Raw genomic sequence first — 72,089 nt, 5'->3', positions numbered from 1 at the left:
GTGGATTTGGTTGGAAAGTGTAAGCCAAAGAAACCCTATCCTCCCCAAGGTGCTTTTGGTTATAATGTTTATCACTGCAAGAGAATGAAAACTAGAATATGTTGATTATAATTTTCCACTTGTAACTTCTGCATTATTAAATTCAATGGGGGTCTAAATAGTACCATACATTATTTTAGGAGCCTCTGGTTCTCCAAGACAATTTTTATGAACTTTTGTAAATTAACAGGTATCAAACTTTTCCATCCTACAATCACCTGACCACTTGAAGCTCCTGAGAGCTACCAGTAGGGGGTGGTCTATAGAGGTCTCACATTTCCCCAGTGGTATACAGACACCAAACACTCACAGATGTTGGTGTAACGGTGTGCCATCCAGCCAGGTCCATGTTTTCTGTGTGTCTGTAACATTCAGTCCAATCCAAAAGTAAACTCCATCGTGTATTTTACTCTGGATGAAATCCTGAGAAAAGAGACCCAGAGGAAATCATCCAGATATCAGCTATGAAGAGAGACACTGCTGGTTTCTTACATACAAACCTAAAAAGATTCTGATGCTCATATTTCTAGCCAGGAAGGTTGCAAGAAGTCTTCTGTATATTTAGAAAAAGAAACTGTGTGGGTCGGTTTTCCAACTGCGTGACTTGTCTATACATTCTGTTTGATGGAACTGAGGAGGATACAAATAGCAGTCTATGAAAGGGTACAGAGGAGACAAAAGCAGGAATAGGACTGCCTAGAGGTGACTTGAAATGGGTTAAGAGACATGTGAATCAAAACTAAACATCTGTTCTGACTAAAACATCTTCCTCATTACCAAGATTCTTGACAGGCTGCCAGGAATTGGCAATGGTTTGCATTTTATTTATTTGGCTGTAAGTTTTTGAGACAGAGTCTCACTGTATAGTCCAGGCTAGCCTCAAACTCACCTATCTCAATTCTATTGCCTCAGTCTCCCAAATTCTGGGATCGCAGGTGAGCACTACCATCGCTGGTTAAATTGGGAATGTTTTGATGGGTCCTTCAAACTTCTCTCTTCCTCCATGCAGAAGCTCAGTATTGATAGTAAATTATCCTAAGAACCTGACTGTGCCACTTATCTGTAGAGTAACATAGCCAAATTATGCCCCTGGGGAAACTGTATAATATTCCCTGTAGCTGTAGCGAAAATTCTGTCTCACAAGTTTAATCTTAGAGGTAATTAAGATTATAGCTGTAAACTGCATTGCATAGTGATTAGCACATGACTGACATTCAACAAATGATGGCAATTAACAGTAGAATAATTGTGTTATCATAAACTGTACCCACATCTCTTGGTTTAGAAAGGACTAAGTTTCATGAGATTAGCTCTTACCAGTTCTGCCTTGTCTTGGATCACTAAGAGACGTGATTTCCTTACTGCACAGGATATTTTACTGTCAATCCATGACGCAAAGTTCATGTAAAACTTGTAACATTTCCCTTGTTTCTGGAACCAGTCATCAGGGCATGATTTTCCTAGAAGAAAAAAAAAAACAGTATGGGAAGAAATAGAAAGGAGAAAGAAGTTTTAAGACCCAAAGCAATTGCTGCATTGTTTTTAAACTTCAAAAAAAAATTAGGTCTGCAGAAATGGCTTAGTGGTTAAGAGCACTTTCTGCTTGTGCAGAGGACTCAGATGCAGTACCCACTACCCACGTGGCAGCTGTAATTCCAGTTCCAGGGGACCCGATGCTCTTTTCTGGCCTGTGTAGGCACTGAACATATGTGACATGCAGACAAAAGACTCATACACATAAAATAAGAATAAAGATTTTTTTTAAAAAAGAGTAACAACACTGTCTCACTTTTAGGGAACCAATTCCCTTCTCTCTTTCCATTAATGAAAAGTCCATAGAAGAGGCAAATGCTAACACATTCACAGGTTGTTTTTTTTGTTTTTTTTTTTTTAAGGCTATACCGAACTTGTAAATTGCTGTATTGGTTTTATTTTTTAATGTATTTTATAATTTGATTTAATTTTACATATCAGCCACGGATTCCCCTGTCCTCCCTCCTCCCCCCTCCCCCCCACCCCCGCGGCCTCCCCCAGCCCACCCTCCATTCCTGTCTCCTCCAGAGCAAGGTCTCCCCTGGGGATTCAGCTCAACCTGGTAGATTCAGTCAAGGCAGGTCCAGTCCCCTCCTCCCAGGCTGAGCAAAGTGTCCCTGCATAGGCCCCAGGTTCCAAATATCCAGCTCATGCACTAAAGACAGGTCCCGGTCCCACTGCCTGGATGCCTCCCAAACAGATCAAGCTAATCAACTGTCTCACTTATCCAGAGGGCCTTTTCCAGTTGGGGGCTCCTCAGCTATTAGTTCATAGTTCATGTGTTTCCACTAGTTTGGCTATTTGTCCCAGTGCTTTTTCCAATCTTGGTCTCAACAATTCTCACTCATACAATCCCTCCTCTTTCTTGCCGATTGGACTCTCGGAGCTCCACCTGGGGCCTGGCAGTGGATCTCTGCATTCGCTTCCATCAGTCATTATTTATTGAAACTATATATATAAAGTCTTTTCCTAAATTCCAAAGACATATGAATGTATAAAATATTTTCCTTACAAAAAACTTAAGACAGGTACAAAGTTATTAACCTCATATTCCTCATTGTATAAATAAAGACAGTTAAATTTAATAAAATACAGAGAAACTAAAGTTTATATAACTGACTCAGGATTATACACCTGATTAGTGGTGGGCAGAGTGAAAATTAAAGCAACAGCAGTGTATCCGAGCAGACTGCAGAAGAGATCAGTGGCGGCCTCCAAGGCATACAAGGGTGAATTCTCTACAACTCACGCTCTCTGTCTTAAATGCAGGTGGTCTAAAACAGTGGGCAGAGGACGAAGTGTGTCTTCTACCATTTGACAACCAAGAGCTGATAAATTCACCTAGATAATTAGTGAATTTAGTGTGTGTGTGTGTGTGTGTGTGTGTGTGTGTGTGTGTGTGTGTGTGTGTTGAGTGCACGCCTACTCCACAGCCCGCATAGGGAGGAATCAGTTCTCTCTTCCACGTGGGTCCCAGGGATGAAACTCAGGCTGTCCGACTAGGTGGCCAGTGCCTTGCCTGCTGAGCCCTGTGGCCAGCCAGGAAGAACAATTTTTAAAAGCAGAATTCATAAAAAAAATATTGTAATCTCTTTACAATAGACAATCACAGTCCATGAGGTTTTGAAGTAATGATCCAAGAGTGTTTAAAAAGAGACATGTGGGCTAGAAATGAAAAGTGCTAAGGAAGCAGTTATTCTCAAAATTCTCTTTCAGCACAGAAAGTATCTCTTCGTACACTGAAAGAACACTGTAGTATAGTTTAGCCTCAGGGGCCAATAGATTTATCTCCTTGAAAAGGAAAATTTGAGTATTAAATTAAACTAATATTCAGAAGTTAGTATATATGTTTTAACTGAAATAATTATTTATGCCTTCAACTTAGTTGCAGATATATAAAACTGTATTTTACTTAAATTTTAGTTAGTTTTATTATCTAAGTAGTGAATATTTTTAAATATTCACAAATATTTTCAAATACTTGGTACATATCAAAGAGGATTAATGTGAAAATAGAACCTACAAAATTTTTTTTTGAAAATAAACTCTATACAAAGCTAGTTATTGAGACTGGGAAGTTGTTCCTAATATATATATAATCTTGTTTTTACTTTTGTTTTTGCCACAAGATCTCCCTGTGTAGCTCAGGGTGGCACAGGGCATTGATGATGCTCCTGCCTCAGCCTCTTGAATGCTGAAGAAATCTGTAACTGTCATAAAGGGCTTTGGGGACCAGCAACATGCCTCAGTGGGTAAAAGTGCCTGACACTAAACATTCCAATCTGAAAGAACAAAACAAAAAATCCAACAATTTCACAGCTTATCTTTGGACCTCCACAAGTACATCTTGCCACATGCATCCACATACATACATGCACACAAAAAAATTTGATAAAATTAAGATAAAAATGAGGGCTTTTCTCCCTCCTCTGATCTCAGGAATCTAGGTGAAGAAGTTGGTAAGCTAGCCTCTTCTTTTGTTAGTTTCCAGGTGCATTCTAATAACTTTTCTTCCGTGAGCTTGTCTTTTGTCAGCTTAATTTGCTTGGTCCCAATACCAAGAGCTGAAAGGATCGAGGAAAAGATTCCCGTCCTTAAGATGCGGTGACATGGACCACTTACCCGTGGAGTTTATTTTGTCCTGCTGTTGTTTCCTGGGAGAAATATCCACACAGCTGCAACATCTGCTTTCATTATTACCAAGTATCCCCTCGTTGTGCTTATCACTTAAGGAATGTACACTCAGCTGACTTACTGAAGAGTAAAAAAAACAGAATGCTAATTATATTTCTACATATACAAGCCTGCACCCCTTTATTTTAATAAAATTGTTATGGAATACACACACTGCTAGTCAAGAAGATATCTGATCGATAATATCTCCACCTTTTAATTTTACAAAGGAAATGAGAAGGTTTCTCCCTACCAAGACCTATATAGAGACACAAAATAATATTATCTAAATCAAATTTTAAAAGATAAAACTTTTCTTTATTCATATTAAAGATTAAGACAGTCAGTTAAATTTTCTTTATATTTATTAAAATTTCCTAATGTGGTGGATTGGAATTGTATGTGAGCTTAAAGCTAGTCATAGGATCATTATACTGCTCAGTGTTTTCACCAGGAACCAAAAAGAAAGCACTTCATAAACTCTAGGGTTCTTTGGAGACTTAAACATACTGTAAATCAGTCATTTACTGTAATTCCTAACACATGGTAACTGCAAATGGAAGAAATAACAAACACAATTGTGTATTTTTATCTGTGTGCTGTTGACTTTAGCAATAGACCTTGGATTTAATTTGGACCTAACTTCTCAACCAGCTGATAAGTTTTATTCCAAGTTTCAAAACATCTAATTTTGTAATACACTTAAAGGATAAAGCTAACTTTGATAAAACCTTAGTTCTCTCACTAAAATCTACAACTTCATCTCCTAGAAGAGTTAGGTCCAAATTCACATATTTAGCAATAAGTTAAAATTAAGGTAGGATAGATTTTCAAATTGACACACACATAGGGCATCATTCGTGATCACAGTAGGATCATTTCATGTCAACAGAACTAAAATAATGATGGAAATCAGCATAGGATAACATGCAAAGTGATTCTGCAACTCTGGAGAGAGCCAGAGAAACTCTTTAGGAAACACTATGGTCTCCACATCTGGGCAGGTAGTTTTCAAAACACTCACCATGGATAGCTAGTCCTATCACTGTGGCCACCAAGAAAACCAATGCAATGCTGGCCAGTCTCAGAGCTGTCTGATGCCATCTTGGACACTCTGGGTAATCTGTAATGATTAAATGTTCTTCTATAACACTTAAAATATACTCATAAATGTGTCATAACAATAGGAAATCCTGAGAGTACACACTGTCTTAAGACAAGAAAGGAACCTATAATCTTTTAAGTGGTGAGGTAAATGGGTGTGGTGACTCAAATCTGTAAATCCAGAATTCAGGAGGTTCAGGCAGGAGCATGGCCATGTGTTCATGGCCAGCCTGGAATAATAGAGTGAGACTGTCTCAGGTGAGCAAACAACAAAGAAGTTCAACATACTTTGTTTACCATCATTAAATAAGCTTCTTACGTTGGCAATTTTATTCTAAAGTCACACATCAGAGAGTAAAGTAAGTTGTTTAGCTTTCATTTGCACAGTGATTGACTTACTCAGATAAAATCATAAGAAAGAGTCCCAGGAAGAAACACACAAGAAATGCCAAAATAACTGAGTGAAAGTAAAAAAATAAAAATAAAAATAAAAACACAATTGTCTGAGGAGGTACATGAGCAAAACTAATTTTAATCATCTTCTGAAAAACAAAATACATTTATATTGATTTATGAAACAAAACTCAGGTGCTAATCATTATAATTATATATTTTACTTTAATAAATAAAAAATTTCCTTAATCTTCAACTCAGGAAAAAAACTAACTCATTACACTCACTCTAAGTATATTTATAAATGTATTTTATGTGCCAAGAATTAGGCTGCTATACAGTTATAGGTATAGATAACTACACACTCTCGTAAGTGGGTAAATAGTTGTAAATAGATCATTGCAAAATAGGTAACAAAATTCTTAAGATGAAGTTAGTTTAACTTCTAATTATTAACACTGAAAGTAGAGTTAAAATTTCCCACTAACTTTCTAGGCATCTAGCCAGTCATCAAATAAAGGATTCTAGATTCCTACCTTTGTATGTCCATTTGTGTTGGCAGTGATAGGAATGTTTTCTAGGCTTCTTTACAGTTACTCTTTCTGCGTCTTGCATCTGCCCAACCATCCTATAAATAGAAAAATCCATTTTTGAAGGAAACAGAGACATCATCTAACAAAAAAAAAGTGCATATAAAATTGTAGCACTGAAACACACACAGCCTATCTCTGTAAAACCACAAAGGATATGGCCTCAGAAGTAGAGGGGAATTTGTGCTTTAAACCACAAAGTTTCTTTTATCATAGATTTTAGAGTTGCAGAAAATTGCTGAAAGCTCTCGTGTTTTCTCTGTTGATATCTTATTTATTTTCTTTCCTTATGGAGACAGACAGACAGATGTGGAGAAAACAGAAAGGAAAAGCAGATATGACATTTTATGACAAATTTGGCACAATTAATGACTCAATATTGATGGTTATTTTTAATTAATCCCTTGTCCGGATTTCGCCTGTTCCCTGCATTTGAAGACCCTGGCGCCATACATAGCAAGGTAGAGTGTGTTTATTACTCCTATCTCTTTGGGACACTCTTTGATCTGTCAGTTTCTTATTCCTTCCTCATTTTTGACTATTTTGAAAGTTTCAAAAAATGCTGATAACGTACTTCATAGAACATTCCCGATTTGAAATAGTGTATTTATCTCACAATTGCACTCAGAGTTTTGGATGAAGAACAAAAAGGTGAATTGTCATTCTCGCCATATCCTCTAGAGGGCGCCAATCACCAGCATAAATATCTCTGCATCTATTACTAGACAGCACTAGTCAGGTGGGTTTCTTAAAAAGTTCCTCTATCCACCCTGTTTGAGGAAATTATGAAAAGAAAACCTGTAAGCATTCACGTGACGGCTTTCATAAAGCTTAGATTTTAAAATGAGAAGGCTGATTCCAGAATCATACCTCAGACTGTCTAGCTTTATACAAAACTATTAAACTATCTTTCAAAGCAGCTGTTCCTTTCTCTACTGCCAGCGTGAATGAAGAGCCCCAGTACATCATCACTTGATTTCGAGAACTTTAATGTTAGCATTCTATAGGCATCTGCTGACATCTCACATCTCCATGCTGGGTTTATTTGCATTCCCCTTTTGCTAATGTTTATGTGCTAATTGCCCTCCTATGCATCTCCTTTGATAGATGACATCTCAATGCTGGTTTTGTTGGTATTTCCCTTTTGCTAATTGCTGATGTTTATGTACTAAGTGCTCTCCTATACATCTCCTTTGATAGATCTATTTGGACTATAGGCTCAGATCTCACTTGGGCTGTGTCCTTACCTATCATAACACACATCATTTTACTGTTTGTATTTTGCAAATTTGCACTACCAGTTTGAAGAATGTGTTTTCAACATCTTTAAACTGTCTTGTATAGCAGTGGTTTTTTGATTCAAGTAAACACAACTTTCTTGTTTTTTTTTCTTTTTCATGGATTGAGTTTTAGGCATTGTATACAAAACCTGTTTACCAAATCAAGGTTATAAAAATCATCACTTGTATTTGCTTCTGAGAGTTTTATAATTCATTTCTGTATTTGGTTCTTTGTTTAAAAATTAATTTTTGTTTAAAGTGCAGAATTTTATAAGTTCTTTAAATTTTTCATACATTGAAATCTAATTTTTCTAACACTACTTATTGCTATGCTCAGATCATGAGGACCCCCAAAAAGACCACCACGGAGACTGAATCCCATGTGTAAAAGCAAAGACCCTTTATTTCAAGCTCAGAACTTGGTCTCTCTATCTGTCCAACACAGCAGTGTGAGCAGAGAGTCCTGAGCCCGAGCAAGATGGGGTTTTTATCATAGCAGAAGTTGGGGTGAGGGGAATTCTAGGGTTCAGGACCCTGATTGGCTGACATTTGTCTAGAGGTGCTTGGAATTTTTGGAATGTCAGGTACTTCCCCTTAGATCCAGGCCCTTCATGGATGAGGTCAGCTTATGGTTTTTCCTGGATCCGGGTGTTGCCTGCCAGTAAGCCTGTCACAGAAGCTGTGTCTGAGCCTCTAAGCATGTCATGGCAGCTGTGTGGTCAAGCTGTTTTGGGCCCCCAAACACGTATCATATATATATATATATGTGTGTGTGTGTGTGTGTGTGTGTGTGTGTGTGTGTGTGTGTGTGCACACACATGGGAGTGTACATCATGTCTGGTTAGCTATTAAGAGGCTTTGTGGTGTGGAACAATCTTTTTGTACAATATGAATGTGTATTACTCTCACTGGTTAATAAAGAGCTGACTTGCCAATAGCTAGATAGGATGTTTAAGTCAGAGGAATGCTGGCAAGAAGAAGGGCAGAGTCTCTGGGGTCAGGAGGAGATGCAGAGAGAAGCAAGATGAACTTGCTGTGTTGAAAAAAAAAAGGTACCACTACATGGCAGAGCATAAATAAGAAATATAGGTTAATTTAAATTGTAAGAGCTAGTTATTAATAAGCTTGAGGTATTTGATATTTATTAAGTGGCACTGTTTACTGCATGAGAGAAGCCACAAGGCACAACAAAACCCACCATAAGAGTTTATTAAGGGAAGGGAATAGAATGGGTGTGCATAGGCCTATGGAATGACTGTGCAGGAAGAGAAGGAAGGAATAGGTAGAACCCACTTTTATAGGTCCCCCCAAACATGCACATATGAGCTTACATAGCTATGCTGTGCATGCACATAGATTACATGATCACGCTGCACATAGATTATGTGATCACACAGTGCATGGATTACATAGGACATAAAGCCCTGGGATGACTAAGCATCTTGCCTAGTTACTCGACAGTGGATGGGTGGCCATGTAGCTTGGGGAGTGGCTAGGAATTCTAACAAATTGGCCAAGCATTTATAATTAATATTAAGTCTCTGTGTGATTATTTGGGAGCTGGCTCACAGGACAGGAAAAGTCCATTGACATATGGTGCCCAACATTAGGCAACTTAGATCCACATGAAACCTGAGAAAGCTTAAGAAAAGGTTCCAAACACACATAACCAGAGCCAAACATGGCTTCTTAGTCTCACAGTCTCATGTCAACTGCAATACAGAGACACATCTTCCAGCAGCTGCCTGCAGGACGGAGCCAGCCACCAGCTACCATGAGCTACCGTCATACACTAAGCTGAACAGAGCAGGCATCTGACATAGCAGTTTAAGATTCATCTCATGTGATCAAAGGACAATACAGATGCTCAGTAAAGACAGATCCAGACAAAGGAAACCTCTAAATGTGTTACAGTGGGTTTAAAAATATAAATAGGCTTAGGAGAGAAAAGCAGATATACTATCAAATTAAAGAATAGTTTTTTAAAAAGAATAAAATAATAAAAAAACATAATAAGCTATGTAAAGATGGAAAATACACAGAGTCTGGATCCTGTATGTTATTGTGTTCTCTCTAAATTTTTTGATTGCTAATGAATAAATGACATCTGCTAAGACACATCAGATTATGGAGGCTCCTGGATTAAAGCAACCTATATATTTTAAAAATATCTTGACTTCAAAATGGAAGTCAAAAGGCATGTTGCTTTGGGAAAGAGGTTATGCTTTTATTTCCATAGGAAATGAGAAGCTATGAATTCATTCCAAGTTGATACAGATGAGGGGAATACTCCATGAAAATCCTGACTACAGACACAAAGAAATAAACCTAAAAACACCCTACAAGACAAATAACATATATTTTACCTGCTCAAATACAAAACAAAAAAATCATCTTTAACTGACTTGTGCACACCATATATTCCATACTTGTAATATATGTTACCTTTTAAAGTTTATGTATTTTCAGAGCAAGGGGACCAAAAAACAATAAAAATGAAAGGCCCAGATGATCTAACATCTCAAAATGCCTCTGTTAAAGTTTGTGAGTTCTGCATCCAGAACAGCTTCATGGCTACTGGCTGAGGTAATCCAACCTCACAAAATACTCCAGCCAAGATTTAACAATTTAATTAATCCTGATTTTCTCAAGGTTGCCCCAAAGATTCCAGTGCCCCCGGACAACAGGAAGAAATCTAGAAAAAACAATGCCCACATTCCCAAAAGATGGGTTATGGCTATAATCATTTAAGAGGGGTTGGTTACAAGTTGTTATTGGTCATTAAAAAAAAAAACTAAACAAAAGAATTAAATTCAAAGATCTCTTTCTAAAGGAAAAACGGGGGATAGTATATAAAAATGATGGGATAAAATGGTAGATTATTGAATCTACTTTAATCCAAAAAAACAACTATTAATCTCAAAATATTTTTCTTGGTATGGATTTTGGTATATTTTTACAAATTTAAAGTTAATTTTGTTATACTGTGTATATGCTTCTACTCTTGCTTGGGGTATTGTGCTTATGCAGCTCATTTAAAAATATAATGTATAATTAAAAATATAGATTAATAGTTATTTATATATAATAATCAAACTTGTAGTCATATTAGGTATGTTTTCAATGTTAAACAGACATATTTAGATAGATGGTCTTCAAATACTTCAAAGGCCTACAGAATATGGCATTTAGTATGTTTAATAACCTAAGGCTTTTCATGACAGTGAGATACATCTGCTCCTAACAGCACTGATCTATTGTATAAAGTATACTGTATAAAGTATAGTGGGCATCAAAGAACTTTCATATGAAGTTTGCTTTCTTAATGGCAAAGGTTAACCATTTGGGTAAAGAAACTTTCCTTTCCTCAATTGCTGACAGTATACTGTCCAAACTAAACCAGTAGGATGCAAAAGAAAGTAACTGCCAAACTTTGCCAAGATAAGGTAGGACAATCCTTCAAAATTCCCTGCTTCTCAAAAATGTCTGTCAGATATACTAGGCCTGTAGGCCAAAGTTGGATGCCTCAACATTACATAAGAACTTTGGTAACTGTCCAGGCAACCAGATATCCCAGTCATTAGGTAACATTACACACTTCTGGGGTCTTTGATGGAGTTAAAGACTAAATAATTAGAATTACAGTTTTCCTTAGTTATGATAAAAGGTAAATTAGATATAAAACTTTAGACTCACAAAGATAAGATAGATAATAGACTATTTTCTCTAATTTTACCAAATACAAATGGACTGGATATTGTTACTATAATTCTTACTTGACTACTATTTTTTTTTTTTTGGTTTTTTTTTTTTTTTGGTTTTTCGAGACAGGGTTTCTCTGTGTAGCTTTGCGCCTTTCCTGGAACTCGCTTTGGAGACCAGGCTGGCCTCGAACTCACAGAGATCTGCCTGGCTCTGCCTCCCGAGTGCTGGGATTAAAGGCGTGCGCCACCACCGCCCGGCTTTGACTACTATTTTTATTATATATAGTTTTACTATGTTAAAGTCAAAACCTTCCTTTTTAATTAGACATATGTGGAACAATCTTTTTGTACAATACAAATGTATTACTCTCATTGGTTAATAATAAACTGTCTTGCCAATAGGTAGGTAGAATTTTGGGGGCAGAGGAATACTGGAAAGAAGGATGGAGTCTCCAGGGTTGGGAGGAGACATGGAGAGAAGCAAGATGAACTTGCCATGTTGAAAAAAGGTGCCAACACATGGCAGAGTGTAAATAAAAAATATGGGTTACATTTAAAATGAAAGAGTTAGTTAGTATTGACTGAGCATTTATAATTAGTGTTAAGTCTCAGTGTGGTTATTTGGGAGCTGACTGGCAGGACAGGAAAAGTCCACCTACAGCTTTGTGTTTTTCTCAAAAAATGAATCAGTTTTATTGGTGTGGCTTTATTGGGGGAAGTATATTTTGTTCTGTTTATTTATTCATTTGTTTTTCCTTTTTTGGTTTTTGTTTTATTTTGTTCTTTGAAACAGGATCTTATGTAGCCCAAATTAGCCTTGAACTATATATGTAAGCAAGGTTCACCTTGAACAAGATCTGATCTTCCTGCCTATACCTTTCAATGACAGGTATGCAAGATGACTCATGCATCAGTTTGTTCTGTAGGACCATGCTTATTTGACTACTTTAGATTAAGACCTTAAAATTATTCTTTATGAATCCTCCAAACTTTTAAAATTCCTTATCAAAATTGTGGTGATTATTCTAGTTACTTCTATATATTTAAAATCAGTTTTTCAAAGTCCTTGAAATGATTTGAATGGGTTTATTTGAGATTGTAGACCATAGATAAAATTGGAGAAATTTGACATCTTAACAAGCATGAGTCTACCCACTCACAAACGTAGAATACCTCTGCATTTATTGAGCAATTTGATTTCTTTTGGAGTTTGTAGTTTCCCACATACAGATCATATATATTTATCTCTAAACTTCTTTAGTGTTTTGGTTCTATTGTAAATTGTACTTCTAAATGTTAAATTCTAATTATTCATTGTTAATATGCAAGAAACAATTAACTTCTTTTTTCTCTTTATTGAGAAATTTTTTTATTAATTTTATATACCAACCACAGATACCCCTCTCTTCCCTCCTCCTGCCCCCACCCCAGCCTTCCCCTTCCAATCCACCCCCATTCCCTCCTCTGAAAAGGTAAGGCCTCCCATGAGGAGTCAGTAGAGCCTGGTACATTCAGTTGAGGCAGGTCCAAGCCCTCCCCCTGTATCAAGGCTGTGCAAGGTATCCCACCATAGGTAATGGGCCCTAAAATGCCAGCTCATGCACCAAGGATGGATCCTGATCCTACTGCCAGGGGCCCCTTCAGCAGATCAAGCTACACAACTGTCTTGCTTATGCAGAGGACCTAGTCCAGTCCCATGGAGGCTCCACAGCTGTTGGTCTGAAGTTCATGAGTTCCCACTAGCTTGGTTTGGTTGACTTTGTAGGTTTCCCGATCATGATCTTGATACCCCTTGCTCATAGAATCCCTCTTCCCTGTCTTTGATGGGTGGTGGGGGGCAACAGAGGGTAGGGGATGGGGGATGAGAACATAGGGAATAGGATGGTTGAACTGGAACAGGAACAGAGTGGGAGAGCAATGAAAGAGATATCTTGATAGAGGGAGACATCATGGGGATAGGAAGAAACCTGATGCTAAGGAAGTTCCCAGGAATCCACAAGATGACCCCAGCTTAAACTACTAGCAGTAGTGGAGAGGGTGTCTGAGCAGGCTTACCCCAGTAATCAGATTAGTGAATACCGTAACTGCCATCATAGAGTCTTCATCCAGTAACTGATGGAAGCAGATGCAGAGATCCACAGCCAAGCACCAGGCTGAGCTCCAGGAGTCCAGTTAAAGAGAGGGATTCTATGAACAATTAACTTCTTAGTGTTAATCTTCAACCCTGCACATTCAGTGCTCCCCCTTCTAACTTTGGGGATTTTTTATGTTGGTTTTACAAGTGGTCTACCTGAACAGTCACGTCATCTGTGACATGAAACTGCTTTCTAAACACTGATTGAATAAAAGAATAAGTTAACATTCTCTTCTTTCCGACAATCTCATGACTAAAAAAAAATAAATTCTTTGGTTCATTCTTTTCCAGTCTGTATACCTTTTGCTTTGTTCTCATCTGAGGCCAGAATTTCTGTTTCTTCATGAAGAGCTTGGACTTCCAGTCTAGTGTGAAAGCAGGTGGTAAGCATGGGTGTCTTTGCTTCTGATTCTAGAGGAAGATACATTTTGTCTCTCACTTTGAAACCAATGTTAGCTGAAGGCATAGGCAGGCAGATGTCTAGGAGTTCCATGCTAGCTTGTTTCACATAACAAGTTCCAAGCCAGCCTGTTCTTCATCGTGAGACACTGAATAAAGAAAGAAACGGAGAGGGTGGGGCTGCACCAGCTTTTTATAGAAGCAAAACTATTATTTCTGCTCCAACAGAGGAGAAAATACATAGCTGCGAAATTATGAACTAGAAGGTAGACCTAGTGGCTGGCGTATATCTGTAATCCCAGGTGGAAGGCTGAGACAAAAGGGTGCCCGGTTCAAAGCAGAGTGAGCTACATAGCAATACTTTGTCTCAAAAAAATGTTTTAAGTAGAAAATGCATAGAATAATTGCTCTATACCCCAAATTCTAAACACATTTGGCCCTGTTAATCAACAGACCTGCTCAGATTTCTAACCTGTTTCCTACATCAAAGAAAGACAGGATGATGGGACAACCACAGCCAGTTCCTTGTCAGCAGCATCAGTGACGATGACATTTCTTAGACACACTGTGAAGGCTGTGGTTTATCTAGACTTTTATCATCTATTTCCTGTGCCCCCATAATTTGTTTGAAATTTTGCACAAGCCTTAATCATTCAGAGTAGCATGCACAAAAGCACATATGACACACTGTCTGTATGCTTTAGAGGCAGGGACAGTAGCAAAAGAGACACATGGAAGAGAAGCTTGGGATCCAAGGGGATTCTTCAACAGCATCTCCACTAGGAGAGACTATTTGTCAAGAGGCTGCAGGAGGTGGAGAAGCAGAGAACAGAATAGAGCAACTGGAGAATAAAAATAATAATGAGCTTAAGGGCAGTTGTGAACCATGGGTGTGTGCACATGAGGAAGCTCACTTGATGCCTAGTGCAAGCTGTTTATACAAATGTGGTGCACATATATACAGGTCAGAAAAGTGCAACAGATTCCCTGGAACTGGAGTTACAGATAGTTGTGAGCCCTCATGTGGATGCTGGGAATCGAACCCCAGGTCTTCCTCGAACAAATATACAGACAAAATAACAAGTATAAATCACCTCAGCCATTTTTTTCCATTCACTATTAATAATTCTGATTGACCTTAAGAAAAATAAAGATGTAGTCTTCTGGGAAAATCTCAATTCTAAATCAAAGTATACATTTCTAGAAGGTTATTGAAAGGAAGCCCTTCTCAGAAGACCAAGCCTGGTCTGTGAAATGGAAGATAGCATCTCTTGTCTATACATTACCTGATCTTTAGAGATAGCTCTCAGCCAAGGGATTTCCATAACTTGGATCATGCACCTGACCACACAGATAGAACGTGTCTTTCATTTGATTGTGTTGATGAAAATGCAACACAACTGAAAATAAACTATGACTTTCTAGAATGAAAACACCTGTCTTTTCATATGTAGACTATCAAACCCTCAGAGGTAAGAGTCTATTAACATGACGTTTTGAATTGGTGACCTTGGTATGCTGTAGAATGTGGCAACGTATTTTGAAGCAATTTAGACACACAATTTTAAGGATATTCGCCATCAATGAAATAAAGTACTGTGAATCCTGGCATTTGAGTGTGTGAGGAGATAATGAGATTAGCCAGATGTATCTACATGAAACTGAAACCAATGATACTTGTCTTTTTCTGAACTTGCAATGGTATAAGCAGTCTTTCTCTGTCCCACCTGCCAGCTCCCAAATAACCACACGGAGACTTCTTATTAATTATGCATGTTCAGCCTTAGCTTAGGCTTGTTTCTAACTAGTTCTTATAACTTAAATGAAGTCATATCTTTCAATCTACATTCTTTTACATGGCTTGGTTACCTTGACTCTGTACTGCCCATCCTGCTTCCTCCACGTCTGGCTGTTGACCCCACTTTCTTCCTCTCTGAGTCATCTCTCTCCCAAGAAGTCCTGCCTAAACTCTTCCTACCTAGCTAATGGCCATTCAGCTCTGTATTTAACCACTCACAGTGACACATCTTTACACAGTGTAAAGGAATATTCTGCAACACAATGGCAGCTTCCAAAAATAAAAAAAGGATCTACCTTTAAAGAAAAAGGTAGATCCTTGGTCCCAATCTTAAAGTCTAATCCAATATATTTAGGATAGTGTGTAGGAATACATATTTTAAACATTAACCCCTTCAGAGAAGATGGGCACATTTATCAAAATTACTAACTTAAGTTTGGAAAAAGAAGATAAGAAAAAAATATGCCACATTAGCTTCTTACTTAGACAGTTGCCAAAAAAGGAGAAACTAGATCACACAGCCCTGATTCTACCATGGTATTCTCCCCAGAACACAGTACTTCTCTATCAATTACTTTGGAGATTACTGAAAACAGTAACCTTGTGGATTTTTTCTTTTACAGTGTCTTATCATGTGACCATGGCTGTGCTGAAACTTGCTATATAGACCAGCCTGGCCTCAGACTCACAGACATTCTCCTGCCTTTGCCTCCTGAGTCCTGGAAAAAGCTGGATTTGGATGTTTTTCATAAATATGTTCTGATTGAAATGGTATTGACAGCTTTGGAGGAAAAAGGTATAATTTATTTTTTAACCTAGATATCTTTGACTTTACTATCCAGTGCTGTGGGATGTTCTGTATGGCAAATGTGTTGCTGATTAGTCAATAAATAAAACACTGATTAGCCATTGGCTAGGCAGGAAGTGTAGGTGGAACAAGGAGGAGAATAAAGCTGGGAAGTGGAAGGCTGAGTCAGAGAGACACTACCAGCCGCCATGATGAGAAACAGCAAGTGAAGATGCCGGTAAGCCACGGGCCACATGGCAAGGTATAGATGAATAGAAATGGATTAATTTAAGCTGTAAGAACAGATAGCAAGAAGCCTGCCACGGCCATGCAGTTTGTAAGCAATATAAGTCTCTGTGTTTGCTTGGTTGGGTCTGAGCGTCTGTGGGACTGGCAGGTGAGAGAGATTTGTCCTGACTGTGGGCCAGGCAGTAAAGCTTTAGCTACAATCCAGGTCATAAATCCTCTTTTGTGCACTATGACAATATTGTAAGTTACTGTTTTATCAACATTCAAAGTCAGTGTTTTGTGCAATGATTCTGGACAGAATCCATAGTTTTTATAAATATGTTGTTATTTCAGCCAAGTTAGCACTAGAACTCACCTGCTTTTGCACTGTTTGTTTGCTTGTTGCCATTGTTAAACTATTCAGCTGGATTCTATCAGTTCTTGCTACTTTGCCCAATATGACCTATCTTTAGGCAGCATAAAACTCTACTTAAAATCCTTTGTAACACATCAGGTGGCTGGTTGAATGTTTTATAAAATTCATTAAGAAAGCTAGGATCAGAAAAGGAAAATAGAGATGGAGAGATGATTCAGTGGTTAAAAGCACCGGCTGCTCTTCCCGAAGACCTGGGTTCAATTCTCAGCACTGCCATAGCAGTTTACAACTGCCTGTCACTCCAATTCCTGGGGATTTGATGCTCTCTTCTGGCTTCTGATACACAGACATATGTGCAGGCAAAACAACCATACAATTAAAACAGAAGTAGTGAATGTAAATGAAAAGGAACATAGACCACAAGAAGACCAATCACACAGGGCTAAAGCCATACTAAAATGACTTAGCAAAGGACTCTTCCCTCAATGGGAGCAGCTTTCCTCCTTCACAACCTCAGGACAGCTGCAGGCCTCTCCACAGAGTGATAGGAGCCAAAGCAGCCAGGCCTCAAGAGCAGGAAGGTGCTTGCTGCCATAAAATTCAAGACACTCTTCCAAGTCTTTTATCTCTTGTCCCTAATTAACTCCATCATAATTTGCACAATCATGAAATGGTCCTCACTACACACAAACAAAGGTGAGAAATTTGTCCCTGAAGTTCTGAGTTTGTCAACCTGATGTGACCCGATGACAAAAGGACAAACTTGCAGCCCAGATTAGCATCCCAACCTTTGTCCAGCAGCTTTTCAAGAGTGTGGCTTCCAGGCTCACCCGTGATTATCTCTATAAAAGCAATCCCTGTTTTAGAATGCTTCATTTTACCTAAGGTAGAGAAGGCAAGTCTCCAGGAGTTTACTGCATCTAGTCAGGTCACATCACAGTCAGAAGATGAAAGAGAGTAAACACATGCTGCTGGGCATTTGCACAGTCCAGCATCCCAACCCAGTGATGCCACCCTCAGGGGTGGGTCTTCCCACCCCAGTTGCCAAATCAAGACAATCCAAATAATCCCCATGGGTAACTGACTTTAGGTTCTTTCAAGTTGGCAGTTAACCTAAGTCTTAGAGTATCCATTCCCTTTTTGTTGTTGTTGTTGTTGTTGCATCTGGACCCGAGGCTAGTGGACAGGCTACCTTCATTCAGAGAAACTTCCTCCCTCAGCTTGGTGACCCATATACCAATTGTTGCCAGAAGCAGCCCCGTTTTCTAAGTATCTCCGAACCCAATCAAGTTTACAACAAAAATTAGACAACGTGCAGACATATGACTAGCACCCATGTTAAGAATACCAACAACATATAAGAAACATAAAACCCACTTGCAAAAGCTAACAAATTATCAAGACCTTTCAGAAAAGAAGATACCCAAATGACTGGTACAGATATAAAAAGCTGATTGTCTTCATTTATGATCAAATAAAGAATATGAAATTTAGACCACACATAATAGCATTAGATATATACAGATCAGCAAATTTTAACAGAACTGAACACAGAAATATCAGTGAGACTGTGAAGCAACAGGAACAATGGTCCATCATGAGCTTGAGACAGAAAGGGATGCACAATTATTTGAAATACTAGCTTGGAAAAGTCACGCCAAAACATTCTCATTTAACAAATTCTACTCTTGGGTCTTTTTTTCTAGGAAACAAGTAAAATGGCAGAGGTTACATAGATAGAAATGTCCACTTCACTTCACAAAAACTCTAAGCAGTCGTAACAATAATTCACTCACGTGTCCATTAAAAGAAGGGGGCTGCAAAGCTACTTCAGAAATTAATGCTAATGGTCAACTCAGCTCCCTGTGAAAAGGCTGAGTCTCACAAGCTGTGAGACTGTGTAAAAGAAGAGTCACTTCATAGACAGAAAACTGATACAGATGATAAGTAGATGGATACATGATAGCTAGAGAATTGATCAATGATAGACAGATAGATGATACATACATACATATATACATACATACACAGACACAGAGATACATAGGTCCAATACAGATAGAGTGAACTCTATGGTGACTGTTTGAATGAGAATACAAGGCCCCCACAGGCTTGTATATTTGAACACTTGATCTGCAGTTGGTAGAACTGTTTAAGTAATATCGGGGGAGGGGGGCTTGTTTGCGGAGGTATGTCATCGAGGGCAGGCTTTGAGGTTTTAAAAGCCCATGTCATTCCCAGTTAACTCTCTCTCTGCCTCCTACTTGTAAATCAGATGTAAGCTCTCAGCTACTGCTGTGGTGCCTGCATGCCTACTGTTATGCTCTTCATCATAATGATAATGGTCTCACCCTCTGAAGCTGTAAGCAAGCCCCCAGTTGGATGCTTTCTTTTATAAGTTGCATTGATCGTGGTGTCCCTTCAAAGCAATAGAAAAGACACGCTCTGCAACCATAAGCCCCCAAATAAACCCTTTCTTCTGTAAATTGTCTTAGTTCTGGTGTCTTATCACAATAATAGAAAGGAACTAAGACAGTGACACTCCCCATAACCCCAGAAATAAGTACAGGGAGGCAGGAAGATGTTAAATTTGAAGCTAGTCTGTGCTAATGGGAGACAGAAAAGAAAGAGGAGGAGAGGGAGAGGAAGAAGCAGGAGGAGGACGAGGAAAAGAAGAGGAAGAGGGAGGAGGAGGAGAAGAAGAAGAGGGAGGAGGAGAAGAAGAAGAAGAAGAAGAAGAAGAAGAAGAAGAAGAAGAAGAAGAAGAAGAAGGAGCCAATTATACTGAAATCAGAAGAATAAGTATGTGATAGACATAGTGGGAACACAAGCCTACATGACTAATAATATAAAACTTTTTTTAGCAGCTACAAAACCTGTCTTTATTTTTTTATTTATAAGTGACAATGTGTACAGGAGGTTTTCATTTTTAATTATATATTTTTAATGTTTATGTTACAAATAGTAGCAGTAGTGGGAAAATAGATGCTGATGCAAGATGAAAATGTGTCATGCATGTCAACATAATGGAAGACTAATATTTCATAGCAAATGGGGGTAGGGGTCAACTGATCGTTATCTGAAAAAATTAAATATTTATAAAAATAACTTCGCCTCATACAAGAACTTTAGCCACACTCTCAGGGATGTGGTAGTTCATAAAGCAAGAGTGGAATCGACTCCTAGGATTCTGTGGGCAGTGACTTCACACTTAGCTCTGTGAGTACAGAAACACACATCCCTTCTTTAACATTCCCGTCGATTTTCTGGTTTTGAATCACTCACATGCCCACTCTGATATTTTCCAGTTTGCTAGTGACTTTGTCTGCGATGTAAACTAGTATGAAATGCTATTTCCACAACTCTTTAAAATCTTGACTTTTTAATTTGTCATCTGAACCTGCATCGTGCATCATATTGAACTGTATTTATGGATAAGCATTAGCATCGGCAGTCAGTATAGCAAGTTCACAATGACCTTGAAGTCACACAGATGCTAACGCGAGATGAGCAGAGCAGCGAGTGCGAACCTTTGAGTAACGGTCCGTCAGTGAATAGCTCTATTTCTACTGTTGCTATTTTAACGTTGCTCCTTTCTTACATTCTTGTACCTGCAGTGATTCTGAAAATGAAATTTGGAGAAGCAGCATCCGGATAAGAACGTGTTAAAGATGCTTTAACATTCTTTTAATGGTTTTCACTGCTCCAGTGTGATAGAGTCAAGACCGAGCGATTGCCGCTCGATATGTAATTTGAAAAGTTGCTTTGAATTGTTTAGCCGCAGAATTTCTTAGACAGGCGGCTGAGGCTTTTACCCAAAGTCTGCCTGTGCTTTAGGCTGATGTATTATGCTGCCGCCTAGTGGCAGCAACTTATAATCACACTTTCACTTTCCATCATTAAAGCGCTTCATGTTCTTCCATCAGTTACTGGATGTAGGTTCTATTATGATAATCAGGATAGTCACCAACTTGATTACAGGGGAAGGCCAGTTCAGGCACCATCTTCGTTATTGCTAGGAGTCTTATCTGGGGTCATCCTTGTGGATTCCTGGGAATTTTCCTGGCACTAGGTTTCTCCCTATCCCCATAAAGGCTCTCTCTATCAAGATACCTTTTTCATTGCTCTCCCTCTCTGTTCCTCCCTAAGTTCGGCCATCCCGATCCCTCATGTTCCCATCCCCCATCCCCTCTCCTCTACCCCCGCCCCCCCCCCCAGTTTACCCAGGAGATCTTATCTATTTCCCCTTCCTAGGGCTATCCTGTCCCTCTTAGGGTCCTCTTTGTTACCTGGTAATGGATGGAAGCAGATGCAGAGATGCATGTGGAGCTAAGCACTGGTCGGAACTTCTGGAGTCCAGTTGAAGAGAGGGAGGAGGGATTATACGAACAGGGGTGGTCAAGATCATGATGGGGAAACCCACAGAGACAGCTGACCCGAGCTAGTGGGAGCTCACAGACCCCGAACTCCACAGCTGAGGAACCTGCATGGGACCGAGCTAGGCCACCTGAGTGTAGGTGACAACTGTGTGGTTTGATCTGTTTGTGGGGCCCCTGGCAGTGGGACCAGGATTTATCCCTAGTGCATGAACTGGCTTTTTGGAGTCAATTCCCTAGGGTCAGCCTTGATGCAGAGGGGAGGGGCTTGATCCTACCTCAACTTGGTATGCCAGACTTTGTTGACTCCCCAAAGGAAGCCATACCTTCTCTGAGGAGTGGATGGGGGGGGGGGGGGGCGTGGAGTGCGAGGGTGGGGGAGGTGGGGGTGAGTGGGAGAAGGGAAGGGAGGGGGAACTGTGGTTGGTATGTAAAATGAAAAAAATAAATAAATAAAGGGAAAAAAGTGCTTCATGTTTTGACACACCACTAAATAAATGTCTTATGTGGCATTTCTCTAAAACAGAAGTAATACTTCTTTATAAAGCTTGACTTTTTCAGTGCCTGTAAAAATACTTTGTTTTAATTCTTATAAATTTGCCAGGCTGCTGTAACAGCTTCAGATACTAATACTAGAAATTTCATTAAAACTGTTCCTTATTCTTGAGAATATCTAGATGTGATATATTTGCCAGGACTCTCCCCTAGAATCCATCATAAACTTACATGATGATTTTATCTCATCATTTTGCTAGTATTTATGCCTGAAATGCTTAAAAAGTAGTCTTATCATTTTTTTTCTCTCCACATATCAACTTTGAAGTAATTATTACAATATGGTAATATTTTCACACAAAGCTTGTTAGGGCTTTGGGATCATAGAATGCTCATCTGTGAAAAATATCATATAACCCAAGTGTTGCATAGGAATTGCCAGGGCCCACCCTCAGCTCAGGTTCAGGTCCTGTGTCGGAGGAGGGATGTCAGCACAAGGAAAACTTCCGACCACCAAGTGGATTGCACTCAAGTGGTCCCAATAGCTCAGGTCATCTTTATTTATACTTAAATAGAGTGAAAACAAAAAAACAAAAACAAAAACAAAAAACAGGGTTACATGAACAGCTTTATTATTGGCTTCTATTTTTGACTTTAAGAAATACATCATAGTTTAAGGACTACGTTGTGATCATTATGGATGCCCCCATTGTTCCCCTCTATGCTTCCCCAAATACACCTTCCCATCCCCTACATAACCTTATTCTAGACATAGAGTTCAGCATTTTTGCAGGCTTCACTGAATATCCACCCAGACACATTCTGCTCTGGGACCACTTATGTCAGCTGGCAGCTGCTTGTGGTTACAAAGTTAGAAAGTAATAGACACACGCACAATGCTCTAAGGACAACAATATTCAAACCTAGACAATTATTTGGTGTCTGCAAGGTATGTTTTTATACAGTTCCTCTTTCTAGAAAAGGGTCCCATGTCTCAAACTCTCTGTAAAAGGCAGACTTTGACAAAGCCCTCTTTTCCCATCTCACGATACAATACTTCTTCCACCAATATAAGCTCCTGTGTATGGTAAAGATGGATCTATCCATCCCACACTTTGCATTGTATTTTTTCCTCTTGGAGCATACCAGATCCTACCAATGATTCTGTGCTTGGTGTCCAGGAAACTTACTCTCAACAGTTGGCACTATATGTATATCCCTGAGGCTTTTTCCCTATTCTGTGTATTCATGTCTTACTCTCCTTTCCAGAACTGTGAGATATGGTTAATGTTTCAAGTGCTGTTTTCTCACATGTACCTAACTATCTCTATTGAGTCAGAAAAGTTCCCAGAATTGGAAGTTGTAGTTAGTAACTCCAAATAAGATATTTGAGAAGCATAAGCCCCCTGTTGAATCTTAGGGGACAATATTCGAGAAAGACCAGAGTTTCCAGGGAAAATTACAGCTATTGCATGTATGACTGACAAAGTAAAACTAAAAACCACCCAAAGAATCATCAATATAATGAGAGAGAAAAGAGCCTGCAAGCTGCATAAATTTTGTAAATTCCTATGCTGTCCTGTGGTCTTTGCCAAATGAGAGTCCATTTCATGATTTGGGTGTTTATTTTTGAGACAGGTCTCACTATGTAGAGCTAGCTGGCCTCAGCTCTCAGCCTCTGACTCCAGAGTGATGGGATTAAAGGTGCATGCCACCATGTCCAGCAAGGTATTCAAGTTTTATGAAAATAAATTAAAAATTAAATACTGATCATTCTTTGACCATTTAAAAATCTCAGTACAAAATCTTGTATGTTTTAAGTAAACATAAATAAATACATACACAAATATTTTCTAATGCTACCAAGCTTATTAGGGAAGAAGAGGCGCAATATGTTGTTTCTCATCCGAGACTTGAGAATCGACTGTATTCTTAGCCATTCTGAGTGAAATGAACTTTTCTTTCGGAAGCAGTAGTAGCTGTATCCACTTTGGCAGTGTCCTCTCCAGATGGAACTTAAGAAACAACTTAAGAATGAAGGGTGGGTGTGTAATTAGAATCTGTGTTCGTTGTAAATGGAACGATGTCCTGAGCTGTCAGAAGTGCTTAATCTTTGGTAGGTTATTTCTTATCTTCCTGTCTTAATTGGAGGCTTAGCATATACACTTCACAGAATACGACTCGTGAAAGGCACCGTGTGTTTTACTAAAAGTGTAGCCTTTTCTCTACAGAAAGCAGAGGGCGAGCTGACCCCACGTGACTAGAGAGAGCTGTAAGTTTCTGTCTCCAGATTGAGCAGTGAGGACTGGGGAGAGGGGGTACGGTGTTATCTGAGGAGCAGAGGTGCCCACGGGTTCCAGCCAGTGCCATCCTTAGTTATTCTGCGTTTTGTTTTGGTTGTTAGTGGTGCTGTTGAATGAGACTTGGTTATTTCATAGGAAAGAAAAAAACTTTGCTTGGGGAGGGGGCGAGCAGCAGATAAGTTTCTTCAACTTCCTGCACTGTTGTTCATTTTGAGTAGGACTCTGAGCAGTGTTAGCTTTGACAGGTGAAGATGACCCTTGCGGCTCTTTTAAGGTTCATTTTTAGTTATAGTTGGGGTGAGGAGGAAGATGGAGAAAGAAAGAGGGAGGGAGGGAAGGAGGGAGGGAGAGGACAGGATAGGAGAGGGGAGGGGAGGAGAGGGGAGGGGAGGGGAGGAGCCTCCTGTGTATGAGCCTGTGCGTGCACCAGTGCTCAGCAGAGGGCACTGAAACCATGGTTAACTGGGCAGACAGATGGTTGCAAGCTGACCAAAGAGGGTGCCTGGGAACAAAACTGTCTTCTAGAAGAGAAGCAAGCTCTCTTAACTGCTGAGCCATCTCTCCAGCCCCTCACTCCTCTTGGAGTTCTTTGCTCTGGACAAGAAGAGGGAGGGCCAGGGCGGAGGACGAGAAGGGAGGAGGAGGAGGAGGAGGAGGAGGAGGAGGAGGAGGAGGAGGAGGAGGAGGAGGAGGAGGAGGAGGAGGAGAAGAAGAAGAAGAAGAAGAAGAAGAAGAAGAAGAAGAAGAAGAAGAAGAAGAAGAAGAAGAAGAATTGAGGGAACTGAAACCCCCATCTGTGCTTTAAGCGGCATGTTGATAATATCGAAAATGTGCACAGATGAAGCAGCTCCAGCAGCTCCGTGGCGTGTGGGGGTGGCTTTCAGGCTTTCAGGCTGCTCACTGTAAAGATTAGTAAGGCCACTCTCACGCTCCCTGCACTGTGCATCTGATGCTACGTTCTCGGGGTGAGTAGTCGCCCCAGCTGTCAACATAAACGTGCTTGCAATTTCACATATGTGTGTGTGCGTGTGTGTATGTGTGTGTGCGTGTATGTATGTGTGTGTGTGTGTGTGTGTACACGGAGAGGTTAGAAATCAGCTTTTGAAAGTTGGTTCTCTCCTTCCACCACGTGTGAATCTTAGGAATCAAACTCAGGTCATTGGGCCCTGGGAGTAGAGAGAGCCCTTTGGGTCATCTCAACTGCCTTCATTTCAGGGGTTTTGCTTGGGTCTATACTTGTCTGTAGACCAGATAATTCTTAATACAAGAAGCCGTTTTTACTGTGCACCTTGCCCTCCCCCTTTCTTATATTGGCAAAATTTTCAAGTCAAAATTGAGGAAGGCACCCATATTTTCCTTGAAGAACACATAGTGTCATTTTCACAGCCCCAGTGATTTGATAGCCTTATGGATTTTCATAGCCACACTGTTACTTTGGGGAAATGTGTTCACTAGTGTCTGTCCTTGCCTGATTTTTCTCCTCCATCCATTGGTTAAAAACTCTTAAAGCCCACGACCAGCTATGTACTTTCTACACCAAGGTCACAACTCCTAAAGGTCCCATAACCTTCCCCCAAACATCACGACCACCTAGGGACCCAAGTGTTCAGATACATGAGCCTATAGGGGACATTTCTCACTCAAACCACTGCACAGTCCATCACTGAAGGGAAGTCAAAGCAGCAGGCCTTTGAAGCAGCTGGTCACATGACATCCACGGTAAAGAGAAAGAACAAGGAAATGATGAACACACCCTAAGGCTGAGCTCAACTTCTCCAGTTCAAAATCCCCTGCTCAGAGAACGATGTCACCTACAGTAAGAGGGTTTTTATACTTCAGTCTCCCTCAGATGTACCCACATGCCAACCTAATCTTGATAATTCCTCACAAAAACTCCCTTTGGAAGTGATTCCAGATTGTGTTAAATTGCCAACTAAAACCAACCGTGGGAGGGGGGAGGGCGGGGTTTAAGAGATGGGTGTGATAACTTTTGTATTTGTCCTTCTCTGCAGTGAAATCACTGAATCTGCTCTCATTGTGCCTGATTTACGAGTTCCCTAATTTGTTTAATCAGCACTCATGGAATTGACTACCGCCCTTAGGTGTGGGCAAGCACATGCTGTGCAGTTTGGGACTCCAGCATTGGAATTAGTGGGTCATGTTGTAACAGGAGGCCTGGGCCTCATACTGTAACTGAACTCTGAGGTTCTAACATACTTCAAAGAAGAGCAATGATGGAAATAAAAGGGGTCTAATCAGGATGCTCACTTAGGGAACACAGAAATTAAGGCTGTCTTTTAAAAACCTGACATCAGCTTGGGTTTACACAGAGGAAGACCTGGCTCAGGGGCCAGAGGGCTTGCTAAGTGCTCTCAGGTTTGACGGTGCTGTGCTTTATCACCAGCTCAGTTCTGTCTCTTCCAGGTAGTTTGAAGAAGTCCCATTGCTTGAGAGAACCACCTGGGTCTCTAATTCTACCTATACTTAAGTCTAAAGCCCTGTTGGGACCCCGAAATTGAGCTTGGGGTCAGTGGATCCCTTTGCTTGTTCTTCTTCCTGTCACATTGATTAAATTTCTTGTCTCTGACCCCTGCATCTGAGTGACAATGAAACTTGGCTGCTCCCCCAGAAAGGAAAAGAGTCAGAGGATGAGGAAAGGCTGACAGTCCATCAATGTCATCAATTTGGAGAGTTGTCCTTGGCAAAGTTGAATGAATGAAAGAATGAAACCATTCCCTTCCCAATCCTTGAAATGTACTGACCTCTGCCTGGATGCTAAACTCTAAAGTGAGACCCCCACCTAGGTGGTTACCACGTAGACTGCCCAGTATTTCCTTAGATTCACAGGTTCTAGAAAATTTAATGACCTTTATAAGCCCCTCCTGAACCTGAGGAGTCTGAGTCCATTGTGAAACATTTCTGGTCAGAAACATATGTCTGAAACACAATTCTGGCCAGAAACAAAGGAAAGAAAGGTAAAATATGCCTGCTAACCTGCTCTGTGACCCCTTCCTACACACCGATGCCCTCAGATGCCCTCCATACCAAAATGCTATGTGGAAAGAGTCCTCTTTTTTTTTTCATATTGAGAAGTTGTTTTTGTTGTTGTTGTTGTTGTTTGGATGAAGTCACTTTCTTTGTCTCAACACCTTCTCTCTCTACTCAGCTACCTGGTAGTGGGACAAAGAAAGCATATCTTGGCATAGCTCTAGGTAACTGTTGGCAGGGCAGGTGCAGAAATGAGCTGAGAAACACATATCCTTCCCTCCTCCTTCAAGTCCTGACTCACAGGCTGCACCACCAGTGCAGAGACCTGGGGAAAAGAAGGGGGATGGGGTTAGTCCTGACCCATAGGCCACCCCACCAGTGCAGAGACCTCGGGAAAAGAAGGGGGCAGGTTCAGTTGGACATAAAGGACTATTCAGACCTGGAATCAGGTCACTCCCTCCCCCTGTAGGTAATGAAAAATAAAACAGAGCTCTGCAGCACTTACTCCAACTGTCACTCCGTGTGTTCCCTTTTCTGGTGGTTTCGCAGAAACTGCTGCTTTCACTGAGAAACAGAAGTGAAATACAGATGTTAATCTCTGGGTGTTTTTCTCAGAATGTCCTATCTACACCATGTGTGACTCTCACCCTGTGATGGACTCCACACACCCACATTCACAGTTTTATCAAACTCATCAAGCTACACAGCAGATCAACACACACTAATTGGAGAAAAGCTCTGATAAAAAAAAAAAAAAAACCCACAGTTTTGCCATTGGGATGTGTTGGGGCAGCACTGCTCAGTGACTTTTGTAATTCTTTAAGACTGAAGCAACTGTTTGGTTTTTTGTTTTGTTTTGTTTTGTTTTTGCTTTTGTTTTCCAAAAAGTAGCCTGTCCTTTGCGGATGATACTCCTGTAAAAAAAAAAAGCTGCCTGTTATGTAAGAAGAGGTTGTGGGTCAAGGTTGGGTAGAGTGACAATGGGGAAATTCTAGTGTTTGCAACATTGGGGGAAAAAAAAAAAAGGATGGCCCTGACAGTAATGCAGCCTCACTGTTCCAAAGTGGGAACTTAAATGTAGGGAGGACGGAAATGATACCAAAGAAAGGAAGTAGGATTACATTTGACATTCCTCACAGTTTTGCGAAAGACACACTCCACACACTCCACTGAGGTTCTTCTCACAGCACTTGCATGTAGCCACCAGAGGGCAATCAATTTTGTTTGTCCACCTGTGATTAAAAGGTAAAGAACACACCCACACACCCAAACACACACACACACAGCCCACCCCCACCCCACCCCGCAGCTTGGTTAGGAGAGCAGACTCAGGAGGTCTACCCCTTGCTGAGAAGCTAATGGCAGTGATGCTAGGAGGGGGGGGGGGGTCAGTTTTCCTCAGAAGCACAGCTCTGAAGAGGATGTGAAACTGGCAAGGGATAGGAGATGGGGACAGAAGAGCTGGAGGTGGAATGTGGGGAAGACTATGACCAAAATACATTGTACCTTGTATATGACATTCTCAAAGAATAAATTTGTGCTGCTGCTGCTGCAGTCACAACCTATGATCCAAATGAGACTCTAATACCTCACTGAAGATGCCCATGGTACTGACTTCATTAGAAGGGAGGATTTTATTTTGCAGTTATGTTATTTCCTTCTGTGACAAAATAAAAAGTAACAAATAACAATACATTATAAAGAAATAAAACAATGACATATAATTGACTCCATCTTAATTGTAGTTGGTTTTAGTATAACCCAATATGATTAAGAAAAACCACCAAGACTAGGTGGGGATGGGAACTTGAGGAATCAGGTTGAGTGGGTGGATGGAGGGGGAGAGTACTTAAAGTGATGACTGGAAGGGGGCGGGGCATTTCGGGGTTAGGTAGAAACCTGATGCAAGGGAAACTCCCAGAAATCCACAAGAATGACCCCAGCTAAGACTCCTAGCAATAGGGAATACTTAGCCTGAAATGGCCATCTCCTGTGATCAGGTTGGTGACTATCCCAATTGTCAACAGAGAGCCTTCATCCAGTAACTGATGGAAACAGATGCAAAGACCCACAGCCAAACATTAGGCTGAGCTTTGGGAATCCTGATGAAGAGAGGGAGGAAGGATTGCACTATTTAGAAGGGTTAAGGACATCACAAGAAAACCCACACCTGGGGTCATAGGAACTCACAGAGCCTGAACCGACAACCAGGGAGCCTTCATGGGACAGACCTAAGCCCTCCACATATATGTGTTACAGTTGTGTAGCTTGGTCTTCTTGTAGGACTCCTAACAGTGGGAACAGGGGCTGTCCCTAACACTTTGTCTGGCTCTTGAGACCCTACTCCTCACACTGGGTCTCCTTGCTCAGCCTTCATACAAGGGGAGGTGCTTAGTCTTACCACAATTCGATATGCCATACTTTGTTGATACCCATGGGATACCTTCACCTTTCTGAACAGAAACAGAGGAGTGGATGGGGTGGGGAGAAGGGAGAAGGGAGAGAAAATCGGGGGAGAGGAAGGAGAGTAAACTTTGGTCAGGATGTAAAATAAATAAGGAGAGAGAGAGAGAGAAAGGAGGAGGAGGAGGAGGAGGAGGGGGAGGAGGAGAAGAAGATGAAGAAGAAGAAGAAGAAGAAGAAGAAGAAGAAGAAGAAGAAGAAGAAGAAGAAGAAGAAGAAGAAGAAGAAGAAGAAGAAGCAGCCAATCAGTGACAAGGCTTGAAAAAAAAAAGATACATGTTACTTGAGCCTTAGAAGCTATCCTGAGCACATTTTTAAGCAGGAGAAATATACTGAGTAACAAGAAAAGATGTGAGAACTTGCAGTTTATGCATAAAGCTTGAGAAAAAGTTAAACTCACAAATGTGAAACTAAAAAACAAATCACTAGAGCTAAATGTTCCAGACACTGCGGCTAACAATGGCTATTTGTTGGTTTTGGAAAAAGGTCCTGCCCACACACGCCTACCAAAGCATAGAGAGCTTCCGCTAACAGAATGCCAAGCTCTTTCTGGTTAGCCGTACTAACTAAATCTGTCTATACTCCTCTACCGCCCTGTAGCCTGTTCTGGCCTGCTTATGGTCAGGCCACTCCTTGCTGTGGCAGCTGGTTCTTATTCACCCGAACACTGTTTCCCTGAACAGGAATTCCCCATTCTATGGAAAATTTACATGACTGGTTCTTTCTGCTTCTGGAAATAAAATAGGTTGTTCTCCGCACATACAGCTTGGAAGGTGAGGACTCCCCTGGGAAAAAATTCAAATGGGTCAAAGGAGTGAATGTCAGCCACCAAACAATGCAAGAAGTTGAGGCTTACTTTTGAGTACTTGTAACTGTGTTAGAGGAATAAATTCGTAGAAATCTAGTTTCAGTGTTGTTTGTTTTTGTCTTTCATTATAGTTTCATTTTCTGAGAGGCTCAAATAGTTTCAAAATAACTTCTGCTAAGGTTTGAATATTAAATGTCTCCCAGAAAATTCCCCAGGCTTTTAATCCCATGGCTCTATTAAATAGGGGAATAATGAATTTTGATGCCTTGTGTCACAGAGGTCTATCATCAAAAATAGTAGATGGATTTGCTTCCAAATGCACTGTCAGAAAAAATGAGTTATGTGTGGCTTGCCTGAGCTACAGAGTGAATTCAAGGCCTGTCTGACAACTCAGTGAGACCTTCCTCAAAATGCCAAGTATAAAGAGGGCTGGGGATATTGCTCTGTGGTAGAGTGCTTAGATTTATATGGCTCTGGGAACTGCACCAGTTTCCAGGAAAACGAAACTTATCTTTCAGCATGATGTTTAATTCCACGTAGTTCAATAGTTGTAATCATTCCAAAAGCCACAGCCAGGGAGTTTCCACAAGTCATTTCCCAAGCATCCTGAGATAAGGTTAGGTGACATGAAAATAAAAATCCCTGAAGTCCAGAGTGATCTTACAAGCAAGACTAGAGTGTTGTCTATCGTGGAAAGAACTAAGATGAAAGCGATCTTTGTTTAGGTGTCCTATGGCAGGGGAGTCAAGGCCTGGGGTTCCTGGGAAGGCTTCATGGACTGCAGCCAGGGCCCTCAGGCTTCATGGACTGCAGGCAGGAACAAATGGAAAAATTGCATCAGTTCCTGGATTTGTTTAAAGCCTTGGCTTGGGTTTAATAAACAATTCTGGGAAAAAGCCTGCTGCAGCTGCCAAGGTCAAAGACATGCGTGTGTTCCTGTGCTCTTCACTCGGCCCGCACAGGAAAGCAGGGGTGCAGACTAGAGGGCTCCACATAAAAGCATAAAAAAAAACTATGTTATTTCCTCCTTTTACTGCTTTCAAATGAACGGACTATGAAAGCAAAGGGCATGAAAACAAAGATTATGTTATCTTTCTGATGCTGCTGTACCAGTGCCTAACTGCATGCTTAGCACACAATAGCTGTCCAGCCAAACTCTAGTAAACGGCTGAGTACTTTCTCACTGAGGCCCGCCATACTAGCCAACTAATGTCAGTACACCTAGGACTCTACACATGTGGACTGTTGGTGATTGTAGCTTTCCCCCAGGATCCCAGCTGACTTTATAAAAAGAGACCATCAATTTAAAGCTGAAAATCTTAAAAAGGAAAAGTTAGGTAGAAGACACAATTCTTCTCATCCATCATGAGAGAGCTCAGCAAATAGATTTTTTAAATTTATTCATTTTTTTATATCCTAAGTACAGTTTCCCCTCCCTCCTCTCCTCCCAGTCTTTCCCCCCACCTCCCCTCTGTCCCCCCACCTCTCCTTTGTCCCCCCACCATTTACTCCTCCACCTTTTCTGTTCAGAAAAGGACAAGCCTCCCATGGAAATGGACGAAACATGGTATATCAAGTTAAAACTAAGTACCCTCTCCTTGTATTAAGGCTGAGCAAAGCAACCCAGTATGAGGAATAGGGTCCCAAAAGCCAGCAAAAAGGTTGGAGACAGCCCTTTCTCTCACTGTGAGGAGTCCTACAAGGAGACCAAGCTACACATCCATCACATGTATGCAAAGGGCCTAGGTCAGTCCCATGCAGACTTCCTGGTTGTCTGTTTGGTCTCTGTGAGCTCCTATAAACTCAGGTTAGTTGTTTCTGTGAGTTTTCTTACAACATCAATGACTCCTCTGGCTCCCACAATCCTTCCTCCTTCTCTTCAGCAGGATTCCCTAAGCTCAGCCTAATATTTAACTGTGGGTCTCTGCATCTGTTTCTACCAGCTATTGGATAAAGCCTCTCTGATGATAACTGGGCTAGGCACCAATCTATAAGTACAGCAGAATATCATTACACATCATTACACTGACATTTTTTTTTTTCTCCAGACCTACATGTTTGATTCTATCCTAGGTTTCTGGACCATCCAGCCTCTGGGTCCTGGTGCTCTAGGAAGTGTAAGAGGTGGGCTCCCTCTTACACTTTGTGTGAGTGTTTCCACAGCAGAGTGTTTTGTAGGGCAGTAACTGGGGCAAAAGAATACGCCTTCAGCGTGTACATGAATTCTACCAGGTGACTGCATGGAAAAACAAAAACAAAAGGAATTAACTACACCTACAAGCTTCTTTATGAACAGGTGCATGCATTGCTGCTGCTGCTGCTGCTGATGATGATGATGATGATGATGACGGTCATGATGATGATGGTGGGGTGGTCAGGGTGATGGTGATCATAATGAACTCTAGTTTCTTCCATCTTACAACTTGATTCAGCACCACTGACTCTAGGTAGTTTTCCAGTCCTTCAGCACCATACTGAAGCAGCTGAGTTTCTCGGATTGGGCATTACCTAGTTTTCTGCCTCTTCAGCATGCAGATCCCCCACTCATGTGTTGTATGTGCTCTGACAAATAAAGCTTTCCTGGAAATTGGATCGTGGAGCTAGCCATTAGTTAACCATAGAGACCAGGCAGTGGTGACACACACCTTTAATCCCAGCACTTGGAAAAAGGAATCAGGGAAATCAGAAGTTCAAGGCCACCTTGGGCTATAGGGGATTGAACCAGTCTAAATGAGAAACAGAGCCAGGTGGTAGTGGTGCACTCCTCTAATCCCAGCACATGGGAGGCTCACGCCTTTAATCCCAGCATCAGGAGGTAGAGACAGGAATATAAGGCAGGTAGAGACAGGATCTCCTCCATTCAGTCAGAGGATTCATAGAGGTAAGATGTGACTGTGGCTGCTCAGACCCTCTGATCTCCAGGCAAGCTTTATTTGTCAGAACACAAACAAATATCACACAACACTCATGTTGGATTACTCAGCTGATACTGAGTCAACCAACACAATAAATCCCTTACTAGGACCCTTTTCCCGGGTGATTCTAGCTGTGTCAAGCTGAGAGTTGAAGTTAGCCATCACAATCTCCTTTATAATATATATTCTATTGCTTCTGTTTCTCTAGAGGACCTTGCCTAACACAAGTGTCTAGTGCCACAGGTACCTTTGTTTCTCAAATAAATATATGCTCCTCTTCTGGTCTGAAGCATACAACAGAAGAAGCAGAATCATTTGGCTACTGGACATTTCAACAGCTAAACAAACCAAGATGAGGAAATCAGGAACCTAGTATTAACTCAGTCTTTATAAAATACAATACATATATAATCTACTTAGAATTAACAACTGCCGCAGGGAGATGGATGAAACTGGGGCCACACTCTGAAAGACAAGTCTCAAATGTTCATCTGTGGGATATAGAGGGAAATAAAAGACTGCAAACATGAACACAGGAAGGGGTCTGTCAGGGAAGCATAAGGGGTTTTGGTGGCATGGTGTAAAGGAGGGTGGCAATCTTCAGTGGATACTGCTCCTCACAGCTGGCTGAGCAGCCTGAATGGACCTCAACTTGGGTGGACTTTAACTCAGATGAAGCTGATCGTCTTGATTTCCACTGGAGAGAAAAAAAATTCAGGATGAGTCAACACCAAAGTTGGAATTAATTTTTTAAATTAATTTTTTAAAAATATGAGTTTAAGCATTGGTGTTGGGGTGAAGGTAGGGCTTAATAACAACAGTAATACACTCCCTATGGTGGAGCATGGCCTGACAAAAAAGGCACATTAAGTGTCTCTACAATACTTGCACAATTTTTTAAAAAAAGGTTGATCGTGTGTGCGTGTGTGTGTGTGTGTGGGGTGTGTGTGTGTGTGTGTGTGTGTGTGTGTGTGTGTGTGCATGTGTGTGTGCGTGCATGCGCACGTTTTGAGACAGGGTTTCTCCGTGTAGTTTTGGTATGTATTTATATTTTAAAGTGAATGCATATTTTGCTTACATGTATGTCTATGCATCATGTGCATGAAGTTCTAGTGGAAGCCAGGAGAGGTCATCAGATCAGATCCTCTGGAACTGGAGCTACAGATGGTTGTGAGCTTCCATGTGGGTGCTGGGAACTGAACCTGGGTCCTCTGCAAGAGTAGCTAGCACTCTTAACCTCTGAGCCATCTCTCCATCTTACATGATTTTGGAGCTTACATTGCTCAAAGGATTTAAAAAATTTAAATTGTTTTATCTCAGGAAATTTCTTTAGTAAATACGATCATAAGGTGTTTTCTGGGATGAATTGTGTCAGGTGAACACACTAAGAAGGCGTCAGGAAGTTCTCTGCCTGTGCTTTGACTGTAAACGTGTCTAATCTTGCTTGTGGTTTTCTCAGAAACTGTTTATGGATGAAAGAGAAGGTTAAATCCCAAGGTGACATGTGCTCTCCTTCAAATGTGTTCCTACCACTTTAACATGCTTATTTGAAAACATAGCTGTTGAGAAGCGACTGTTGCCTATGTAGGTGTAATATTGACTGCATGTTTTTGTTAGCTGTGCTGAAATTCTTGGCTCTTAGACACTGAGAGATTTCAGAGTCCAGGGTGAGTGGTCATTGGCCGTGTCCCCTCCTTTTCCCCTGTCTTTCCAGCTGGACTCACAGTGGAGGGAGAGGCAAACATCATTGTCTACAGGCATGACAGTGTCACAGTGAAACCCAATATCTTTCAATATATTAATAAAAACAAATAAACTGAATGTCCTTATTTTTTTTTTTAAAAAAAAGAGCAAAGTTGGACTTCCATCAGATGCTTAGATACAAAATTAACCCCAAATATAGCACATACATATAGGATTTTAAATTTTAGTGCTTTTAGAAGGAAACAGTCTTCGATAGATACTAAAAGAAAAACTAGACACCATCAAATTTTATACGACTCTATCTGAAAAGCTGCCATTGAGAAAGTGCAAAGGTAAGCCACTAAGTGGAAGAAACTATTTGAAAATCATGTATCTGGTAAGAAATTTATGTGTAGGATATATAAATGCCTTGCACAATTGATAATTTAAAAGATAACCCATTTTTTAATGTATTTATAGGTCTGTACAAAGGCTGGAACATAGTAATAGGTCCCCTGCAACGGAGTTATAGGAAGATGTGAGCCATACCATGTGGATGCTGGGAACTGAACTCAGGTCATCTGAAAGAAAAAGAGCTCTTGAACACTGAGGCACTCCAGCCAAACGTTCCACTATTTAAACTATTTAAATGAAAAAAGAGCCAGCCATGATGGCATATGCCTGTGAACCCAGCACTCAGGTGTCAGAGGCAGAAGATGATTCACAACTTTGAAGCATAGTGAGCTCCAGGCCAGCCCTTGACCACTGTTGACATATTTGTTTTCTCTCTAGATTTGCAGGATAGTTTTCTTCCTTAAACAGCTGGCCTCCACAGCCTTTCATAAACCCTTTGTAACTTCCTTAGTTGGTGGACATTAAAATGTCAAATGTTGTTCAGCTGTCTTCAAATGGCCTGACACACACTGAGGTCAACATTTTGGCTATAAATATATCTTTTAATTCATGAAATTGTTGTAGGTAGATGCGATGTGTTCATTGCTGAAACTTACAAGATTTCAATGATATTATATGTAGGTAACAAATGGTTTTTCTAGTAGTAGACAACTAGAAGTTGCTACATTTGATTCTTGTACTGAGGCCCATTAACACAACAGTGTGTAAAAACAGGTGTAGGCTCTGATATCTAAAAACGATCCTCTGCTAAAGGTCCAACACTAATGTTTTCAAACAAATGTCCAGCCTAGTTCCCTTCTCAAGTGCATACAGCTCTATTTCCAATATTAATAGCTTTATGATGATAAAACTATCATCTCAAGCCTTCTCATCTCTCCAGATAAGCAAATTCCCAGTGGACATAGGGTCAGTCTAACTGTTCCAGCAATACCAAAAATATTTTTAGCAATGTAGTGACTGTATAAATACAAATTAAGATTAAATTCTGTAAGGCCCAGATTTACTCATCTTAAATACTTTAGGACTGTGATCTTTTTAAGAATAATAGGTATTGATATCACTTATAAGTTGTATGTAAATGGCCTAAGATTGATGCAATGGCAGTTTTATATAGTGATTTATCTGCTCTATGTAATCATTTGAAGATTAAAAGAATCAATCATAAATATCAAAGCCTCTAATTTTCATAGGTAGGCTATGAAGTACAGTACAGTTACACTCATTCAAGCAGACATGCATATTTTGATTTTGTTGCTGAAGTAAGAAGCAGATAAAGAAGTGTGGATTTCTCAAAGTAAATTCCAAGTTCCTGTCGATTGTGACACAGATGAGGCTGGAATCAAGTCATGCTATCTCAGCACAGCAGGCTTTTGATTCCAGGAGCAGAGCCTTTACAGTGTGCAATTTACCTTGTTTTCCTTTATGTTCAATCTTAATAAATATTGCTGAAGTGAATTACCAGGAAACACTCGAAATTTCAGACAAAGTAGATTTAAATATAAATATCACTATTGGGTTTTCAGAACTTACCATCTTGTCCATCCAGAACCATTCATCCATTCCCAGAGTTTGCCTTGCCCCCACTCTGCCTAATCCACTGGTCAGAGGGGCCTATGGATCTCAACAGGAAATTATTGAAGATCATGATTGATACCCTAAATGGAGAGCACATGTTTAGTAATACCAGCAAGGCTGCAATAACTGTACTGACATTTAATTTAGCCTTACGCCTTTGTTTCCCCCTTTATATTCTGTCACACATTACATTTTTAAATATTGTATGTTCATTTTTAATTTTTCAAGTTAATCTTTAAGGTAACATACTGATACGGCTTGTTATGGCATCTTCACACATTTTTCTCATACACTTGTGATGTTGAAATTTATCCTCACACATTTCTCTCTCCCATTGCCTCTACATGTCATTTCCCCAGTTCTGGTTAGTTTCCCCTTTTTCCTCATGGGACAAACTACTTCTGCTTTCTTGTCACATGGTGCTTCTGTTAAACCTGAGAATCTCAAGGAGAAAAGACCAAGTCCACAATTGTCAAATTAAAGCAAACTGTATTTTGGGGTGTACCGGGGAATGGCCAGCTAGCTGTCTCAGTGTAAGTTGGGGTTTGAGAGAGCAGCCATCTTGGCCTCTTGAGGTCCTTTCTATAGAAGAGATAAAGTGTGCCCAGAGACAAGAGAGTTGACTGTTATATATTGTTAGAAAACCACAGTGAAAGGAAAGTAACAAAGATAAGAATACACATCATATGAAGGGGCTCACAGTTTAATATAAGTTGAAAAACATGCTTTGCAGTTTTCATCAGATCTAAGAAACAGCAACTTATTCTTAATTACAAATAGAAACTTTAACTTACAAGGACTTGACAGCACAGGACAAACAGGAATTTGTTCTTTAAATACAAACAGAAACCTTAATCTGCACAGGATAAAGAGGAACTTATTCTTAACTGTCGTAACCGCAAACAGAACCTTTAACCTACAAGGGACATAGTTGCTGTTTTTGCTCTCACTTCCGCTTCCTCCCATGTTAAGATCTCTTTTTCATTTTTTACCATCACTTCTTTCCCACTCTGTTTTGTTGTTTGTTAGACAAGGTCGTTTATGCAATCCCTGCTGTCCAGGAGCTGACCGTGTAGACCAAGATGGCCTCAAACTCACAAAGATGCCCTGCCATGGCCTCCTGAACACTATAATTAAGGGTGTGTGTGCACCCCCAAGCTCATATCCACTTCCTTCTTATGTTCTTTCTAGATTTACATGCTTATTAACATGTATCTCCAATTGTTAATTTATGCATTTCCATAAATTATATATTTAAAAAAGGGAGGCTGAAAATGAGGCCAAAACGCTGTAACTCTGAGAGGTTTTCTTTTCCTTCTCCCACCTGCACATGTTGCTAAGATTCCGATCATTCTTTGTGCTACAGATCCACACTATAATCTGTGTCTTGTCCGTCGCTGGAAAATTTTCCTTGAGCATTTCTCAGAGAGCAGTTCTACTGGTAATGTCTTCCTATGTTGATTATCTGTAAATTATTTTATTTCCTCCACTTTTTAAAGGATGCTTTGGCCAAGTATATCATTCTTAGTTGACATGGCTACAAAGCTATAGTCTGGAAGGATCCTGGAAGGTCTATGTGTTAAAGTATGTTTGTCAGCCTTTGCCTCTGTTGGAAGTAGTAGAACCTTTAAGAAGTGAGGTCACGCTGAGAGAGTTGGTTCTTTGGGAGGATACTCTTGAAGAGGCTATGAAAACCTTGAAACTGGCGGCTCCCCTCCCCCTACTATGGTTTTGGGCTACCATGAAGTGAACAGGAGCTCTCCACCATGCACTCTGGCCATGATGCACCATCCACAAAGCAATAGCACTAAGCACCTTTGAGGCCATGAGAAAAAGAAAAATTTCCACCTAAGTTGATTCTTTCAGGTATTTTGTCCCAACAATGCAAAGTTACATCTCAGGCATGGTAGCACACATCTGGAGTCCCAGCAATTGGGAGGCTGAGGTGGGAGCCAGGCTATAAATATGATGTGAGTAGGCTACAGTTTGAAACCTTGTCTCAGACAGGCACAACTACCACAGTTCTGTTTGTCCTTCTCCTCCTCTAAATGTGTCCTCCCACTGTCTCTAGTATCTGCAGTTTCTCATGAGAAAGTAGATATTTTTAATCTTATTAAGGATCAAATTAGCTCAGCTCCTATACTCCTCTGGCCCGGTTTCTCTGGTTCCTTTTCATATTCCTAACTCCTTTCTGACGCTCTCATTTTATTCATATATTGTTTTTCCCAGCTCCCTTCCATTCTTTTTCTAGTTTTCTTTAAAGCATTGTAAATATTTAAGATGGCTGATTCAGTGTCCTTAAGCAATAATTCTAGTATCCGAGTTTCATGAGGGATTATTTCTAGAAAATACTTTGTTTTGCAAATGAACCATTCTCTGTACATTTTGCAATGCTTTGTCGAGGACCAGATGTTACTAGGATTATATTAGGGTCGCTCTGATACTTTTGCGCTCCAGGGACTGTCCAAAATCTTCCTTTTGAAGGAGTGTAACTATCTGTGACTTGCTAAACTATTTTTGTAGAGTATACGTTGTTCACGTTTACATAGCCATCAAAATTCCTTGTCTGTTGTCTCTGCAGTTAGCCAACTATCTGACAAAGACTTCATGGAATGCTTTCCCTCCAGAGTGCAGGGGGAAGAAGCAATGTAATTCCTTTAAGATCCTAATCCACTTCAGCCTATTCTGTGCCTATTTGCCCAAGAAAGCAAATGCTTCAAAAATCAGATACTCAGTTCTGATATTTGAATAAACAGGTCTCCTTGGCTCACTAGACTCCAGCAACTACACCAGAAACACAAACAGCCATCCAAGGTCATGGCATGAAGAGATGTGGAAGAAGAAACTGAAATGTAATCAAACCCTACCCAAATATGTTCATCAAAGTATTCGTTCGATGCTACAAGTGTTTATTTAAGACTTAAGGCACAAGTTAGACTCAAAAGGACCAAAGTACAGGTGATCCTCAGCTCAGGATGACTTAGCATATGACTTGGGACTTCATGGAAGAACAAAGTGATGGGCTTCAATAGAAACTACACTTTGAAAGATGAATTTTTTAATTTTGGTGGGCTGGTTTGTGAGACACAAACTTTCTTATGACTCTAGGCATTGAAGTCACACCTCCCTGTCGGCCACATGGTCAGCAACTGGCACTCTATTGTATACTGCACGGCTAAATTACAATGCTCAGTATAGGGTCAGCATCCCGATCCAATCATCAGACAATGGGCACTGGACTTCAAGCAGATTATGAGGCATGAGTCACTGTTAGACAGAAGGACAGATTCCTGAAGCTTCCTACTCCAGCATCATTCCTACTTGTCTTAGTTTGAAACGTTACTGACTTCAGACACAATGCTAATATGTTCTCCAACACTCCTACCTATTAAATGCATTGTCCTCTATAGGATGGTGAAAATCCCTGCAGACACCATGTAACAAATGGCAAAGCTTCAATCCAAAGTGACGCCATCTGTGTAGTCTGAACTCAGGAATAAGTTAATAATATTATAGATTCTGGGTCTGCATTTAATCTGCTTCATCTGCTAAACATTGGTGTTTGGCAACACTATACACAGTAGAGAGTCAGATGCCGATCACATGTCTGACAGAACTGTGTCTCATTGCTACTGCCCTTGGTCATAAGATATCCTATGCCATTTTGCCAGCCTAGCAGATCTAAATGCAGCTTTCAAATCCTGCCTTCTTGGTTTTCAGCTGTGTTGCATTTTCTTAAATATCAGAAACAGGAAAAGCAGCAATTGAAATATAGTTCTCAAATGCTCTGGATGATAAATTAAACAAGGCACATGCTATAATGCCCTCTTAGAGAAATGCTTTGGTACGTATGGAAAGTCCTCTAGTTAACTACGTGATTTTCTTGGAGCCATCAGATACTTAGATCTTGTTATTTGATCTGTTAGACTGTGCCTTTTAATTAACTATTTAAAAGCATTTATAGTCTGGTTATAATTGAGACGGTTTACTATTGTTAGGGCTTTGTTGTTTCTTGTTCTCATTGGTTGACTTACCAGTAATTCCTTTCTTCCTTGCCTGGATGTGTTGGATATTTGCTGGTTTGCTGTGCTGACTATGTATGATTCATTTTTTCCCTATTCTCCTTTATTCATCTGTTGCTTTCATGAAGTGTCTTTTTTATCCCCATGTTCTTCCTTCTTTCTCTGAGTCAATTATTCCTTAAGAATTTTCTGTGGTACTGACTTTGCTGTCATAGACAAAATTAACTTGTGTTTGTCTTGAAATGGTCTATTTCTACATCTATTTCAATAGATAATTGTTCAAGGTATATCAGTCCTGATCAACAGTAACTTATTTTCAAAGCTTTGAAATATATCATCTCTGCTTCCCTGGCTTTTATGATTGCTGACAATGTTATTCCTGTATTTCCGCCTTTGTGTGTTCATTGATGTTTTCCCTTATATCCTTAGCATTGTTCTTTTGAATGTATTTTTGAGGTCTTAACTATGATATGTTATAGAGGAGTTTCTTTGTTCATGTCTTTTGGAGTTCTAAATTACTCTTTATGTTTGGATATTTTTTTTTGTTTGGGAAATTATCATTAAATAGCTTGTCTAAGTCATTTGATTTCATCTTTTATTTCTCTACACCATAGAATCTTACATTTGGCCTTTGAGAAGATACCAGACTTTATGAACATTTCAGTTATGTTCATTGACTGTTTTCTTTATATGACTTTGTTTTCTTTATATATGTATTAATAATGCAGCCTTGTTCTCCATCCCTGAGACAGTTCTTCTGTCTAATTTCACCTGTTGATGTTGCTATCTGCTGTGGTTTTCTGTTTCGTTTGGTTTTACAATATTTTTTATTCTTTGAAATATTACATACATATACAATGTAATTAGATCATATCCACTTAGACTTCTCCTTCCCAGTCTCTCCAAACCCCCCTTTTAGCATATACCCTCCCACATTCATGCCAACTTGTTTTTTTCTTTATAAATCACAGAGTCCAATCAGTGCCGCCAACTGGAATGTTGACTGGCCTCATCTAGTACAGGTTACCACACCTGTGATGAGGATGAGTACAATGCCCATACTATGTAGAGAAGGTTGTGTTTCACCACTCTGCCTTGTCTTTGTTTGACTATCCCACTTCTAGGCTTTCTGTTTTTCCTTTTTTGGAGGGGCAGTATCTCTACTTCTTTGCTGCATTTTTCCTCTGTATTTAAATGTTTTTTTCCCTCTAAGTTACTGATTCTTTCATCCAATTTGGTAATTTTCTTGTCTATATCTTGAATCGATTTTGTAAGTCTTTTTGTCCAGGCCTTGTATTAAATTCTTTATCAATTTATTTTAGTCCTCTATTTGGTCACTGAACACTTTTTAAGCAGGACTCTTACATCTTTGTCTGGCACATCATCTTTGTTTCTCCATGTTGAGAAGCTGCCAGCTTGTGGGCATATTTAGTGGGGTGTTGTAAAATTGTTTTAAAGATGTACACGTTATATAAAATAAGAAAAAAAATAGATGTTAAAGCTTCAAAAGTATGTGGTCACAAACAGCCATCAGATGAAATGGCGGGCGTTAAGTTCTTGACCAATGCTTCTTCCTGGTCAAGCCTACCTCTGTTGTGCCTCTGTCGTGAGACCAAGACCACCACAGAGCTGATACTTGATGCAGAACACACAGGGGTTTATTAATAACAAGCAAGTCCAGGCTTAGTCTGTGTCCAACACTCTGGCAAGCAGATGGAGGAGGACAGCCCCGAGCTCTCAGGGTGAGGGGTATTTAAAGGGAAAAACCTCAAGCAGGGTGATACAAGCCTTGGCGTCATATGATTGGATGAGGGTGTGTAACCTTTGAATTTACTAGTTGGGGGTTACAGTTATCATTTTTGGGCAAGCCTGGACAAGTCCCAGGCTTTGTCCTTGAGCTGCCATGGAGGCTGGCTGGCCTCGCATGTTCACACTGACCTATGCATGGGACTCTAAGTTGATGAGGGGGTCTCAGACAGTAATTAATTGGCTAAACTTTGAACAGAGTATGTGCAGAAAGAGAGCTACTGCAAGGACTTTGTCTTTTGTTCATGGCCCTCCCAGAAACTGCTTGCTCAAGTCTCAGGAAACTGAAATTGAGGCCTGATTTCTGAGAGAAGACTGAGCAGCCTGTTATGGCATCTGCTTGGTCCTTTCACCTCCCATGTTTCCTTCACCCTGTTTATCAGACTCTGTCCATTTCCTTACACACACACACACCCTATGGTGACTATTGTGGGCAGGCTTTGGGGATTGTTTTTCACACTTCTGTGGGTTTGCTCTCTCTACCATTTCCTGCTATCCCTCCCACTCTTCAACCACATCCTCCCCACAATTCTGTGGGTTCATTGGCTTCCTACAGTGCAGAAGTATGGTGTACTGACTTCAAGCCCATTTTAATCTTTCTTTGAATCTGCTCTACTTCGCTGAACTATGGTGGGTAGAGGCTAGATCCTGTCCAACTTTGCTCTCTTCTTGTGGTCTGATTACTTGGTCCTGATGGTGACAGAGGAGGGTGATTGTGTGGGCATTGGATTTCAGATTTCCATAACCCATCATCTAGAACTTGTGCAAATTCTTCTGGGGATCAGTTTCTGCTTCTCTGCCTGGGTTCAGTCTCATGTTTCAGTTTCTGTTAATGAGAACTGCTTCTCCAGTTCTGAGTACACTGGGTGCTTGCCCTTTTGGGCCACCTCCCTCATCTAGTGCCTTGATGCTGGAATTAGAGTCAACCCACCTGAGGAGCCAAGCAGAAATGACAAGCGGCTCCCAGACTCCTAGTCACTTCTTCCTTCTTCCTGATGAAGAGGGAAAGGCGGGGCAGTGTTTGCCATGTGGGACCAGGCTCTGGCTGTTTCCTAAGAAGAGAGTCCCGGGTTGCTATGCATCATTTTGTTTGTTTGTTTGCTTGTTTGGTAGCTGTCACTTCTTCACTTCCTTTCTTCCCCCCACCCAAAGTTCTTCCTCTATAGCTCCCCTTTTCTGACTTTTCTTATTTTGGCCCTCTCCTTTATTAACACACACTGAGGCAGCCTCCAGTCCCTGATCTTAGAATGCAGCCCTCTCTAATATATCATTAAGTTCAAATGGCAGGAAACGATAAGCCCATGTGGAATAATAAAAGGATTTGCACAGAGATGGAAATTACCTAGGTATGGAGTATCTCGAGTATTGCTGACTGTGGCTTGTCACAGGCATTAGAAGGCTCAGTTTGCTATTACTTCTGAATACACAGAGGTTTGGGTTGCTATTCAGGTTTGGTCTGACAGTTGAGGAAGAGTTCTCATAATTCCCTGCATCCTTTGCTTCATGTCAGATACATAGTAGAACATATCTTCAACCATGAAGATTTCCCTTGGCACTTCTAGAATGTGCTCAACAAGAAAGATTTTGTCTCCCAGGCAAGCTAGCTCTATCTGACAAAACAAGTAAATAAATAAAAAGACTGGAGCATGCTGGACTAGCTAGAAGACCATGAGGCATTAGTGCCTGCATGTTATTATTATACCTCCCCCCAGTAGTTTTAAGGATTTGTTCTGTTTGCTCATGCACACTTAATAAGGAAGTAATATAAAATATATGTCCCTAGCCTAGAGGACAGCCAGATGGACATTAGCCAAACGTAAACAAACTTTCTTCCTATTTGGTTTGCAAAGTTCAAATGTAATAAAGAGTAACCATTCTGTTTTAGTTCAACGGTCGTTCTGGGTAAATGTCATTTTGATTAATGATTAATGCAGTGATCATGATAGGATTTACCCTGAACCTCGTCTCTTCCTGTAATCTAAGACAGTGGTGGTGAGGCTGCCAGTTACAATAAGGAAAGCAAAAGCAGTTTTTAAAGTCTCCTTTCCAAATAGTTTAAATAAATCTGTGCTTTAAATGGGTTATCAGTTAGTTCCAGATGATATAGGGGTATGCCATTGCATAGTATTCTGTTAATCATCCGTAGTTCCTTAAAAAAGTCTGACCAATCAATGTGAAGTATTATTGTAGGTGTGGACCAGAGTCCAGAGGACACCTGTTAAGAGTTCCAATGTTTGTTTTTGTTTGTTTGTTTGTTTTGTTTTGTTTTGTTTTTGTTTTTTATCCTGAAACAGAGAAGTGAACCAGGAACACACTGATAGTGGAAGAAATAGAGGAAGTTTATTAAAGAAGAGAAAGACCCTCTGGAAAATGGACGTGGGTTACAGAGCTAAGAGAAACCTTGGGCTGACAAGTCCTGCCTCAGCACCATGAAATTCACAAGCCGTTTACACATTGCACCCACCTTCCCCACAGGATTCCCCAGACCTTTTTTCTCACATGCTTTATTTTGTAACCATGGGTGAGTTTCCAGTTTTTCTTTTTTTTCCAAATAGCTTATTTCATATGTCAATCTTGATGGCTCACCCCACGCCCAGTCTCCTACCATGGTATCATTATCTCCTGAGACATGTAAGCTTCACAGAATCCTTGAGAGTACACCTGCATTATGGAAATTCTTTCCTGTTCCTGGTAGCCACAAGGAGAAATGGAGAATGTACACAGAAATGTTCCCTCAAAAGCACTTTATGGCCAAGGAAGGCAAATAATAAAACTAGTTTAAGAAGCTCAAAACTCTCGTTCTGCCACAGAAATATAAAAAAGAAAAGAAACAACAAAAACCCACTTCAGTGTCATATTTTCTGTCACATAAAAAATCTACATTTCAATATATAAAAATGTTGGGGTATCAGCAGGGGAAGGGGAAGGGAGTATGGTGGGGTGTGAATATGAACAAAGCACAATGGTCTACATGCGTGGAAATACACAAGCATGAAAATACACATGCATGAAATGTTATAATTTAACTCACTATTTTATGACTTATTACAGAAAAAAATAATTAAAATAAAAAGAAATTAACTTCATAGTATTTTGAAATGCATAATTTACAAATACCAAGCTAGTATGCAACCAAAACAGAGGTTATTTCTCAAAAGGTGGCGAAGTGTCTGTCCTGTGATGCAACTACTTAGTACAACTCCTGTCCTGGTCAAAGTCTACCCAGAAGAAACAAGTCTGTTTGCAATGTGCTAATCAGCCCCATGGCTGTCTGAAGGTTACTTTGTTTCTTTATTTCAGACATCTTTTGTCTGGCTTGCAGTTTTCTCTTGAGAATATGGTGACCACTATTTCTCCAAATAGCACAGGTTTCCTTGTTGTCCTCTTTTCCCCTGAGACTCCTGTTAGGTCCATTCATCTTTGTCCTATCATTGTGTACAGTGTTCCCTGCCTGGGCTCCTTGTGTTTCATTCAGTCTGTTGGGTACTCTGCACAACTGACACCATGATGGGAGTACCGTTCAGGCCTTAAAACTCAGCGTGTTGGCAGCACCACCTGCCAAAATGAAAGCAAAGACCTAATCCATCCAAGTCCACAGTTCTGGGAAGGTCCCTAAATGTACTAATCTTGCTTTTTTTTTTTTTTTTTTTTTTTGGCTCCTGTAGTTCTGCTTCTGGACAACAGTTAACTGTTCTTGTTAACTAAAGTATGTCAACCTAGGTATGGTTTTTGTCCTTAAATGCTCACCCTGAGAAAGGCTTGGTGATACAGTGGGATCCTGAATAGCCAATGTAGTCTCCAGCCGGTTAATAAAGACGTTGTATTGCCTTAAACCCATAGCCAAGTAGTGTTCTCTGGTGGGTACCCCATAAGAGTTTTCATTAACCTTTGTTTAAAAAAATCTACTTTTCTAGTGGACTTCATGGGAGCTTATTGAGGCTAGAAATTAGTTTGAGCCTCCCACTCCCCTACACCCAAAGTCTTCACCATCCTACAGGTTTCTACTGCAGAGATGACAGTTCACCTCAATGCTTAGTGACAGCAGCACTGTGGTTCCAAAATACCCTAAAGATAGGCATCTGTGCATTGACTGACAGCTCATATCTGCTCACCCCTAGGGAAAAAATAAATCCTCTAACAGAAAGCCAGGACAATTGGCAGCCTACCCTTGAGAACTCTTCTGTTGGGACAGCATAAAACTACAGCTTACTGCTACCCACTGTGCTCCAGACATAGTAATAACACATTTTAGTAGATGTTCTAGTTCATACAATGAGGCTGAGAGCAACAGTTTCACCTTCCCGATGAGCTCTTGGGGAAGAGGTTAATATGTCCAAGTTCCCTGTAAGTGATAAAGGTCATAGTCAAATGATCTGCTGGAAACTTCGCTAAAAACAAGACAGAGGAAGAAAAGCAAAGGTCAAAAATGAATTTCTGTTACTCTTGATGGTTGTACTAATGTAAAGTCTCTCAGTTTCTACATATAGTTCATATGATAAAACTAATTTCTAAAGGAGTCATGTGGTTACAAAGATATGAATAATCACTTAACACCATTTATCTCTAAACTCTGTTACCTGCCAGTCAGCATGCCAGGTGTGGCCACAGTCACTCTTTGTAAGGGACTTTGTATGGAACTGAAAAGAATATCTGTGTTTGATTTGTCTTGAGAATTCAGAAAAGGTAATAATTTGCCCTGTAAACACTACTACAAGAAAATTCAGGGGACTTGAGAGATCGCTCAGAGGTTAAGAGCACTGGCTGCTCTTCCAGAGCTCCTGAGTTCAGTTCCAAGCAACCACATGGTGGCTCACAACCATCAATAATGAGATCTGGTGTCCTACTCTGGCATGTAGGCATACAGGTAGGCAAAGCACTATACATAAAAAATAAACAGATCTTAAAAAAAGAAAGAAAAGAAAATTCAGAGTCAAGAACTCAGGCAGGAAATGCTTGCACAATTTACAGCTGAAATATGTGTAGGAGTCAGCTAAGTAGAAGGAAAGTAACGCATAGAGTTGATAAAAAAAAAAAGCTTTATTTTAAGTTTAAGTATAAGGAATTTCCAAAGAGGTAAAAGTGAAGTGAATATGTCTTGGAAACCCCCAAAGCTTAATTAGACATGCATTATAAAAAGAAGGAAGACTCAAGATAACTCCAGTTCTTATGAAGGCTAAACTATGGAAATGTCATGATTTCTGGGTCACAGTGTCCTGACTATATCCGTATGCATCCCTGTGTCCAATAACTGATACAATTTAAAGAGAGGTTTTTCAGCACTGGAGATGAAATAGGGCCTTGTGAGAGCCATACTCTTCATAAAATTTTACACCCAACCCAAAGCTATCCAAGATACTATGACTCTCAGTCAGAGTGGTCTGCAGGGATTTGCAGTGTGAAGGAAACATGCAGCTGGATCGATGTCAATGTCACTTAGAAAGGAGATTTCTCCCCCCCAACTTTTCAATTACGAGTCTACTTAGAAGACAGAAATTAGTGACTTACTGAATGCAAAAGGAAAAGACAAAGGTCCTTTGGGTTAGTCATTACCATACCACAGAACACTCTCCAGTGACTGATATCGAAGACCTGTTATGAGAACTTGATTCATTGCAATAGTTGAACATATAATGGCAAAAAAAAAAAAAAAAAAAAAAAATCATGAAAATTACCCCAGTTTTCCTCAGCCTGACTGCACTTGGACCTTTGATAATGATGGATGATGGTAAAGATACCAAATGAGTAAAGACCATAAAATACAGCATATTATAAGAGTTCTACCTAACTCTGCCTCTGGAATGATCAGAGCAAGAAACTGTGAAGTCTTTTAGGTTAGATTCAATAACACAGAAGAACAACGTGTGTTTTTAAGTAAACTGTCAGGCTATAAACTGTCAAGAATACATATAATTTAAAAAATACACATCAGAAAATATATAACAACATGTTCAGTTGTGGACTGGCTGTTAATTGAACCCGTACCACCTGCTAGGGATAAGGCCAAGGACTAAGAACATAAAGAAGGAAAAGGTGGCATGACCTCCCCTCTACATAGAGCTACAGTTCTCACACTGCAGAAGGTCTTCTTCTGCAGCTGAGAAGCCTCACTTAACTTAAGCTAAGCCAGGACTACTTCTGATACCTGATTCAAACATCTGAGTTGCCCAAAGACTGAACCCTAAGTTCCACACAGCTGGCCTACCATCTGACAAGTTGAAATATATTAACAGGAAGCTAGAACACCTGCTCAACTAGATTAGAGTCAAGATTTCCATACCAATAAACAGTACTCACCACCTGACTGCAGATACTTAGTTTCCATTACAAATGGGCAAACATGAATAACCAAAGTACTAAGTCTCCAAAAAAAGTTAGTATGTCCAGAGTAATGTTCCCTAAGAAAAACAACTCAGGTGATGTATAAGACAATGAATTCAAAAACAGCAATACTGAAAATAAAGAATTCTAAGAGGATATAAATAAATGCCAAAACAAATACCACAAAACACAGTTGAATTAAATTATGAAAATAAGACAAGAAATGAAAATGGAATTTAATTTATAGAATCTCTGAAGAAAAGCAAAAACAAAACAATATTTAAAATAAAAAAATTCAGGAATTCAAACAAAAAATAAAAAAAAATATATCACCATGAAATTTGCATCTAAATGGATGGAGCTGAAGATAATCATTCTGAGTTAGGCAACCCAGACCCAGAAAGAAAAATGTCACATGTTGTCTCTCATTTGTAAATGTTGGCTTCAGACACTCAGATAGTTGTGTTTCTGCTGCAATACTCACAGAAGTCAGGACATTGCCAAGAGACCATGGAGAGGAGCTTTCAATGATAGGGAGGCAGAAAACACTGATATGAAATATTAAAACAGAATGATAGATTAAGAAAGGTTTAATTATGTTGGGGGAGCAAAGATCAGGATGGAGAAGAGAGTATGTGAAGAGATAAATAACATTAAAGGCCCCTTTAAAAAGTGATATGGAAACCTACTACTGTAGAAGCACATGTATGTATATATGTATGTTTATGTGTGCTATATATTTTTGAAATATTTTATTAAATTAATATATATATTTAAAATGATGTTATCCTAATAATAGGCAACAATACCCTTACTAGACACCACATGCTAAAACTAAAAAGACCAGTGCCAAGAATGGTTAATTCTTTTGAGTTTTTGGATCATGAAGTCCTATACACCCCCAACCAAACATTACAGGCTATTGCCATTGCTTATGATTGCCTTCCAGAGCTTGAAAGTAAAATCCTACTGCTAAAGATACTACATATTCAAATCACAGAACATGGAGAAACAAAGCTGGTATTGACCCAGAAGTTTCATCCAACTGAATAGCTTTCATTGTTCTAGAAAAGGCTATACATGCTATCAGAAGAGAAAAGTAATCATCAGTTAGACCCAGCTTTAAACCATGCAAGTTACAATAATGGCTGGTCTGGCAAGACATGTCCACTAGTGCAATAGTGTCGTAAACATCATAGGAGTCACCAACCTCTTTCAAACATCATAGGAGTCACCAACCTCTTTCTGATTGGATTTAAGTCCTGCTCCGGAAGATGAAGCTCAAAGCTGGAACCATTATTGGGCCAAGAACCGGTAGATAGACAGATCAGTGCATCACTCGAACCTCATTTGAGAAGCTTCTATTTGCAGCAGATGGTAATTAATACAAAGACCCACAAACTGGACAAGGTGTAGAGCATAAGACACTATAGAATGCTCAGGTCTAAAAGGAACATATATGCTACACCCCAACTCCCCATGCTCAGGGGTCATTGTAGCAATGAGAGTAGAAAGAATGTAAGAGCCAGAGGTGGTAGATGACTACAAAGAAACAGTATCTTCTGGACAGAGCAGGACAGACACATTATGAATTCACAGCAGTTCTGGCAGCATGCACAAGACTTGTGCAAACCCAAACTTGACGAAATTTCAGCATTGATTAGACATGAAATCTCACCCCTTGCCATGGAGCTATTGGCAGTAAGTAGTTAGGTGCTAGGAAAGGAAGAGATATTTTTCTTTAAGAACGCTGCCCTTGGAGAGCAAACCATGCTCCAGATGAAGCCATAGATCTGGGAGTGCTTGGGCAGCATAAACTGGTCTCAATGGGTTTTGTTTGTTTGTTTGTTTGTTTGTTTATTTTAAAGACATAAAGGTGGGTGAGTAAGGACAGATCAGGTAGAAGTAAGGGTTGGGGAGAGTGTAAATAAGATCAAAACACATTGAACAAAATTCTCAAAGAATAAAAGGAAAAATTTTAAGGATAAATTTGATGGATTTGAACTAAGGGAAGGTACAAATCCCAAATTATTTGGATTTTAGTTCCGATAATGTGTTTGAACAGTTTGTTTCATAGCTATAGTCTCCTTTTTCTTTCATTGTGGGAAGCGTTGTCTCTCCCTGAACCAGATTGGTGACCAGCAAGACCTAGGGATCCTCCTGTCTCTGTACCCTGTAGACCTGAAATAACAGAAGTATAAGGAAAGCCATGCTTGACTTTTTAGGCTGCTGGTGAGAATTTCAATTCAGGTCCTTGTGTTGGTACAACAAAACTCTTACCCACTGACCCACCTCCCCCACCCATAAAAACCTAAGCCAGGCATGGTGGCACACTCCTTTAAAACTAGTATTCAGAAGGCAGAGGCAGGGAGATCTCTGAGTTCAAAGCCATCCTGGTCTACAGAGTAAGACTCTGTCTCAAAAAAGAAAAAGGAAAAAGAAAAAGATTGATTTACTATATGCTTTTTAAATGATTCATTTAACTACTGGTAAATTCTGTTGCCTATAAGAAAGTGGTTTAAACAGCTCACTGGCAGCTTGTGGGGGGATTCCTTAGAAGGGCCAATGCTCTTCAAAACTTGCTGTTTCTTTCAGAATTATTTCCACAGAGCAATGGAAGAAAACTTGTCATGTGTTTACGATGAGCCAGATGGAGACACTGCTAAGACATTTTCCTGGGTCATCTCATCTGAATCTTAGGAGTTGGAATGAGTAGACCTAATTTTTTTTCAAGTCTACTGCATACAAGATTTTTGGGTCAGCTAAGATCATACACCTATCAAATTTATTTTGTAGGTTAAGTTCACACCAATTAATGATATCAAATAATTATTTTAGAAATATAGCTTTCTTTGTCAGGAACTTAGTTGAAACTAACCAGTCTCACAGCCAAAATTGTGAGAATATAGTTCATTCCATGGGTCTACTTTGAAGACTCCTCTTTTGAACACATAGCCAGTCCCTGAGGATGTTTTCTACCTTTCTATTCAGATGCAGGAAGTAAAGTAGATTGCAAGGAAAACATTTTGTTAGGGCTAAATGAAAGAGGGGCTGAGAAAGTCATTTTCCAGAATAAAATATACTTGTATTCATCTAATAAATAATAAAGCATAGTCTTAAAATAAGCACAATACATTACTCACTTGCACTTTTTTCTTAATTAAATTCATTTATTTACTTTATATACCATTTTCTCCTTCCATTCCCTCTCCCCACCTCTCTTCATCCCCACCCCTGCTCAATTTCTGTTCAGAAAGGGACAGGTACAAAGTATAGCATTTGCATTTTAAAACTTAGAAAAACTAGCCAGGCGGTGGTGGCGCATGCCTTTAATCCCAGCACTTGGGAGGCAGAGGCAGGCGGATCTCTGTGAGTTCCAGGTCAGTCTGGTCTACAGAAAGAGTTTAGGAGATACATGCTACTTTTGCAAAGCTTACCAAGAAGTGTCAATAAAAAAAAAAAAAAAAAAAAAAAAAAAAAAAACATGGAGGAAGAAAAGGCTGGAGAGATGGCTCAGCAGTTAAGAACACTTGTTTTTGCAGAAGACCTGGGTTTCATTCCCAGCACCTATGTGCCCACTCACATCAGTCTATAACTCCAGTTCCAGGGAGCTGATGCCCTCTGATCTCTGCCAGCTCAGGCAGTGTGCATGTATACATACGCACACATATATATATACAAGAAATAGACATAAAAGAAGTAGATAAAAAAGTGTTTTTTGAACAGAACAAGAGGGAGAGGAAGGGATGAAGAGATCAAAAGATGCTTTGTAACCTGATATTTCGTCCTTTTTGGGACTCATCAGTACAGTGTAGCTACTCCATAAAGACTTTAAATATGTTGTTTTTAGGGCCCAATAATATGCACACTCTCAAGAGATTAATTATTGAATGCTGGAGGAGTTTAACTATGCTGTGGGATGGTCTGTATGTCAAATGTGTTGCTGATTGGTCAATGAATAAATCACTGATTGGCAGTGGCCAGGCAGGAAGTATAGGCGGGACTAACAGAGAGGAAAATTGAGAGAACAGGAAGCTAGGGGAGAGACACTGCCAGCCGCCATCAGGACAAGGAAGATGTAAAGTACCGGTAAGCCACAAGCCACGTGGCAAGGTATAGATTAATAGAAATGGATTAATTTAAGCTGTAAGAACAGTTAGCAAGAAGCCTGCCACGGCCATACAGTTTGTAACCAATATAAGTCTCTGTGTTTACTTGATCGGGTTTGAGCGGCTTGGGACTGGTGGGTGAGAGAGATTTGCCCTGACTGTGGGCCAGGCAGAAAAACTCAAGCAACATAACTAACTGCCATTTGATGTGAAGTAAGTCTAATCAAATGGGGAAACTAAAATGGCATTTGTTTATAAGATGTATTTAGAAGTGTATAATTGAAAACTAAAGTAGAGAAACATTTTGACAATATCTCTAATGTTTTAAATTGCAGAGCATAAAGTAAATCTTAGTTTTAAATACTTTTTAAATTCTCCTATATGTTGGAATGAATTTTGAAAAGAGTGTATTGTGTGTTGTCCCCCCCTCCCCCAAATTATGGGATGCTGCAAATGGATTCTCATCTTCCCTATCATTGTTAAAGCATTCCCATACTTTCAGTCCCCACTTGTGAATCTGTGACCCTCCTTTTTCAACCCATAAGTAGCTGGGATTGCAGGTGTGTGTCACAACACCAGGCGGCCATTTTCTTTTCTTTTTTCCAAAACAGGGTGTCTCTGTGTAGCCTTGGCTGTCCTAGAACTCACTTTGTAGACCAAGCTGGCCTCGAACTCAGAGAGATCTACTTGCCTTTGCTTCCTGCGTGCTGGGACTAAAGGCATATGCCACCACTGCCTGACGCTTTTCATTATTAAATTCCAAGGGCAAGTGCACTTTGGGGAACTCATTTTAGTGGTCTGACATTTGTGTGGCTGGCTGTCTGTGGGCCCCTGTCAGTGGGAACAGGATTTATACCTGATGCATGAACTGGCTTTTTGGAGCCCACCCACTAAGATGGGATACCTCACTCAGCCTTGATGCAGAGGTGAGGGGCTTGGTCCTGCCTCAACTTGATGTGCCAGACCTTACTGATGCCCCATGGGAGGCCTTACTCTCTCTAAGGAGCTGATGGGGGATGCAATGAGGGGAGGTGGAGGGAAAGCAGGAGGAGGGGAGGAAGGGGGAACTGTGGTTGATATGTAAAATGAAAACAAAGTAAAATAAAATGATGTATCGAAAATAAATAAATAAATTCAAAAGGTGGACTGTCTGCACAAAAACTTCATATCGTAAAAGTGGGGTTCACTAACTTTAAATGTACTTTAGGCTTAAGATATTAGTGTCAACACCTATTTTAGACTCATCTATGTTCTTCTAAACCCCTGTGTGTGCAGTTTTCCAAGATGGGTTTCATTTGTGATATGGAGAAATATTAACAGTTCCTTTTGATAACAATGTTGGCAAATAGGTGACAGAGTAGCAACTGTAGAGGCCAGGTTACAAAGCATCTCTTGGGAAAGACTAGAAAGGAGAAAACGGAATTTGGCATTGGAGGGTATAGCTGTTGGGCTTGCTACAGATCCATCTCCTGATTGCAAACATCCGGGCACTGCCGATGCCTTTTTCGTTCAGGTAAACACATTCTCCCTGTCCTCGGATGGGAGTCCTGAAAATAAACCCAAAACAGTAAATCTGTAGAGTGCAGAACTTCATTCGCTCCCGCAATGAAATCTTGCCTGTCTCTACTGCTTGTAATATGAATCAAAGGAAGGCAGAGCCCAGGAGGAATCATCTGCACGAGATTTACACCTAGTGACTTTTACATTCTCAGCGTTTGATTTGATGACCAGACCTTTGTCATTCGTCCATGTTGAACCCTGAACTGAGTATACAAAGCATTTGACTGGTGGTTGTTGCCATGTTCAAATAAACTACAGCCATGGGTGGCCTCACTGAGGGTGATTTTCAATTCTGTTTTGAAGCATTTTTCGTATGGGGAAACCCACTTCTTAGTAAATTGCTGAAAGGGCTTTAATGATGGACAAGACTGGGTCTGTGATCTACCATTCCAGGATAATGGCTCCGTTCAAAACAGCTATGCTCACATCCAAGAACTGTCTTGGGTGTGCTCTAATTACAAGACTTCAGAGGAGGTTTCCAATGCCCTTGGAGTCTCTGCTTCTGTGAACTGGTGCAGCCATGCACACAGTGGACTGATGAGCCTCAGGCTTGCACTTCTGCAGTGGCTTCCTGAGGTTTCAGAGCCCTCATTGACCATCTGAGATTATGTCTACATTCCAAACAGGGCATTTATCAACAACAAAACATTTTAAATTGGTACAGGAGCATACAATTGCTACCTCATATGCCATCGTCATGCTAAAGATTTTGAGTAAAATCACACTAAGTAAAGGTTTTAAAAATGATGCCCAATATACTTCCAAAGCGGTACCATTGACTTCGCATGCCACAGCCTTCATCTTTCATAACCACAGCTCACACAAACACAACACATGAACACGGTAGAAGGAAAAGTGGTTTGAAAACATACAAGCTGTTGTTATACTCAGTGTTGTCTGCCCATCTCCAAGGGTCACTTGATGAGTTCCTGTGCAGGCCAATCCAGTAGTCAAAACTCCCTTTGAATTTCATCAGGAAATCCTGTCATAAAACATGCAAAGTGAGTATGTGTCTCTCTGTTTCAGATGACCCTTGAGTGTCCCCCACCCCACAGCTTCCTCTTTAGATGACAGAAGGGTATAATTGAGGGATACAGACTTTGGAGCCATAATAGCCCTCAGTTCTCAGTGGATCCAGTTGACAGCTATAATTCGTGATGACCTCATTTGAGTTAAAGTACCGAGTTTAATGACAGATCCCTCTGTTGCTGGGACAGTTCCTGGTTAAGCCTCCCCTTGCCGTTATTAACAGTTATCACCTTCAGCATGTAACATATGCTGGCTTGGAGAAAAATGCTCATGAGCACCAGATATCTCAGTAAAATGGCATAGCTGGCATTCTGCATTACATGAGAGAATGTTTACTGAATGTCTCAGGGCTCCAATCAGAAGTGTTAGCATCAGCAAATGACACACATTCACATGTTCCCCATGTCTCTATCTGCGTGGGGTGGGAACCTTCCTCGTGCCTCATCTTTAACCACCCTATCTCAAGGCAATACATATGCGACAGAACAAGCAAACAAACCAATTCCCGATCCTTTCTTACCAGCTCCTCCTGATTGTCAAATCGAGCTAACTGGGCCTCCACTTTCATGCAGAAGTTCTTGCTGAGTATCCAATTATACAAGTCTTCAGAAAAATAAAAACATTTACTCCCAAATCCAATCCAGCCTCTTGGGCAAACAGCATAGGTAGTTTTCATTGAGACTTGTTTTTCCTTTGCTAGAATTTGGACAACAAAATGAATTATAACATGAATTGGCATAGCCTACTACTAAGCTTAGCTGTGAGGTGTGAATTTGACTGTAGTTTTCCTAACTGATCTGTGGAAATCCTCTCTTTAGCATGATGGTCCTTTATCTAAAAGCATCACAGCTAGGGCCTGTGCCCCCAATTTCTCTGGGTGCTCACTGAAAATAGAGCCCCCAGGAAGTGAATTTCTATATCACTTTTTGTGCTTTATGATTGTTCACTGCAGTAGGGGTTGTTAGAGCAACAAGCACTCTGTATGGACACCGACTTTGACAGTCAGACTGATAATTGAGGTAACAGGAGGACTATTGGGAAGGTAGTATACACAGTGTGGACATGTTGCACTAAGGGATTGTTCATATCTTGGAATATATTGCTAGCTTGTTAGAGATCACAGTCTGCCATAGCCTAGCACCTTTCTCTTTAAGCTCAACAATATGGAACTCCCTTCCCGCTCCAACAGAACTTCCTGCTCTCTACCTGACCTTGTCTAGAGGATGTCCCTGGGCCTGGAGGACTGAAAGCTGTCTCTAAAACCAGATGCTTGATTTACCTTTAGCTTGACCCTTGATACAGATCCCTGCTAAGAAGATTTATGCTAGGAGTTCTGCTATAGGGCCCTACTGCCACATACCAAGCCTTGTAATAGTAGCATGCCATTTAATACAAATTAGGGTTTGTTCCCAGGTTCCCCAATCCTATATATTCCTTATACTCTGGAATAAAGTTGAGCTGATTCACCTAAGTCTGTCTCCTGGAGGCCTCCCTTCATCCATGCTTATGGGTTGCATACAAAGCTTTCTGTCACCCCTTCTCTGTCTTTCCCCTCTCAACCTGATGGCCAACAGGCTGAGAGGGAAAGAGGCCACCCCACAGATGGTGACAGTACAAGACTTTTAACACTATTCTGAAGAGTGTGGTACTAAAATCCTTTAATTGATCATTTCAAAAAACTTTCATTGAATACTTTCAAAATACAGTTGAACATGGTAACTAAAACCATGGGTAATGGTGGGAGGTACTGTATCTTCCTGGCCATATTACTCTTCTCTGTCCTCGCACTTCCTTTGGGTATTGTGCTGTGGATATAAAAAAAAATGCTGATTGGCCAGTAGCCAGGCAGGAAGTATAGGCGGAACAAGCAGAGTGGAGAATTTGGGGAAGTGGAAGGCTGAGGCAGGGAGACGCTGTCAGCCGCCACGATGAGAAGCAGATGTTAAGATATCGGTAAGCCACGAGCCACGTGGCAACTTATAGATTAATAGAAATGGGTTGATTTAAGATAGAACAGTTAGCAAGAAGCCTGCCACGGCCATACAGTTTGTAAGCAATATAAGTTTCTGTGTGTTTACTCCGTTGGGTCTGAGCAGCTGTGGGACTGGTGGGTGAAAGGTCCTGACCGTGGGCCAGGCAGGACTGGAGAAAACTCCAGCTACAGTATTGTTCTCCTTGTTCTCCACCTTGAATAGTTCCCCCCAAGTAGACATATGTCTCCTGCATCTCTCTAGAGGTTGCTGAACGTCATCTTCCCAGGGATGCTGAGCCTGGCTGGCTTCCTGTGCACACCACAGCCTGTGCTGTTCCTTCACTGCATCTTCCTGCTAGACCCAAAGTTCCCAGAGAACAGGAATTTCCAGTGTGTTTTCTCCCTAGCCCTTCCCACAGTGCCTGGCTCACAGTGGTCAGTAAGTCTAAGTGACAATGTGGATGTGGACAGAATGCTGCAGAATCTGGAGATGAGTCACTCACCTGACAGTGTAACAGTCAGTGCAATTACAGCTGCAGTGAGGACAGCGATCACTGCATAGCAGCCGTAGAGCTTAGCACGGGACTCAGGGGAGAGGATGCTGGGACAAAGTACTTGGAACTTTTTACCTGAAAATATAAATATGAGAGTATCAATCTCAGGAAACTTTTAAGAAAAAAGATAAATTTGCCCAGAATCATCTATAGATTTGACTTGTACTCCCCTGTTGCAAACGCCCTTCACAGAAAGTCTTGGTCTATAAATGATATTTATTGCTCACAGAATACTAGAAGAAAGGAAACAGAATTGTTGCCATGGAGTCTTCCAGTTATTGAACCAAGAGCCAATGAAGGAGCAAGAAACAGAAAGAGTGAAGAACAGGATGAAAAAGAATCAACAACAAAAACCACCCATTGTTCTAGTTCCATTAAGAATAGACTGGAGAGATGGCTGAGAGGTTAAGAACAGTTGTTGCTCTTCTAGAGGACCCAAGTTTGGCTCCCAGCTCCTACATGCAGCAGCTCATGACTGCCTGTGTATCTCCTGCTCCAGTCAAAGAGACAGACATGTTGGTACACTTGTGCATTTCCAGTGTTAAAGAGGCAGAAGCTGGAGAGTCAGGAGTACAAGGCCAGCCTTGACTACATAAGGAGGTTGAGGCCAACCTGGACTACATAAGGATCAATTTCAAAGAACCTAGTAGGTAAATAAATTAATAAACACACACATAAATTTAATGGAACATATTGACATAATTAATGGGTAAAATATGGGAGCATTTTAACAAGTTTGTCAAAATCGTGTGGAAAAAAATTATTAGTCCAAAATAACAAAAACTCTCAGCAAGTTAGGAATTAAAGGAACTCTTCCCAACACATTTATGGATATAGGGCATTTCAAAGAAATAAATAAGGCATTTATTTATTGTATTCATTTTAAACTTATTTTTACTTTATTTTTATTTTATGCATATGTCTGCATATATGTCTGTGTTGCAGAATATTTGTACACCGTGAAGATGTGTCTTTGCTAAGGGACATTCTGATTGGTTTAATAAAGAGCTGAATGGCCAATAGCTATTTAGGAGAAATAGGCCGAATTTCTGAGGAGAGAAAGGAAGAGGAGGAGAAATCAAGGTGCCAACAAGACGCTGAGAGAGTTGGACATACAGAACGAAAGAAAGGCAAAAAGCTACAAGGCAAAACATAGATTAATAGAAATGGGTAAACTTAAGTAAAAAGAGCTAGTTAAAAACAAGCCTAAGCTAATGCCAAGCTTCCACAATTAATAAGAAGACTCTATGTCATTATTTGGGAGCTGGAGGAACAAAGAAAGACTCGTTACATGTCTGAGCATGGTGTGCATGCTTGATCTACAAGGAGACCAGAAAAGAGTGTTGGAACTGGAATTATAGACAGTTGTGAAGGTACTAGGAGCTAAACCTGGGTCCTCTATGAGAGCAGCCAATGCTTTTAAGCATGCGCCATCTCTCTCCAGGACAAGATAACTTTCAAATTGCATGAAAATGCAAAAGAAGTAGTCTAGTTGAGCAGTTTAGAAAAAAAGAAGCCAAATTTGCAGAAATGACACCACCTAATCACATAGTGACAGAAACAAAGACATCAAAAGTACGGTTTTGGCAAAAGTATAGATGCATAAACCAAAAGAACGGACAAAAACCAAAACAACTTGAGAAACAAGTCAAACACGTGGGCCTGACATTTAACTGAGTTGGACATATTTGGGGAGATGAGGTTTGATGGGGGAATGTCTTTCTGTATGCTGTGAATAGGTGTTGCTCTGATTGGTTGATAAGTAAAGCCGTTTGTCCTATGGCAAGGCAGCTTAGAGGTAGGCGGGAAATTCAAAGAGCAAGCCAAGAAGAAGGCACAGAGAGATGCCAGCGAGCCGCCCAAGGAGCAACATGTGAGGCAGGTAAAGCCACGGAACAAGTGGCGATACATAGATTAATAGTTATGGGCTAGTTTAAGATATAGAGCTAGCTAGTTAAAAGCTTGAGCCATGGCCATGCAGTTATAATTAATATAAGCCTCTGTGCGTTTACTTGAGGCCACAAGTGGGAGAGATTTGTCCCCGACCTCCAGCAGGTCGGGAAACAGGAAAACCTCCAGCAACAGAGGTTGCTGCATTCCATCATCTCAGGAGGCTGATCTTTGTGCACACTGAATGCTGTTCCACTCTTACTTCTTCCTGCGTGCACCTTGTGCCTATATGCTGAGACAATCCGTATCCACGTGCTTAAAGTTCACTTCTCCTACCTCCTATAAAATGTTATCCAAGCATCAGCTTAGGACTATAAAACTATCTGAGGAAAAGAGAAAAGAAAAATCTCTGTGAACTAGTCTTGAATACAAATGTCTCAGGTATAATACCAATATACTTATCCACCTTATAGAAAATGGAACACTTGAATTTGGGCCTAATTAAGAAAACCTCTTCTCTGAGTCCTGCAAAGCGAATTTGAAAAACAATTTTTTGCAAGACATAGATAAAAAAGAAGTTGTATCCCAAGAGTTCTGAGAATTCATTGGTTTAAAAAAGAGAGAGAGAGAAAGAATAAAAATGAGTCAAATACTTGAACACTGGCTAACAATGATCATGGATTAAATATGTTCAGTGTTACCAGGTTTGAGAAAAGACAGTTGAAAACATCATCAGTTTGTTAAAATGAGAATACACTTACTATATGCCCTGGGCCCTGCTATCCACATATTCCCACAAGAGAAATGAAAACCCATGTTTCCACTAAAAAATAAAATCTACATGTGAATATTGACAGTAACTCTGGAGATTCTTATTAAAAAATTAATTTTTTTTTTAAATTCAAACCTTGCAACAAGCCAAATATCCTCCAACTTTGACAATGTAAATCAGTATTACTGAGCAGTGTGGGTAGGACATTCAAAAGGAAAAACTGGAGCATCTGCTTGCCCCTGACCATCTCTCACACTGTCCAAATGTTTCTTAGGCTTAGGTCATCAACAGTTCTAGAGCAGTGAGCTACAAAAACAGCTGTCCTGAGCCTATCTTGAGAATCTGATCACAGAGTTATGGGGTTTTTGTTTGTTTGTTTGTTTGTTTTCTTTTTTCTTTTCTTTTTTTTTTTATAGCTCCATCTGTCACTAAATTGTTTCTGCTTGAGCTAATCTAATCCACAAGTTTTCCCATTGGCTTTTCTTAATCTTCTGCAAAATAAAAGCAGACATATTATGAGCTGCTTTTATATTTCTGAATCCAGAACTATTTGTGGACCAATAATGCTTGGAACATAAATCTAAGACCAACTATTTGTATTTGACACACAAGTGTCACATGTGGATGACTACCAGACTGTAGGAATCTATGTGAACAGCTTCTGGAAAAGGAAATGTCAGGTCAGGGGTGGCCATGGTTTGGGAAAAGAGGAAGCGAGTGTCAGGGAAGAGTCTGCAGTGGGCCTCAGAGGGATTTGGCTGGAGCTATAGGTCTATATTTCACTGTGATGGAGACATGATGAGTATATGTTTTCAAAACTCAGAAATGTACACCAAGTGAATGGACTTTACTGAATATAAACTATACTTAAAAAAAAAAGTTTCCACTGACTTTAACCACTATATTTGATCAGTTTCATATATCTCCAAGTCAGAAGAGAGCTTATGCTTAAACTAATAAGAAAGACAATATTTAGGATTACAGGATTGTAAGCATTATATAATGACTTTTGGATTTTGACTCATATGAAGTTCTCAACCTTCATTTTTTTGTTGTTTATATTCAACAAAAATGTCTTTAGAAACTCAATTATCATGATTTCTATTTTTTTTTATTTCTACTAAGGTGATATCAAAGCATCTTTTAATGTCCCCAATAATGACCTATTTGTTTTACTGGTCTCCTGAAGGTCCATTCATCTATAAGTCCTCATGTTTTCTTCTTTTCTCTTCTATTTTTTAACATTTCAAAACAAAGCATTGACTGTAGGGAATTGCAAGCCTATACGAAAATAGAGAAAACAATATGCTAAATTCTCATGTGCTCACTACCCAGCTCCAAAACTTGTCTGCATGTGAGAAATTGATTTTCATCAGCTTTCCGTTCCTCCCATCACCCCCATCCTCAAGATTACTTCTTAAAACATATCAGATGTCTAAACACCTTCAAATTTGAAATGTCTAGGCTTACCTATGATTTCTGAGTTTAGCATCGTGCTTAAAACCTCTTCCAAATTCTAATTAAATAATATATACTCCTAGCTAATTCCTCTAACTGATGAGCAGAGTTAGACTTTCAATGTCTGATTAATTTTACTCAACGTGTCACCCAGATCTACCCATGTTATCACAAAAGACATTGTCTCATCCTCTCTTATAGTATGTATCACAATTTTCCCCATTTATTCACTGCAAGATGCAGGTGGGTTCCATGTGCAGGTTACTGTGAATAGTGTTACAAAACACACTCAGATATAAATATCTCTTACCGGGCTTGGGAGAGTAGAAAGGAAGGAGGCAATATTTGCTATAAAGAAATTATCAACTCTGGTATCAAAGCACAGTAAGAAAGAGTTCACAATAATGTACAGTGTTTCTGAAAATAGCTGAGGGAGTTTCTAATGTAGTCTCCTTAAAGAAACAATAAAAGGGTGTGTTAATTGTAAAATGTCAATTTTTAAAAAAAGGAAAGAAAGAAAAGAAAAAAGAAAAAGAACCAAACTGAAGAGTTTGGGATTGTGTTCAAGAACAATACCTGATATGTCTTCTTGAAGAAACTTTAAGCATCTAATCACCCGGGTTCCAACAGGATGCCACACCGGACATTTCTTATACGTTATTAACAGCAAGATTTACTGAGAATTCTGTATTTACATCGGTGTAAGGTCTGATACTGTCTTTTTCATTTTGATACATAAATGGTAATTTTTTTCTTCCATTTTTCTCATAGTGTATACATTTGTGTCTCCTAAATTCGAATGCCTCCCACAGCACAGTTAGAACGTAACTTTTACATCTTTATTAGGAAGCAATATTAGAAATGATCTCTCAAAAAAAGACAAAGAAATGAAATATTGCTGATCTGATTTTTTAGCTTTATTTAGAAAAAAAAAAAATGCCAGGTGGTGGTGGCTCAAGCCTTTAATCCCAGCACTCAGGAGGCAGAAGTAGGCGGGCAGATCTCTGAGTTTGAGGTCAGCCTGGTCTACAGAGTGAGGTCCAGAACAGCCAGGGCTACACAGAGAAACCCTGTCTTGAAAGAAAAAAAAGTTGCTTCACTCACAGAACCAGTTATGGTTTCAACAGAGTGGAGTTTCGAAATGCCTTCAGCTGCCCTTGGGGCGGAAGCTCCACATTAGCAACAGGTATGTTCCCATTGGGTAAGTATCTGGTTTCAAAAGTCAACCCTGCTGGGGCAAAGGGAGTAGGAGTTATCAGCCAGCTTGGGATATAGGATGAGACTTTCTCAAAGAATCAATCATCAACATCAGACAATAGACAGTAGCAGCAGCAACATCAATAGTTAATATTAATAATAACAGTAATAATTTCAGTTAGAATAATACTCAGTGTAAGTAATAAGCGTTAATATTTGTCATGAATTTTGTATTTTGGTAAATATCAGTCTTGTTTTCTCAAAATCCAATATTCTTTCCGTAAATGAAAAAAATTAAGGTGAATGAACAGGGAAGAAGGAAAAAGAGTGAAATATAATGAAACATAGACATTTTCAAAATGCAAGAAAACACAATCTTGCTTCCTTTCTGAAAATTGAAGTAAAAAATCCTATTATATTCTCTCTCCATAATTTACAATAAGCTCAAAATGCAAAGGATTTAGTCCTGGGTGGGGTCAGCCTCCCACCCCATGCCACCTCCTTGCATTCCTTTTTTCTTTACAGTGGATCTGCAAAACAAAAACCCCAGCCTCCCAGGCAACTTCTGTCATTATGCACTTTGCAAAGCTATTGTTTGAATTTGCCTTTGCTATGAGACCTGTAGAGCAGGCATATTCCACAGGGACTTGGTGCAATTCACCGGAGTGTATTTTACCAGAGCCCAGGGAAAAGAGTGCACTAGCAAGCTAAGTACAAAGAAAAAAAGCCGTGGCGCCGGCTTTTGTAAGGTAATCCACTGTTCATTTCTTTTGTGCGAGAACTATTTAAGTATTATATGCTCCAATGGAATAACTAATGTAACAACCTCTTAGCTAAATTCCTGTCTGCATTCTCTGGTTCTGCAGCGAACCACTGGGACAGGCTTGAGGTTAAGTTCCTCTGCCCTCCCCCGTCCGTCCCCGTCCCTGGCGAAGCACCTCTCCGCTCTCGTAGTTCGGTTCAAATATGCATTAAATACATACCCTCCTTCAGGCGGTCTGTGGTACTGAGCATGCCCACAGAAGCCTCTGCAGTCTCTGCAGCACCCATCTCGGAGCCTAGACGCTGTTTCAGCCACAGGAAGATAGAAACTTAGCAGCTGAGAGGAAGAAATACCCTTCAGTGGACGGTTGGCTCCGCCTGTGTGCTGTTGCAGTCGCTCCTCCTTCTGAATTACTAGCCCTTCCGTGTACTATCACACAGTCAGGCAGTGATCTTTTGGATAGGTGAGAGCCCGATGTTACTACAAGTCTGAGTTTTGAGACTATCGCTTAAGAAGGGGCACCAGGGCCAGGTCAGAGGATTCTGTGTGCTAAGGATCCAGAGACTGAATCTCTAGGAGACAGAGTCGGGACGGAGAGAGCTGAAGTGAACACACTTCTCTGGGAATAAATATTCACCTCTCTGGGAATAAGAGATCGTTTATTCTGAAGCCAATTATGAGAGACCATGACCCAGGACCATGGATTCAGGCTGTCTCATACAACAGGCTCCAATCTGGAAATGTTTTTGTTGATGGTGTGGGGACAGAAAGATACCTCCCACTGCCACCCTCAACAGTGAAAGAAATACCTCTAGAGCAGTGGTTGTCAACCTTTTTAATGCTGCGTCCCTTTAACACAGTTGTTCATGCCGTGGAACCCGCAACTATAAAGTTATTTCATTGCTACTGTAATTTTGTTAATGTTATGAATCAGAATGCAAATATTGATATGCAGGATATGTGCCCCCCGTGAAATGGTCCTGCGACCCCCCAAAGGGGTCACAACCCACAGGTTGAGAATCTCTGCTCTAGATATTCAGGGATCTTTGACTCAGGCCAAACCTAGTTCATAGCTTTGGTGCCAAAAAGAATTTCAGGACCAGACAGTTTATGAAGCAGAGTTGGAATTTTTCTAAGATTTATTTGTATTATATTTAATTATATGTATGTGAGTGTGACTGTCTGTGGGTCTGTGCCTGTGAGTGCAGGTGCCTGCAGTGGTCAGAAGAGGGTGTCAGAGTGCTCCAGGGCTGGAATTGCAGGCTTGAAGAGTTTGGATTTAGAATGCAGGTACCCCAGAAATGTAGTAACGGAATATCATCATCCTCAAGAATAAGAAATTTAGCATTATTTTTATCATTTAGAAACATATGCCAAGGAAAATTGTAAACATCTCAGAAAAATTTTAAAATACTAGAATAAAATATTTGGGTGATGGGTATGGTAGTACATGACGCTGATCCTATAACTGGGGCAGGGGCAGTCTATGACAGGTGGATCTCTATGAGTTCACGGCTAGCCTGGTCTACATAGGGAGCTCCAGGCCAGCCAAGGTTAAGTTAAAAAAATACTAAAAATTTAATATATTAATTATATAAAATATAATAATATATAATCAATACAGTAGTGTAAAATATTAAATATAAATGTATTATGTATACTATCAAAATATGAGTTAACAGAAATGCAGTCAGAGAGGTTTTGAACTCAGTTATTTGGGGTACACAACTGTCAATATAGTTGGAGATGAGTGTCACCCAAATTTTCTGATGTCCAAATATATTGCAGGACATTTGTTTACACTGTGTGAAAATGTGTCTGTGTTTTGCCTCACCTGCCTAAGGCACCTGAACAGCCAATAACTAGGCGGGAGAGAATAGTCAGGATTTCTGAGGAGAGAGAGGAACAGTGGGAGCAAGAAAGGAGGAGATGCCAGCGAGACGAGGAGGGAGCTGGACACACAGAATGGTGAAGAGGGAAAAAGCCACATGGTAGAATGAAGACTGATAGAAATGGGTTAAGTTGTAAGAGCTAGTTGGGAACAAGCCTAAGCTAAAGGTCAGACTTTCATAATTAATAGTAAGTCTCCATATCATTATTGGGAGCTGGCGGTTCCCAAAGGAAGTCTGATAAGAAAGTCCTGTTACACAAGCAGTTATTTCCTTAGACATCAGCACAAGTTTGAGGTACAAAACAAGAATATAAGAGTTTATCTCCTGAGGTTTTAGAGCACAGGAGGTATTAAAAGTAACCCAACACCATCTTTTTCTCTAGGCTGAAGGCAATCTTTGATCAGTGTCTTTTTAACTAATGAAGTTGCCTGGTTTTGGTCCTCCTTCATTTCTTCATCTTCAGGAACTCATGATGGGAAGACTCTGTAACCAATTTGAATCTTTAGTCATAATTCTTGACTTTTTGGCTCGGACAAGTCATTTCTCCAACCTTTAGTTATAAGGGCACCACAAGGTAGGTGCCATTGTAATGAGCAAACAGATGATGGAGGAATGGGAGACAGAGAAACAGAACGATTCATGTGCTGTGGAAAGAGGCAGATCTGCAGAAGTGAAGACGGCGAGGAACGAGGACTCAAGGGGGTCTGGCCCCTCAATAATCCCCTCCCAGGGTCCGGGAAGAATCTGCAACCGGCTGATAATTAATCTTTGAGGATAGGAAATGAATCTACACACACGAAACTCTTTAGTCTACACACTTTATTCTTCTGAGTCAGTTCTCTCTCTACACAGCTTCTAGTCTGCTCTCATGTCTAGCTCCTTTCTTGCCTGATTTCTCTCTACATTTATCTGCTGTCCTCTAAGTTCTCTCTTAATTCCCTCATCTTAGTTTTGCCCCATCCAGGTTCTCATCCATCTAGTTCCTTCCCATCTCAGCTCCTCTCCCATCTCCTTCTTTCTCACCTTGTTCTTCCCCATTTGCCTCTTCCTCATCTTCCATCTCATTCCTCTAGTACTCTCTTCTAGCCCTTCAATCTAGTTCTTCCCCATCTAAGTTCTCTTTTTGCCTCTCTCTCTCCTCCTCTCTCTTTGTTCTCCTCAAGTCTCCCCAGGAATCCAGTTATAAAACCAAGCAATAGCAATCCTCTGGCAGAGCACGGTCACCAGGCTTGAATTCTTACGGGGTCATAAAGGCAAGTAAGAATTTTCCTCAGGTGGTGACCACCAGGCTTTCTTTTACAACCTAAAATGGGAGTGGTAAAAGAGGAGGTCAACTGAGTGCTAATGACCGGTTAGTATATCAAAAAGGGGATCTATGTGCTCAGTCTACATTCCTAGAAGTGGTTAGGAAAGAAGTTAGGGGTCTAATAGTAAGGCTGTATAAGAAAGGAGGATCTCACCCTATAAGAAATAAAGCTATCCGCCTGGGCTAGGAGACAGGTGTTGTTTCATTTGGTCTTGGGTGCCTGATAGACATTTTAGATAAATACACTATTAGGAGTTCTTGGAAGCATACAAGAAAATCATTTTAGGAACCAGCTTTTATATATACATCTAGGTCCGTAGCCCTACTGCAGCCAGGGTCTGTGTTGATGTCCATGGCTCCTGATACCACCGAAGGCCATGCAAATTCCAGAGGTCTGGGCTGCCACCTGGGGCCATATTGGTGTCTGAGGGCCATGCTGCCACAGGAGCCATGCTTATCTGAGTGGCCTGCGCTGCTACTTGGTGCCATGGTGACATCTGAGCCTGAGCTGTTGTTGAGGACCATGTCTGGGTCTGTGGTCCTACCACAGCCGGAGTCTGTTTTGATGTCCGTGGCCCAAGTTGCCACCAAAGGCCACACAGATGCCCAGGGTCTAGGCTGCAATCTGTGGCCGTGCTGGTGTCTGAGGACTGTGGCACCACCAAAGTCGTGCCTATCACCCAGGGTCATGGTGTCATCCAGGCCAGGGCTGCTGCCAAGGGCCATGTCTGGGTTTGTGATCCTGCTGCAACTGGAGTCTTTATTGATGTCCATGGTCCATGTTACCACAGTGGGTAATAGGAACCATACGTGTTGAAATCTGAGGGCCATGCTAAGCTGGTCCCTTCCTTCATTGGCCCTAGGATAGCTGGCCCTGCACCTTTCTGGGCACTACAGTAGGGGTGCTCACCCAGCTCCTCATGGGAGAGCTTTCCCCTACACTTCAAAGAGTGGTCCCACCCCTCACCAAGGGTGTGGGAAAGCCGGCCCTGATGTTGTGGGCATAGAAGAACTGGCTCTGCTCCCTGCCTGAGGGGGCAAGTGGTCCCAGTAGCCCAGACTGACCAGCTGAGCTACTACCCTGACTCACATCCTGGGCCTTGAGTTGGCCCACCCTAACTTCTACCCCATCTACGACTTGCTGGATTGCATGAAGAAGGGACTGGTCCTGCGGAGCAATAGCCTCAAGATCTCCATGACTCAGGGTATCAATAGCAGGAAATCTGAAAGGAATTTTTGTGAGGGTCCAGTGACAATGGAGTGCCAGAGGCCTTGAACCAGACCAACGACTCATTGTAATGAACTTTTGCAGGTGTGGCTGAGTGGACTAAAGGGTAGACTGCCTGACTTACCACAGCTCCCAAAGCCACTAGAACAAATGAAGAGGTGGTGGGTTTTTGTTGTTGTTCGTTTGCTTTGTTTTGGTTTTAATTCATTTTAGGAAGGTTTTTTTTTTTTTTTTTAGGGGAGGGATGCTGCAGTGGTGAGGGATAGATATGAAGGGACAGGGAGGTGATTGGGATTGGGGTGCATGATGTAAAATCCCCAAGGAATCAATAAATAATTGTTATTAAAAGTATAAGTACAAAACATCTTAAGACCTTTTTATTTAGGTTTATTTATTCTTATTTTGTATATATGAGTATTTTTCCTGCATATGTGTATGGGCACCACATGCATGCCTGATGCCTGTGGAGACCAGAAGTGGTGTTGGACGGCCCCAAACTGGAGTTGCTGGCAGTTGTGAATTGACACGTGGGTGCTGGGAACAGAACCCTGGTCTACTGCAAGAACCACAAGTGCTCTTAACCACTGAGCTGTCTCTCCAGGCCTGTACAAAAATTTTCGGGGTAATAGTGAAGGAGTGGGAGTTAGATATATTTCAAATAGGCAAACAGATAGGAAAAGGAGCCATAACTAAGTAAGAAGAAGGTTACCTTCCAAGAGGGCAGCTTCTTCCTCATCCTCTTGACCTGATACGAAAGCCTGCAGCTTAAACTAAACGCCTGGAAGGTTTTTAATCTGGCCAGTAGCATATCCTGTTCTCCATAAACCCACCTAACAACTTCAAATGCTGATCCCTCTCCGTCTCTCTCTCTCCACCCTCTTCTGCCTCTCACCTCTCTCTTCCCTCTCTCCTCCCTCTTCTTCTGTCCTTCTTTCTCCCCCTTTCTATTTCTTTCCCTCTTTCCCTTCTCCTTCCTCCCTGATCCCCCTGCCTTCCACTCCCCCTCTCTTCCAACCTCCAGATCATAAAATCCTGCTCGAACAGGGTCAGTGTCCATGGCAGCCAGGATGGCGCCATCTGGAGATTGAATTTCCGTTTACTGGTTTGCTTTGTGTTTCCTTTCTCTTCAGAGCTCTGACCTCTGACTTAGAAATGAAACTGTTAACAAAAGCAGACCTTATAAGGCCCCAAGGACTTTCAACCCTCCCCTAGCAGGAGACCTCTCCCTATAACCCCAGAACTCAGAGCCAGAGATAATAGATCTCTTCCTGCGTCAGAGTGTAGCCTGGCTCAGTGATAACAAGGACAGAGTGTGGCCTGGCCAGGGATGATAAGGACAGAACGTAGCCTGGTGCAGGGATGAGAACAGACTGAACTCTAGCCCAGGGATAAGGACTTCCGGTCCTCCTCTTATCCCAGGCCTGCAGCAGTTCTGGGAGTCGGGGAGCCCAGGTCAGGCATAGGCAGAGCCAGACTCCTGGCCTGGATTAGGGAGACACACCACTGGAAGCCCAGGGAGCTTAGGCAGTGAGGCTAGGTTGTGTGGCCAAGTGGACACCAGTGCCTGTCCGTCCTTCCAGACCCACAGAAGTCACAATGCCGGGAATCAGACTGGCTCAGGTTCATAACAGAGTCAATATTTATTCCTACACTGAGCATGTGTGTTTCTCACTATAGGATGTTGACCTTAGGGAAATGGATCGGGGAAGGACAGCAAATGTAAAAAGTCTCAGTACTTTCCACTCAGTTTTCCTGTGATGCTGGAACTACTTTTAAATTCTACCTTTTTTTTTTTTTTTTTTTTTTTTTTTCTTTTTAAGGCATGAAGGCTTTGTGTGATATCGAAATGGCTGGAATTTTAGGTCTCCAGGCACGTCAGAGGTTCTATTCTTGAGCAGGAGTTTTCCCTTAAAGGGCCTCGACTACCAGTGTAACAAGTTCAGAAGTGAGTGCAGTTTGTCTTCCCCGACTCTCAGGAGCTAGAAGAAAGCAGTGATGTTAAGAGCCAACTTTAGCCGGGAGGTGGTGGCACACACCTTTAATCCCAGCACTTGGGAGGCAGAGCCAGGCGGATCTCTGTGAGTTTGAGGCCAGCCTGGTCTACAGAGTGAGATCCAGGACAGGCATCAAAACTACACAGAGAAACCCTGTCTTGAAAAACAAACAAACAAAGAGCCAACTTTATTCCTTGAAAAACATATTTTACTGTACAATAAATAATTATATCTAATAGCCATATTCACTTATTTGAAACATTGGTGAGTTACCCATTGGCCCATTAAAAATTAGTTTACTTACTACTGATGGGGGGCACATCCACGCCACAGCATATGTCAGAGGTCATGTGGTCACAGGAGCCAGTTCTCTCCTGCTTCCTTAGGTTCCTGGGATTGAGGTCAGGTGGTTAGACTTATGTGGCAAAAGCTTTAAAGCCCTGATGAGCCTTGCCCATCTCTTTTTTAAAAAATAAAATGGTAACTCAGTTATATTTTTTGCCTTGGTTACAGTTTCGGAAGAAAGCTGCCTACTCTTTATTTAATATATGCAAATATAGTAGCGAGTGTTTCTTTATGATTTATTAGGAACTTTCAACTTCCGACTACAAATTACTTTTTTGGAACTAGGACTTTCTGGGCTGGAGAGATGGTGGCTCAGCAGTTAGGAGAATTTACCAGAGTTCTGTCACCAGGTCCCACACTGGGTAACTCATAACTGCCTATAGCATCAGTCCCAGAGGATCTGTTACCATACACACATGCACATAAATCTGAAAGAAAGAAAGAAAGAAAGAAAGAAAGAAAAAGAAAGAAAGAAAGAAAGAAAGGAAAGAAAGAAAGAAAGAAAGAAAGAAAGAAAGAAAGAAAGAAAGAAAGAAAGAAAGAAGGAGGTGGGGGAGAAGGAAGGAAGGAAGGAAATAGGACTCCCCCCAAACTCCCCATTCAGCCAGAGTCCTGGAGTTTTGAGGGTTTAGGGTTTTGCTTGGTTGGTTTTGTTTTGAGGCAGCCTCGGGATTTAAAATAGACCAACTGCTTCATCTAGTCAAGGACTTTTCGTGCTCATTTCTCTGCAGAGCTTGTGGCAAAAGAGAAATGAAAGTATAGACAATGAGGAATCTGGATCTCTAACTAACTCTAAATACCTTTCCAAAAAGGGGA

At 40.6% G+C, this 72,089-nt stretch overlaps 2 protein-coding genes across 3 annotated transcripts in view; both read right to left on the bottom strand.

Moving 5' to 3' along the window:
* LOC128098921 (killer cell lectin-like receptor subfamily F member 1) overlaps positions 1-13,971 on the bottom strand; it is a 20,918-nt gene extending 6,947 nt beyond the window's left edge. The window contains exons 1-6 of the mRNA XM_052720446.1: positions 13,372-13,971; positions 6,279-6,370; positions 5,270-5,368; positions 4,195-4,326; positions 1,357-1,499; positions 350-462 (exon numbers count right to left, since the gene is read on the bottom strand). Coding sequence (XP_052576406.1) covers positions 350-462; positions 1,357-1,499; positions 4,195-4,326; positions 5,270-5,368; positions 6,279-6,369 — 578 coding nt within the window. The 5' untranslated portion in view covers position 6,370; positions 13,372-13,971. The remainder of the gene's footprint in view (positions 1-349; positions 463-1,356; positions 1,500-4,194; positions 4,327-5,269; positions 5,369-6,278; positions 6,371-13,371) is intronic.
* Positions 13,972-43,969: 29,998 nt separating this feature from the next.
* On the bottom strand, positions 43,970-65,121 carry LOC128099069 (C-type lectin domain family 2 member D11-like). 2 transcript variants are annotated; one of them, XM_052720731.1, is made up of 5 exons: positions 64,729-65,121; positions 58,378-58,503; positions 56,423-56,598; positions 55,746-55,855; positions 43,970-46,441 (listed from the first exon to the last, which is right to left on the bottom strand). In XM_052720731.1, exons 1-5 carry the CDS (start codon positions 64,793-64,795, stop codon positions 46,414-46,416), a joined length of 507 nt encoding a protein of 168 aa, XP_052576691.1. In that variant the 5' UTR covers positions 64,796-65,121; the 3' UTR covers positions 43,970-46,413. The 2 variants fall into 2 exon arrangements, with proteins under 2 accessions (XP_052576691.1, XP_052576690.1); XM_052720730.1 differs by lacking the exon at positions 43,970-46,441 and adding an exon at positions 48,532-54,860 and having other exon boundaries at positions 64,729-65,101.
* Positions 65,122-72,089: the final 6,968 nt, after the last annotated feature.

This window comes from Peromyscus californicus, unplaced genomic scaffold (assembly GCF_007827085.1).
Source record: "Peromyscus californicus insignis strain IS unplaced genomic scaffold, ASM782708v3 Scaffold_6__1_contigs__length_162567912, whole genome shotgun sequence".
NCBI classification, from domain to species: Eukaryota; Metazoa; Chordata; class Mammalia; order Rodentia; family Cricetidae; genus Peromyscus; species Peromyscus californicus.
This window is presented reverse-complemented; position numbering and strand designations above follow the sequence as displayed.

Bases quoted from the DNA above. Each gene is read 5' to 3' on its own strand.
- LOC128099069 (XM_052720730.1), bottom strand. From the start codon at position 64,795: ATGGGTGCTGCAGAGACTGCAGAGGCTTCTGTGGGCATGCTCAGTACC. The intron at 56,599-58,377 runs GTGAGTGACTCA...TCCAAATTCTAG, and splicing joins ACTGACTGTTACACTGTCAG to CAAAGGAAAAACAAGTCTCA. The intron at 55,856-56,422 runs GTAAGAAAGGAT...GTTTTATGACAG, and splicing joins TTGACAATCAGGAGGAGCTG to GATTTCCTGATGAAATTCAA.